Genomic DNA, 72,089 nt, shown 5'->3' with positions numbered 1-72,089 from the left:
TCTTATGCTTTAGAAAAAAAATTATATTGCACTTGATATCTCTCAAGCTTTTGATAGGGTCTGGCACCATGGGCTCCTTTTCAAATTGAAAAAATTTTTACATCCTGTATACTTCCTGATCATTAAATCATATCTTTCTGACAGATATTTCAGTACTCGTTTCGGTGAAACCCTCTCTAGTATAGCCAAAATATCGGCAGGCGTTCCACAAGGTGGAATTCTTTCGCCTGTGCTCTACAACATCTACGCCTCTGATCAACCAACCTCCCCGAATACGCTAGTCGCCGACTATGCTGACGATAAAGCTATAATCTCAATAAATAATGACCCGGTTATTGCCTCCCACCATCTTCAAAATCACCTCTCCCTCATGGAAGAATGGTACACCAATTGGCGGTTGAAAATAAATCAGTCCAAATCCATGCATTGTACTTTTACCCTTAGACCTTCTCCCTGCCCAGCTGTCTCCATTCATGGCATCCCTATTCCAAACTCTCAAACAGTTAAATATCTTGGACTAACTTTAGATCGTAGATTAACCTGGGCCCACCATATTAAGTCTAAACGAACAAACTTAAACTCTCGCTTACGCCTTCTTAAAACATTTATTAACAATAACAAATTCACTAATATCAACTCGAAACTGCTCATATATAAATCTTTAATCAAACCAGTCTGGACTTATGACATACAGTTATGGGGTAATGCAAAAAAATCAAACATAAACAAAATACAAACTTTTCAAAACATAGCACTCAGGAAACTTCTAAACGCTCTTCCTTACGACTCAAACCACACTATTCACACTGATCTAAAAATAAAACTGGTACATGAAGAAGCTATAGATCATTACCAACGCTTCCACAATTGTCTTTCCTCAAATAGCAACCCGCTAATACGTAATCTTGCAGTCCATTCTATTCCTGGAAACCCACCTAGACGTTTAAAACGTAAATGGTGTCGTGACCTACTTGTTCACCCCCCTGCCTTCAACTAATTCAAATACAGAGCTTCAGTTGTTTAACTAATTATTCTAAAAAAAAAAAAATTTAAAAAAAAAAATCAATCAAACAATCAATTTTGAGTGTCATTAGTGGATGACTTCTCACCTCAAGCGCATCATGTTGTAAATTACTCTAACCATATAAACTTATTGTGCCCCTAAGGTATAGATTGTTTATCTCAAATAAAGAAAAAAAAATATTGTTAAATACCTGTTTGTACATTGATAAGATATAAAAAAACACTTATTTTTATTCTAATATATTCTAATTTTTGATATTCATACTTCCGAAATAAAATAATTAAATATTGAAAGTAATGAAAATTACCAAAATTTATCCACTGTGAATTGGAAATTAAGATTTATTTGTTTACAATTAAAGTTTTATTTTATAAATTTTCCAAAGTTTCAACCTTGATGTTCCAAACATCATTCTAAAAACTTTTAAGTTATTTTAATGTGGCAGCTATTGTTTGATTTTCTTTTAAATTATTACATTCCAGTTTTATTTTATTTCTTAAATATTGGACATTAATAGGTAGATCGACAAACACAACAGTTTTTTAATTATCTCCATAAATGGGTTCAATTTTGGAGATATTGTAGACCATGGAAGTATTCCACGGGTACCGACGGTTTGGAAAAATGCCAATTTAATATTGTCAAACAATGATGGATGATGGCGTTGTGTGCTGGTGCATTTTGTTGTAAATATGTAAATATTTTCCCGCGTGACTAATGTAACATTTTTTAACAGTAACTATAATTTATTTACATGAAAATCTGGATATTTTCTTTTTATAATTATACCGCTACAAAAATAAGGACCTAAAATTTTTCCACTGATTAACCTACCTCACACATTTATACCCCAGACTGTTTGATAATTAGTTTCTCGAGACTAGTATGCATTTGTGTTGTCCCAAAATCTATGGTTTTGTTTATTCATTATACCATTATTTGTGAATTTAGACTCAGCAGTAAACAAATGTCGCAGAATTTTCTTTATTTATATATTATCTGTTTACAAACAAGTATTTATTAAAATCAGAGACATTATTTGAATTTTCATGTATTAAATTGAACATAGGTAATTAAAATTTCTTCAGCACCACATTATTTGTGAATTTTAAACTTCAACATACTACAACATTGCTAATTCTGTAATTAGAAAAAATCTTTTTTTACAAAAATTGTTTAAAAAGAAATATTCCTCCCGAATATGTAAAGAAAAAAAGATGTTTCTATTTAAAAAAAATTAAATAGTATTGCATATGAGTGTACCATCCGTGTCAAAAATTTGAAATTAATTTGAGATTGTGTATTTTGGTACTCCCTTTTATTTCCCGATCCGTAAATATATTTATTTTTATCTTTTTTTACGACAAAAAATACCTTATAACAAATCTTATATTTATTTTGAAATTTTTAAAACTGTCGCTATGCAGCTACTACGTAAACAGCGTTTAAATTGTTATATAGAATTGGTAGGTTAATTTTTTTTTTTTATTTTTTTTTTTTTTGTTCAATTTGTTTTTACTTAAATAGGTTTATTTTATTTTTGTTATTTATAAAACTGAAAAAAATATGTAGTATTTTAATATATTGTTAGCAAATACTTGATAATTTAAAATTGAACCGGGACAGGTCTTATAGTATTATTTTTTATTACATTATAATATTCGTATGGTGTAATAATTAATAAATGACTATATTAACTACACGCGCAAACATAATCATACTGATACTAGTATATGTGTGTGTTTGTGTATAATTGATAATAATTTACTATAGTAGTATAGCATGCTATTGAACCTTTGATCTATAAGTACACTGTATATAGTAATATGTATTTCTGTTTCTTGATACACCATCTTTGTGTCTAATGTTATATCTATAGGTATTTTGATTTTGGCTGTCAGTCTTTGTGATTTATGACTGTTATTTCCATATACTACCAAATGACTTCAAAGACCAACTTACGATTTGATAAAACCAAAAAAAATAAATGAATATGTGTTCTCTGCAAAACGAAGATACTATAAAGATGAATATTATAAATTTAATATATTTGTAAAATACACGAGTAGGTACTTGCAAAATTAATTCTTAAAATAATTTGATAAAGCCATTAAATGATTATTTTCAATGAAAATTAAAATTTAACATCATCTATTCGTCATTAACTAATTTTTTTAAATTATATATTTATATATTTACTTATATATTTATTATTTTTATTATATTCTTATATATCGCCTGTAAAACTATATAAATAATGACAAGAAAATTTTTATAATATTGAACTGCCTTTTTTCTTTTTTTTTTTTTTAATTCGTGACAGAAATTGACAAGACTATTTTGCGAGTTGAATGTAAAAAAACTATTATTTTATATATTTCAATAAAACTGAAGAATATATTTCAAAACGAAAAATAAAAATAATTAATAAATGTAAATTAAAATAATAAATGAGGTTCATATGGTGAAACTAAAAATGTAAGGAAAAAATAATTAAATTTTTGGAAGAAGAGATTTCTAGGATTTTAGGCGAATAAAATGAAAAATTTGAGCAAATGTGATTTATGTTTTCAACGCAAAATGTTGACATTCTAAAAAAAAAAGAAATTCAATAATGTAAAATGAATTTAATGAACATTTAAATATTATGTTAGAAACCAAGATGTCATATTGTACTGCCATATCGTTATTAGGATTATGTAATTTTTATGACTAGGGAATCGGGGTTATTGATTAAAAAATAATTGTCAATCCAGAATTCAATGTTTATTAATTTTAAAGAATATAGAAATCGATAATACTTTTTTTATAACTATTATTTATAAAATTCACTATTCAACCACTATTTTAACTTATATTTATAAGGTTTGAAATTATTTTCATTTTTATACTGATTACAAAACATTACTGATCACTAATTCAATATATTAATTATTCAAAATATTAATTTTATTATTTATTACGTATTTAATTATACCTACTTAATTTTGATTTTATTATTAATATTTATAATAGGTGATTAACTTTTATCTATATTTTGCAATTTAATAATAATATTAATATGAAGTCATATAACATATTATAACACACGTTACTATTTATGAAATATATTTTTACTAATTGTGCAAAAAGAATTACATTATTTATTTGATATTGTGTTAAATGATTAATTCAAATATATATTTTTAACTAATTCAGTGCACAATTAGTACAATTCGATAATGTCTTTATATAAAAACTATGTTTTCATTGTATATTGAGAAACTATTATACTTTATTAACTATAGCAAATTGTATTAAATATTCAAAATTGTGTTCTATTTAGTTATAAAAATTCAACTACTCTTATGATCAGTATTTACAGCTAATAAAATAATAATCTAAACATTAATCTAAACTAAACTAAATTGTCCTGAAGCACAGGTTGTACAAACTTGGAACGTTGAGTATATTATTAAATAAAAACTTAAAATTAATACCTATGTATTATAATGAAAATTTGCTTTCGTATATAATATGAAATCTTATTAATAAAAATAATTAACTTTATGCCACAAAATATAATCATTTTACCTTTAGCAATATTTAAAAAACAATTAACTCAATAAATACTTTACTGGTTTGATTTTAAAAAATAAAAATGTATATATAAATAAATATAAATATATTAATAAATATAATAAATATATTTGTTGCATGATGTACTTATATTTAATGTAAATTCTATTTTTATATTATGTTTGTATTTAATTATTGCATGTTATATAAATACGTCAAATGTCAAAAGTATTTAGATTATAATCACAATTTGATCATTTTATTTAATAATTTTTTTTCAAAGCCATAATAATCTTTTTAATAATCCTGACCTGCCATAAATTTCACCAGTGAGATTCAATATTCTTTATGAAATAAAATATAAATAAAATGTGTATTAAATACCTATGCTTATAAATTTTAATTTAATGCTCGGCAATTTATTAGAAATTTTTCAAAAATTTAACTACTTACTTAAATTAAGCTGTATATATATATGTATTATAAATATTATAGTTTTTTTGGATATCGAAATACATGGGAAAAAAAAATTTATAAAAAACGAATTTGAATTGTTGTTATTTCAAAGTACAAGAAATCTTAGACAAATACATGCAATTAATCAAAAAACGTTATTTAAAGCACGTGATTGACTTCCAATACTATTTTGATAAAACCACAGAATGTATATGAAATCATTGAGGTGATGATTATAAATGATTAGTTACTATGTATTGTTTTATTATTAAATTTAATCAAATATCTTAAAGACATCTCTAACAGATATTTTTCTGTCTAAAAGCAAAAAGTGTCAACAATAAAACTTTTTATAAGAACACGATACTAATAAATTTGTTTAGCACAGAATGCACTTAACCGAAATAATCTAAAGTTAAATTGTAACACTTAATTAACTTATTTATAAAAATAAAAATAAATTCTCTCATACTAAAATTAGTAAAATATAATTGGAGTTCTATATTTTAAATTATTTAGAGTCTCCACGGATCAAAGAGACCAAAAGAAAAGTTTAAACGTTAAAGTTTTTAACGATTAAAATTGTCTAATTTAAAAAGTTAAAGTAATGAAAACTTGATTGTGTTTTCTCAAAGAGATATCATTTAGCTTCTGTTTCTAAAGATACTACTTTGTATAGTACAATTTTTACACTATGCCATGATTAATCTTTTTGATATGTAAACTTCTATGGACTCACTCTGAATATTTTTCTTAAAAATTGTTTGTATATAACACTTTAAACATTACTATTCTACTCTGCTCACCGGTTAAATATGATAACTCTCCCTTGAGACTGAATTTCAAAATGTCTTTCTATTTACACGATACTTGCATATCAATATTAAAAATTGGCAACTACGACATCATACTTTTCTAAACAGCAACAAGCATGTAATAATGTTATCTAATTTTATAACATAATATCAAAAATAATAGTTTTCTAAAAAAATTAGTATACATATTCAATGAGAATGTTTAATTAATAACAAATTGTATTATGGTTGATTTTTTTTTTTTAATGCAAGATCAATAAAATTTAATCTACTCTTTTAGCAATTCGATTTTAAACTTAAAACAATTTACTTTTTTGGTTTAAATTTAGACTATGCAAATTATTATTGTTCAAACTTTTAAATGGATATGATACGTAATGTTCTCGATAAAACGAGTTTGTGGTAATTGACAAATTTTTAAGAAACAAACATTGTTATATGCAAATTAGTTATTCAAACGAATGTAGAATAAATTAATTACAAATAAAAATAAACAATTTACGATTGAAATACTCATGATTTTTAAAATGTTTTTACCGTTGCTTTTTTCACATTTCTATATTATCATAAACTGTTGACACCATAAATAATATGTAGCATATACGAAATTATAATCAAACTTAATAACTCCAAATTCCATGTAAACACAAACCACCTCAAAAAATTACTAAGGAGAATCGAAGAAAATGATGTCCTAAAAACTGATTAGAAGTTATCTATCTATAGTAACCAAACTTAATTTATATTATCACTAAATCGAAATGACAGTGAAAGTCTTGGTTACAGATTCGTTTTAGGATTCAAGCCTAAAACCTGTTCCACAATGTTTTTTATAATTTAAAAAATTACATATGACGATTGGATAAGTAGTTCTAGGATAAACCTTAACAAATAATTTTATTCAACATTTATCTATAATATAGATATAAAATATACTTTATCTATGACCATTCACTAACCGTGAATATTTGTTATCCGAAGTTGACTATTATTGATGCTACTGTTAGTTTATATTCATTTTATGGGTTGTCTGTTAAGCAGCGTGTCTCGTACACCTAATGGAAGTTAGTATATTTTATGAAGGAAAAAAAAAAATATATATATATATATATTTTCTTATGCCTAAGAATTTCTATCAGTGACGAATTTAGCATTTTAGCACCCATGGACTTAATCACATTAATGCCCTCCCCTATCTTTTTAAACAACTAAGGAACCAAGAATATTTAATCTGAACCCTTCTCTTCAAATTGTAAACACTTTTTTAAAAAAATTAATAAATAAAATATATGGAACGATACGCTTTGTACTTGGTGATTATCTACAACAATACACTACTAAACTTTAAACTTGTAGAATGTATGTGATTTTTTTTTTTTTTTTTTAGCTTTTAGTATTAACTATTACAGCTCAATAATTATATTATATACAACGTAATTAAATTAAATTAACAATAAGATATTGTATTATAATATTGAGTAGGTATACAGAATAGAAAAAAAAACCAAAAATATAATAATGTTAATAAAGTTAGTATAAAGATAAGTGTATAGATTGCATAAATAGGTTGAATGCAATTGTTGGTAATTGGTTGTGATAACTTATGGGGAATTCGTTGTGAGTTTGTTTATTAGGACGGTGAGAAGGGAAAGTAGAGGGTTTAATAAGATTTTTATTTCAATCAGAAATGTAGATATAGTATCAGAAATAGTGTGTGTTGGTTGCTCTGAAAATATGTTGGCATACGTTGGACCCACTTTGGTGTTGTTGCCATGATGACGAGTACGAGCTTCTTGCCTTTGAGTATCTGGCATTTTTGTTTTTTTTTTTATTTGATAGTACCAATTTCTTGCGAATTGGGCATCCTTTGTATGAGGCTGTGTGATCACTAGAACACAGAGCGCATTTAGCCGAGAATGACCGGTCTTTAATACAGTTCGCTGTGAGATGGTCTTCACCACATTTGACGCATCTAGGGGAGTGAAAACAGTAATTGCGGATATGACCATATGCTTGACATTTAAAACACTGAGGTGAGTCATTAATTTTAGAGTGTTGTTTTTCGATGACTACAATGGAATGGAGCAATGTTGATATGTTGAAGATATTGTAGTTATTATTCTTAAGTGCCAATTCGACGTGGAAAAGAGGTAATGGACGTTGATTCTTTCTTATATTCATCACGCGTACCACAGAGTGTCCATGCTTCGCCAGGGCATCGGAGATATCGGATAGAATAGTGGTATGATGTAAATTACGAATTACAACCTTTAAGTGGTGCATGTAATGGGGACGGAAGGTATGAAATTCCGCGCGAGTGCTTATTAGATACTTCGAAATGGTGGCGAAGGCAGGATGACTGTTGGTCCAAATTATTAAATAAGATGGTGTGGACTTATAAGAAAAATCATTAATACATTAATACCCGTGAGGTGTATTAATTTTTTATGAAACTCAGAAAAGTTTCTGATATGCTTTATGTAAATCGCCGGCATATGAATGGACTTCAGTACGTTTTGACTTGGTAATAGTTGCTCGCGCTCTGTAGCATTGGAGTTAGAAGTAAATACGTCCGATACCAGCTCATCATTGGCCGTTGACAAAACAGCGAATCGATTTGACGAGGTGAAAGATTTGGTTTTTTTCTCATACTTGGGAGAGGTGGAGTGCGAAGACAAGTCTCGTTTAGAATTCGTTACCGGTGATGATTGAAGCAATGCCATACTAATATATGTGAAACGGTTTGCTCCGTTACACACCCATTGAATATGTGATGCGTAATAACGATCGGACTACGATCATTAGACGTTGCCAATACGGACTACGGAGCGCGATAAAGCACGTGCACCCGCGATGATGAACGAAACCGTACCGATGTATGTGATAAAATTAAAATTTCAATAAAATCAGAAAAAAAATCCACAAGTAAAAATTGTAGTACTATTTTCAAGAGCGTACCCGTTGGAAGGTTAAATAAAATAATGAATAAATAGGCAATTAGTTAAAGTACTTTTATACCTTTTAAAATGCTATCCAATTCAGATGAATAAGTTGCAGGCTACTCCCGTCATTACTCATCAAGTGCCAACATTCAAATAAATTTTAGTGTCAGAAATAAAAGGTTTATTTTGTTGCAATTTTTGGACATAATATTATTATTAGTCATTAAAATATGTTTGCAGTAGTAGGTAGTGTTGCTTAAACATGGGCTTGATAAATCAATATTGTTTGAGATTACTCTGATATGTCGATATAATTTGATATTTAAAACATATGATACTATCACTGATATTTTTTCTTTCTGTCCTGGCTAGATTGTCTCAAAATTACTAAGAAAATTAAATTATCAATTTATATTTAAAATAATTGTGGGAAAATATATCTTCTCAGAACCAAACAACGAAAAAAAACCAAATATCCACAATCCACCTTATGACCACTGCTTTCTGACTCGGTTCCATTCTTTATTAGATACTTATACGTTTATAATATACGTCAGTCGCCAACATATACAACCCAATTCTCACATCTGATGGTAAAATATCTGGGACTCAATCTCGAAAAAGGAACAATAAACTAACCCTCAAAGCCCGTATGTACATATTCGGTCCTCTTATATCCAAAAATAATAATATCAATCTAAAAATCAAACTCCTAATTTACAAAACACTCCTAAAATCTATATGGACTTATAATACATAGCTTTGGGGCTCTGAAAAAAAATCAAACACAAACAAAATCCAAGTTTACCAAAACTTAGCTAATCAACAACTATTCAATGCACCATCGTACGTCTCAAACCTAACCTTACATAACGATTTATATATGAAAACTGTAACAAAACATGATTTCGATATACGCATTCTTAATTTTGTTAAATTTATTTGAATAATAAAAACATGTTTACAATTTTAACAATATATAATAATAAATATTCATCTCACAACATAATAAGATATAAGAATCACACAGATATGCATAAGTATACATTTACAATAAACGTTACTGTAGGCGCGGCAAGTGCCCAACAATTTTAAAGGGCTGGCTTGTTCGCCTTAATTATTATACAAGGATTGGTAATAATAAGTGGACTGTATAATAAAAATATAGTATAATAATAATAATAAATGCAAGGTTGGCTCTACAGCGGCACAACCAAAATATAAATTACACAATAAAATAATAATTCAACAATGTGTGGCCCACACGGTGCACACTAATAATAAATAAATAAATAAATCAATAAATCAATAATGTGTAGCCCACACGGCGCACACTAATAATAAATAATAAATAAATAAATAAATCAATGTGTGGCCCACACGGCGCACACTAATAATAAATAATAAATAAATAATAAATAAATAAATACAATGTAATAGACCCGTCGGTCTTCAAATAATATAAAAAATGGTGATGCACCACCTACCTCGTGCAGTTATGATGTGCTGCAATGCCGGAATTCGTAATTAATAATAAAATTAATACAATAAAAAATACAAGTGATTCCGTACACTACAACACAACGCTAACTGCACCACGACGAACAAATAACACACGACTCTGCTGCAACCGGACCATACAATACAATATACCACGTTAAATCACTGAACAATGCAGTCAATGGTAACAAATTGAACACCCTAGAGGGACAAACAAATTAATGATGGGCAAATATTATGCGCGATAGTAACCAATGACTGATTCACAACACAACTGACAAGACAAAAACGTGGTATAACAAAATGGCTGCAAACAGGAACATACGACAAACGGGTATTAACACTACGGCGGACACGAAAAGAGAGAGAGACGGTGCCGGCGACATTTTCCACGAAGGCTAGGGCCGCCGGACACCACAAAATGAAGATAAATGTCTTAGTGCCACCACACTAAACCAAAAAACACGAGAACTTATGAAACTTTGTGGCACTGAGAACATGACTTTTACTTTTACAAAAACATAACCGAAAACCTTTGAAAACGTGGAAATAACGACACTTTCATGCGATGATAACAGCGCGATTGCGTAACCGGCCGGTCACACACGGAGGCTTATCGCCGCCGCCGACGAGGGCCTCGGATACGCAACGCACCGCTACGCATCGCACGAAAATGATAACATAAATGACAAACAATGAATTAATACAACATAAAAATAAAACATAATATAGACAGTACATTCAGACTCAAACAGTTACTCTTTACCGATGCACAACATTCAGATAATATTTTGGGCTACTCGCAATGCTGTTATGTCAATGGACATACTAGGAGAGATTTACATAAATACCAACATGCTACTCACAGTATGCTACACTAAAATATAGCGTGACCTATGGTAGCGTTGAACGACTCTCTAGTACGCACTGACACACTATTAAGGAAATTACAGCACTGCGGACCACGGCAATGCTCCGTTGAATGCCAACAGGGAGATGACGTCAAGAAACTCCGTATATAGATGCCGAGCAGGCACTGCTCCTGGTTATGGCTCGTTCAAACTCGGACAGCGACGGTTCCTTGACTACTCCTGGTGGTTCCTAAAGTGGACGTCGATCTCCGCTGCACTTGATGGTGACAATCCATACAGCAGCTGTTGAGCAGCAGAGGAAAATTGTCTGGTTGTCTGTACACTAGATCATACGTATAATACGGGTTAAGTATAACAACCGCATTCGTATATCCAGTGAACAGTACACACAGATACCGGGGGAAGTTGATTTTCAGTTCATTTCGTTGATCTTATATATCTGAATGTTCCATGTCTAATTATTAGCGTCGTCCGTAAATGCCCTATAGTGTAGTATGAATACCGTGCGGATCGCAAACGATGACGACCGCCATGCTATCTTGATAGTTTTATAAGTATTATCAACAATCCGATCGCACTGATGGATTGTTTACTGTGTGCACGCTCTTTTGATTATTAACAGATTAATTAATAATATCAATTTCGTAACTTGTTAATACTCCGTCAAGGTGAGACGTATTCAGGTGATATAGATGTAGGAGAGTATGCTGTCTCGTTACAAAACTATCAATGAAGAAGCCCAATTATTTTACTCGTGTTTCCACAAGCGACTTCTATCCCATCAGAATATTTTCATTCAATTCCGACCTCTCAACAATCTTAATATAAATATTAAACAATAATTATATATAAACAAGAATAAATTAATAAAATGAAAATTAATATATATATATATATATATATATATATATATATATATATAATTATCAAGCTAAGTTTCGTCAATGGGAATGTCTTCTTACTCAAAATTTTAAATCATTGTTCTAAGCTTATTGTGCATATAAATGTATAGATTGTTTATTTCAAATAAAAATTAAAAATAAAAATGAAACTTATACAACATCTGATATTTTTATCTATACTTTATTTTTACTGAGCATTGAATAATTTTTAACTTTATATGACTAATATATTTATATTCAAAATAAATATTTTACATATTTTCATACTTCTTCGGAGTTTGTAAAAGGGATTACTATTGTTATTATTATTTTTTAGAGTAATTTTCCTAGTATAACCAGAAATAGGAATAGTGTGTTTCGTTTAGTTTTCTCTGTGTGTATCAATTACGAACCTTCGCGCTTGTCTCCATTTCAGTTGTCATTGTTGATTTCGTTCAGCTCATGTGATTTAGATACACGCAATTGCGACATGCTCACACGCACATTTTCATTATCTTGTTGAATTTATTGGTCTGTTCCTTTTGCTCTATTATTTCGAATGTTTGTTGCTTTGTTCATTTGACGGCCAAATGGGCCCCTTACGTTTTGCTGACATTGTTTATTGTAATACACACACAAATAGACGAAATTGTTGTACCTACTGATTAAAAACGGTATTCCGATTACATCTTTATATATTTATAATATTTTAGTATTTTACCGTGAAGACCGATTCTAAAATAATTAAATTGTTTTATGCTAAAATACTAAAATTACAATTAAAAAATGGAGGATGGGGGTAGTAGGGTGAAAAATACTTTACAACCTCATATCATACCAACTAAATATGCAAAAAAAAGTGTTTAAAACCGGTCGAGTCGCTTCGGAAGAGTGCGATGACAAACATCACGACAAGAGAATTTTTTATTTTTAAGAAGATTATCTCGTGCGATGAGCGAGTCCGTTTTCAACCAAAACTGTACCCTTCCCTTTTCGGCCGATTCACTTTTCGACCAAATTTAAAATAGGCAGATTCCCTATTCGACTAAAACAAAAATTTATATAATAAATTTAAAATAATAAAATAATGATATATAATGTTTAATTATGATGGAAATTACTATAATATATTAATGACGATTCAGGGTTTTACTCGCGTAGCGATGTTTTAGATTCACATACAGAGCATAATCTCATTTGCAACAGTATCAAGGTATGTACAAAAAACTAGGTTAGGCTTAGACTATAATCCCCCTTGGGGTGAAGTCCCATCCCCTCAAACAATTTCCACTCAGAGGCACTCGAGTTTGTGAGTGGAGCCGGGAGGCGTAACGAGTGAAGTCCTAACATTTTTAAAATTAAAGTTCCGATTTTTCGAAAAAAAATTCAAACAATTTTCATTACGATAAAAGATCAAAACTAAGTTACAAAATATCGTTCTCTTTTATATTAATATTTTAATAATTATTGACAACAATTTTACATCATTATTTTATTATTTTAAATTTATTATATACATTTTTGTTTTGGTCGAAAAGAGAATCGGCTTATTTTAAATTTGGTCGATAAGTGAATCGGCTGAAAAGGTAAGAATACGTTTTTGGTCGAAAACGGTCATGCCCCGTGCGATACCTCGCTCGCCGTCACCGCCGATTCGTTGCATATTTTTGCAAACAAACCGATTGTCATTGCCCTCGTCGCAAATGCCATCGCCGCCGCCCTCACCACCGCTATTCGTCACCATTGTTGATGTGCCACAGCTGGTATCGACGACGTCGATATTATAATCAGTCCTCGACCCCGTGGCATGTACCGAAACGGTATTTGTTTATTATTATCACCATCTGTTATTATTTTTATTATTATAATTATCCCATAATATTATTAAACCGATCAGTCGAAAAGATCTCTTCGTCGAAGATTACTTTTTGTCATAACAATACGTATCCAATAACTTATATTATACATAGTATCATACACACATCTTCGAGCATACTGTATATCAGTCAGATGTAATTTAAGAGAATTAAATAACTGTTGTTTGAAATATTACTGAAATTCATACGCAGAAAAAATCCATTAGGTCTATCCAATACTGAAACCAGATATTAACAATGCATCAGGTTCTTTGACTTTTTTTTTTAGTCATGATTTAAATTATTGTTTTCGTATAGTTTTTTGGAACTCTCATACTTCCCAAAATGAATTTGTTATGCAAATGTTTTAATAAAAATTGTTTCATATTAATTTAACTCACTTTTTTTATCTTGTTTTTAGATAAAACGTTTGTTAGATGATAGGAGAAATAAATAAAGTTTTTTATAAGTCCTCCTTGGTTTTCAATACAATCAGTTTTTATATTATATGTAGTACGTAAATGTCTGGATATTTTCCATAATTAATACAATGCAATATAACTTGAAGTCTAATAATAATGCAAAGTAAGATTATCATAGGTACTAAAATTCAATTTTTTTCGTGAGCAAGTGTATAAAATAATAAATATCATAAGTAAAAATTAAACATTGTAAGGTTTGGAAATAGTAAGATTTGTTAGTTTTTCTATGTGTTTTCTATGTTTCTATTTATAGCCGACAAACTTAAAAATCTATAAAGTACAATAGCATATTTAAAAATCAATTATGCATACGTTGTCAATTTTAGATGAAAAATTAATATTTTACAAATTTGTTCAAAAGGTATTTATTTGTATGCAGGTTTAACGTTTTTTAGAAAAATATTGGCGTTTTTGACAGTTAATTATATACGAGGTTCTACATTAGACACGTGTGTAGTTATTTAATAAGGTTTATAGAATTATAATATGAATGAAAAATCAAAAATATTTTTGAGAAGTTATTTTAGCTTAAGACCAAATATAATTCAAATATTCAAAATCAAGAACATGACCAAAATATTTCAAATCAAAAAACCTGAAATTACTATTTAGAAGTAGTTATCTACAATTATATTAATTTTTTGTTTTCATTTATTATTTATACGTGGTATGCATGCCTTTTAAAATTCAATTTTTTTGTATATTTTATACTTTTCAGTGCATATTTCAGAATTCGTGTACAATATACGTATGTATTTTCTTTTTTTTTAAGCTCCTATAATGTCCAAGTCCAAGTCCGAATCCAATTATGTAACTATACTCGATATTTATTTGAGGGAAACCTAACCCAGTGGTGTACCTGTGGAGGAGGGAAACAGGGGCATTTGTGCCCCCCGAGAAGTTTTTTGATGCCATAATGCAAATTAATTGTTCAGCTTAAATAATGTAATTTATAAATATTTTTAATTTTCACTAATTATAATCGTGTTTGATATCAAAAGTTTTTGATATCACTTATCAATGTAATATAAAATATCAATATTTGATCGAATTGGGATTAGGAGTGATAGTCACATATAATCACTATTTCATAATGTGATTATCATTGATATCAAGTGATCAACGTGAGTTTTTAGTATTTAGTAATAATTTATGATAAAGTTTCAGATAATATTATAACCATAAAAAATTGTGCAATTAATTTATGTTCCACCCAAAAATGTTTCACAGGTACGTCATTTATCTAACCTAACTTAATTTAAAAAAAAAAATGTCAGTGATAAGCGGGTACTGGGTATCTTTTTTGGACCATAATCTACAAGTACGAAGCTGAAATTTAGTGTAGATTGTAATTACTTCATTATATCTCTATATATTTGTCATACAAACACTCGTATTTTATAAGTGCATTTTATGGCATATAATATTATTTATGTATTAAAAATATGTAAATATTATACTCAGCATAAAATGAAGGTCTTTTAAAATAAAATACATGATAGTCCTATTTAAGCTAGTCTAACACTGCAGTCACTACCATTTTACCAAAATATTGAATAATACATTTCAGCTGTACATATTTATAGTATATACTTATGCATATAATATGTTTATGATAGTATCATATAAGCAAACTATAGAAAAAAATATAGGACAATACAATATGATATAAAAAACCTTAAAATAGAATAAAATATAATAATAAATAATAAAATTCATGACATCGTTGACATCAATTTTACTTCACATTTTTTAATAAAAATTGTTTAAGGCATTAGTTTGTGGTGTCCTCCGTCCCAGCATAAAAATAAAAATAAAAATAAAAATAAATAAAGCTAGGGCACGGAAAAAAAACAAATTGTTGGGTAGTTCCATTCCCTGCGCTAACACCCCAAATGCCCCAATTCGAGTACTAGTGTCAAAAAAGTACGCTTTTCCAGGAATAATCATGAATACAAAAATAATCAAAATACAGTAAAACCTCGATAAAACGGAACTTCGGTAAGACGGAAACCCCGGTATTACGGAACATTTTTTTAGTCCCGTTTCAAATTACATATAACTAACTAACCCCGTCAAGACGGAATCCCCGTTAATACAGAAAAATGTCAGGGTCCCAAGCGATTCCGACTTATCGAGGTTTTACTGTACTAACAAAAATAACATCAGTAGTAACAAGAACAATAATTTAATAATGACAATAATGGTGACAGCATTAATAAAGATAATAACAATAATTCAAACGTATCCAATTTCTAATAAACTTAGATTTTCCATGGCAATCAATTCCACACAGAAACAGAAGATGTAGGTCACAAACGAAATCGAGTAATTCAGTAACTTTAATATAAATATTTGATTTGATAATAATCAGATTTACATTAACAATACAATTTTGATGTGACACGATTAATAATATTCCCATACATATGTGTATTTATAAAAGCATATTACATATGTCATATTTTAGCACTTTTAATCTATTTAAGATTTTGATTAGTCTTTCTTATTATAGACACAGATAATTTAAAAATATTAAAATATTCTCATTTTAAATATCTGTCAGATAGAAGATACTTAATACATAATTTAATGTACAAAATTGACTACCGTCACAACTATTATTATCAAGACTACCGATATCTGTCAATTTTATTCAAATATTAATATCAAGTTATATTTTAGACTATACGCTGATAAATATTGTTAAGATATTATTATTTTTAACATACTGACATTTAATAATAATTAAATCACTTTCTGTCATTTATTGCATCTTTTGTATTTTATTTAAATCGCGTTGTATTCATCTCGTGTAGTATACCTGTAATCACTACTACAATAATATGAGTATCAGTTGAATATAAGACTACTTGTTAAAATAGTTTTATTTTTTGACATCGTGTACAAAAATATAATGAAGTACGTGAATGAGAAGTTTTTCACACTAATAAAGTACGAATTACGAGATACACAATGGTATTTGAATTTTTTTAAAAAATGTATTTCTCTTTTAGTTTTACCAAAATATAAAAGTACAAAATATTATAATGTCAGTTTAGTGACTATATTTAGATATAACTGTATATACTATTATATACTATTATTTAATATCGTGGGTTTCTACGGTCAATGTTTTTCAAACCGTATATCTTACAGAAGACCAAGCATTCAAAAAACACTGCTCAAACAAATTTGAAGCAAATTTAGTATGTATTTTTTAATATTTTATAAAACACTTTTCTACGGCGTGAGTATTATAATATGATATAGGTGAGTGAGAAATTTACTTTGGACAATAGAATTGCGCAGTATAAAAAATTTTTCGTGTACAAAGGTTATCGTTAAAATATCAAAATCATTTTTGATTTCATTAAAATATATAATAAAATCGTAAATATAAAATTATAAAAAAAAAGTTTAAGCAAAAATTTGTGTAATTAAAAACTGAAATAAAAACCCGTTGAAAATTAAAATAAGGGTCAAAGACAAAATGGTGAGAGCGCACGGTTCTCGCTGCTCACATCCATTGGTTGTTTTATTGGCGACTAAGTAAATATATACAATTACCAGAATACGCTATGTTTATCCAGGATTTATTACAATACTATCAAACAGATAAGCTCACGCAAACTTTTACAATCCAAGGCAAATTCAGAGGAACTATAAAAAAAAAGTCGAACTTTTTCAATCCGCAACAGTATAGACGTGAAAGACGAAAAATACAGAGGTTTGTTTGACTAGTGTGTGAAGAGTAGATTGAAAGATATATTACATATATATATATATATATATATATTAATATTCGAATATTGTGGTGGTATTCGTCAAAAGATTTTCTGATAACCGAACTGATGGTAGAAATTGTGCACTGTCGCGTAAATAACGGGTGTAAAACCACTTTGGCAGAATGTTCTCTTCCTTCGACCTAATCTGGAAAAATGAACGGTCTTTATTATTATTTTAAATAACTCGCGACCAGCTTCGTGTTTTAAACAAGAATACTATAACTTTGGTATTTTACACATATGTGTGATAAATAACATTGAACAAAAAATATTTCAGCACAGGTATTTCAAAGTTCAGATTTCTACATGAATTAAAAACAGCCCTATTTTGAGTAGAAATCATAAGAGTTTTTAATTTTGTTACCTAATTTTTACATTTATAACTATGTTATTTAATGTGCTAGAAAAAGTACAGAGAATTTTAAATAATATAATTATTTAATATAACCAATTTTTCATGCACGCATCATTCATTTTTTTTCAATTACCATAATAAGACACGAATATTAAGTACCTATATATCAAAGTTTGTCTTATTGAAGAATGGTACAAAAAAAAAAAATAATAATAAATACTTGTTCATTTCTCGCCAACAGCTTATCAAAAGTAATCATTTCCGCTTTTGTCATGGTCGCGCCGATAAATTATCAAATGTTGAGTTGCTAGTTCGGCTGAACTTATTTGTCAGTAATTTACGAATATTTATCATTATTTTTTTTTTCAATTATTTCTAATTTCATACAAGTAGTCTAAATTAATTATATTTATATATAGGTAACAACTTTTGAATTTTATTGCAACTCATTCAAAATTATTTGAAAACCTATTTTTGGTTGAGATACGCTACAATACGAGTAGACGTTACGAATATGCTATATGACGTATGCATACATATGTGGAACGAGTCGTTTGCGCTGTATATAGAATACAAAGCATGTACACTCCGCTCGGGTTATGTCAGTAATAAGATTATAATAATAATAATAATAATAATAACAATATGTGTGCGAAGCGTATATTATAATTAATTATTGGTGTCACCCTGTTCCATCCAAACGCCCGTTTTGTTTATACATATTAGCGCCAAGAGTGCTACGAAGCGATGATACGTCAAAACACGCATGTATTTTAATGTATAGAAATTCAAACGTTTATTTCTCTCCGCCCTCGAATTTCGGTGGTACGATTAATTTAAAGTTATGATATATGTATTAACAGTATGATGAAAATTGTTATTTCAACATACGGACTAACTCATGCAAGAATAAAATATTACGTCAACTGTTAATGTCCACAGATCTTACAACTGTTATTTAAATCCGAAACGTAATGATAAAAAAAAATTAAGAACACGTTCGAGCTCTTATTTTTCCCCAACGCGGATATGTACTTATTTTGCTTGTAAAAAACGCTGTCCTAACACATTTTTTCCGTTAAAAATCTACAAAAATATTCTTTTAAAAATAAAGAGATATTTTTTGAAAATGTAAATTCACAAATAATCTTAACAAAAAAAAAAATCGAAATAACATTGTACTCAATTCACATGAACAGTTACAGTATACAGCACATTTACAGGAGTGATTAGGGTCGTGAAGTTAGCATTATAATGTTAACAGAAATTTTTAAAAACATCCCGAAAATGTTTAAATAGACTTGTTGGACATTGTTGGATACTTGGAATTTGTAAGACCCCCAATTTTTTATTAATTTTTATTTTTTATTATTTTTTTTTTTTTTTTTTTTTTTTATTAAGACTGGCTAAAAAATGTAAATTTTTATTTTAAATAAAAATAATGTATGGTCCACCAAATTTGAACAAACGTCCAAAAATGTTTAAATAGACTTTTTGGAAATTTTTGGAAGGTTATTGAAGAGTTTAATTAAAATTGTAATGCTAGATGAGAAGTTGGCAGTACAAAATTGTAATTAAAAATTGGGGGTCCAACAAATTCCAAAAAATATCCAACAATGTCCAATAAATCTATTTGAACATTGTTGGGAGATATTTAAAAAGTTCAGTCCTGATTAATTTGTTTAGTAAGCGTATTATAATTATAACTGTAACGTTAAATGTACTTGTTTACTTTATCAATCAGCATTCTCCACTTACGCTATGTTCCGTCAAACTAACCAAATTATAAAAACTATAGGTATGAAAAATTAACCAATGGCTAGCATACACCGATAATGGTCTACCCAATGCCCACAATTTTGCGTTCTTTATTCAATCGCATAAACCGTCGACCCTGCTTAAACGTGCACAAAGCGTACAAATCGCTGTGTACCAGTTATACTAGCATGCAGGCCAAATGCTATATTCCATTAGCCACAGGCGTGTAAACTAGGCCAAATGTGGCGCAAGTGAGTGTATATACGTATTTGCGTGCGTGTGTGTGTTTGTTGTTACATGGTCATACCGTGTTGTGCGGGGTCGAGACTGAAGGACGTTTCACCAGGACCGATCCACCGCCGCAGCTTCCAACCTGCTCACCCGCAAACGATTAATCGTTTTGTGTACAGCCCCCGCGATAGTAGTGGTTGGACCACCGTCGTGTACGGTTTTTAGTTGTTGTCGTGCTGCCGTTATAACTCGTGCGCGTCTTGATACCCCACTGCCGGTCTCAACTCGTGCCACAAGCGTATGTGGTTAGGCTTAGGACAACGTGGTCGGCGGTCGGCCGGCGGCAGGGAAGAGGGTTGCGCGTATAAGTATAGCCTTACTTACGACGGTGGCGATAACATTAACGACGTAATAATGTGATAACGGACACACGGACTGTAAGAAGAGAAAAAAAAAACGGAACTCGAGGGAACGCCATGCGGCGGTGGTAATCCGAGCGTCCGGCTGGAAATTACACCGTAATCGCACACAATATTATATATGTGTGTAATGTGTACACGTGTGGGGTGAATGCGCTGTACGCGTTTCACGTATACGTATTATGCGGGCGGATTTTGCGTACAAAAACGACTGGACCGTCGCCGTTGTGGGCCTCTAAACCTGACCGAGTCGGACCGCAACATACGCGCGTTTTAACGACTCTCTTAAGGAATAAATTGTTTCCAGAACGAGCATTGGAGATGGTAAACATTGCCAATTTACGTTTACGTTTTTCTTTCAAAAATAATTTCTTGGCGCTTATTATATTTAGCGCATAAAATTTTTTGAATACCGAACAAACGATTTCTTTGTTTTGTCCATAGGCGAGGTTTCTTTTTCGATTCGTGCAGAAAACACTTCTCGCAGTTTTAAACGTTAAAAAAAAGGTAATCATTCGTTACAGTACAATAATGTAAGTAGAACATAATATGCAATGTTTAAAATATCACCGAACTAAATATTTAATAAAATAATAAAAAATAAAATAAAAATGATTAAATGGTTAACACTCGTGAACTAATATCAAAATAAATAACCAAATAGTTTATTAATAGAAATTAATTAATTAAATCTTAGCCTGAAGTATCATTATATTTGTAAAGGACAAACGGTTTTAAATTAAAAGTTCATCGTCAGGTATATACAAAGTCAATAAAATCGCTATTTTATTTTTTCATACTCAGTGACGATTTCATTGACTTTTTATACACCTGACGATGAATTTTTAATTCAAACCCGGTTATACTTAATAATTATACTCCAGGCTAAGTTTTATTTATTTATTTCAATATGTAAACTACTTGTTTATTTATGTATATACAAACATTTAATTAATGTAATTTAATCATAACTATAATTCAACAATATAAATAGTATGAAAAAAAATAACATATTTTAGACAAAAAAAGATCAATTTTTATTATAACCAATGGGAACATAAAATTCTATATAACAAGAGTACCAATATCAATTTTAACACTGGTAAACGATGGTATTGAATACATCAAGTAATATTGAAGCTAAATAATTTATCATTAAATTGATAACGAATTAACTATAATACATCGAATTACTTTTTGATGACACCTATATACCAAGTGCAAACTGCCCCATTTAGTTTTGTGAGTGCTGGTTGTACTCGTTAGACAGTATCGTATATACAAATATATTCAGGTATCTTCAAAATATTGGTAATAAAAATTAAATAAAACTTTTGCAAGACAATGTTTTTGACAGAAAGAGTTTTATAAAATCTAACAAAGCATTAATTAAAAAGAATATATATGTTACTTCTACGTTGGTAAAGATAAGAAACATGTAAATATAATATATTTAAAAGTGAAACAAAGTTTAAATTCGAATTAAAGCATAATATAAACGTATTTCCACTTCTATAATTCATGGACTTTGACATAACTTAATCCGACAGGATTTTTCATCATAAGTCAAAAGAAATTCTCAAGAGAGAAAATCAGTGACATTGAGAAAAACCCGAATCGAGAAGTTTTAAATACCTGAATTTTTGACTTGTATTTAACATGAATTAAACAATACACAAATATCCAAAGTGCGTTCATTATATATATTCATATAATTTAATTTTAATACTTGGGTAAAATCTCACTATTATACTCTTGTAAAGATATACATTTCTTTATTATTTAAAAAAATAAATAAATTTTCTCGTTAACATAAAGAGACAGGTTCAGACAACAAATATCTCATAGAAATTATAGATACTCGATAACTTAAAACAAAAATTTTTTGCTTATAATTCATTTATTACGATATTAGATTATTTTATCAAAAATATTGTACAGTAATCCCTCGTTATCCACGGAGGTTAGGTTCCAGCAAAGTTCCGCGGATAACAAGACCATAAAGCTATGTAAAACGGAAAGTTAGGTTTTATTTACATAAAATTTTTAATTTTTATTATTTTGTACATATTTTGTATTTAATTTTAAAAATCACAAAAAGGTTAATATGTTTTACAATTATTTGATTATTTATTGAAAAGCCATTTAAAATGAAGTATGGTACTAAATTAAATAGTAATACAACGGCACACGTGTCACGCACTAATATCAACCAACAACTGAACAATTTTAAGATATAACAAATTAACCGTGCATATTAAGGTATGTATTTTATGTAACTTATCTGTTATAAGTATGGGTATAATAAAGATAAAATTTTATCATGTGTATTAATAAAATGTTATCGCCGACCCAACCGTGGATAATCGAAACCGCGAATTAAAAATCCACGGATAACGAGGGATTACTGTATTAGATACAATTCGTTAAATTTAATTTTTTTTTTTTTTTTTTGACATAATCTCATATGAAATATTAAAGTCCATAATCATTGGTTTATATTCCAAACTGCTTACATCAAAATTTATACAAAATTACTTTTATTTAAATAATAATATCAAATTACTTATTCTTATTTATTAAAAACCGAAGTATATACTTAAACATAGTGCAATATTTAACATATTCTTGGTAATAAAAAACAAATCCTTTTATCATTATAATAATAAAATTAATTAAATTTAGTATAATTTAAATGTTAAAAACATACGATGATTAAAAAATAATATATAATTTATTCATAAATTATTTTTTTAAAAAAGTTATGAGGTGATATTTTAAACTATTTATTGTTACGCTCTGAACTAAGAATAAAAACAAAATTTATGATTGTGTTATCGTTATGTTCACTAAAAAATGCATGTTTGTATGAATATAAATAGATCATTTATTTATACAACTATTTTAGTACAAGCTTTTAAGAAAGATGTATGAAATAATATTTATAACAAATTAATGTTTGGTAGTACGGGTATAACATTATACCTATGATATAACATATTATAATATAATATTACACCTATGTCTTAATATATCTTAAAAAATAAGATGAACCATTGAAGGGGAGGTTATAGCCCGTTAATCCCCCCACGACTACGCCTCTACCTTTAAGCATTTGATTATTGAAAAAATAGGTAGATTTTGAAGTGCATTATTTTTTAAGCCATCCTTCTCATAGCAAATTTGAATGTGCGCCACTGGGTGTATCTAATTTGACTATAAAGGTACCATGGTATTTTTATTTTGAAATATTTTTATTTTAAATTTTAATAATAAATGTGTAGGTGTTTTTCATTTATTGTTTTCCTATTATTTGACGAGGAAACAAAGAAATATCTTATACTGAAATAATTAAATTAGTTCACTATTCATCATAGATATGTGACTGTTGCAACTTATTTATAAATAAAAATTTCCATACAGTAAAAATATTAAAACGTACAAATAAAATATTTATAAAATAATTTTCAGTTTTAGCCATCTTAAAAAAATTGAAGAGTAATCTTATTAATAAATATTTTAATTTCACTATTTACCGAGTACCATGAAACCCACACAATTAAAGACGTTCGAAATAATTTTTTATGACAAAATAGTAGAATTAAATTAAAATTAAAATAGTAGAATTAAAAACCCAAAAACCACTTAAAAGCAATTATTGCTTATTTATATTTACATACTTCTTACTCGTTTGTCTATTTGCATCATATTTTGGAAGGAAACCAAACTACCAAACCTTCTCTATATATTTTTTTAATGTTTACCGCTTATTTATCACATAATTATTGTGTTCATTAACATTATGACTACATGATATAAACTAAAATTTTACGATAAATCTACCACAATTGCTTACGATTTTCTCGAAATATTTTCTTTTCCATTTTCATTTTTACATTATATTTTAAAAAACACTTTTATAAACAAAAGTTCTAAACTCTATTTTCATGACCATTTAATTTATTCTATTTTCAATAGATAACTTAAGTGATATTTATTTTTTTTTTTGTTAACATATTTTATTTGCAGGGAGATATTTTCACTGTTTCTAATTTCTTTTCTTGCAGAAATTATCAAATAAAAATAGATGCACGTAAAAGAAATTAACGATTTGGATTACTATAAATACTGTCTCTACGAATTGAAGTAAAATTTTGGTCATCAAACAATATTTTATGATGAAACTAAAATACGAAAGTTGAATTAATTGTACTAATAAAAGACATAAAATTAATAAACTTCCATTATACCAGTTACTCATAGCTTGTAGTTAATATATAAAAAGGTTGAAAACCATAAATGAACATGGAATATATTAACCTATACTTTTTACAAAATGATTAATTAATACATTTTATGAAAACGAAAATCATTAAGAGACAAATAACCTCTGCATGAAAAATGACGAAAAAATAGATTCGACATGATTTTTTGTATATTCGAAAACTCAATTTGAAAAATTACATGGTTTCATCCACATGGTTAGTAATTTTTATAAAAAAAAACTGCAAAATATATATCCTATATAAATGTGTATTCATTTAAAAAGCTTAAAAAAAAATGTTCGACTCAACGTTAAAAAATCCGATCAAGAAATGTATTATTTCCTAAATTGACGTAAACATACGTATAAATAATTATTTTTAAATTGACACCCATTTAAGGATTCCTCAATATGGTGGTCTCACATAAGTGACTTATCGGCTTATAATTGTATATATATATTATCACGGCGGATATGCTAAGATAATCGACGTAACCACTCCGGATCCAAATTAATTATTAATTACCAGTGAATGCTAACAAATCGACATATGCCTTACGTAATAATAATTTACTAATATGCAATACATATAGACAAATATACCATTCTGTGAATCTTACCAGCCACGTACTGCTTCTTGACAACATGTATATATTTTATTAAAACTCGATGAGCGTTACTGATTTAATATATAATAATATATAATACGAAAAACGATAAACATTTCTTTATGAAAAATATTAAATATATTTATTAAGTTTCTCATTATATAGAAAATATAGAATTTATTTTTGTTTTTAATACATTTTATAAACGAATTTTAGGAAATAAATATAATTTCTAAAACAATAAAAAATGATTATCAACATTTTAAATAATGATTACATAAATTTTTTTATTTTTTATTTTGATAAATTATATCTAGTACGCAAAATTAAAGTTTAAAAACGCTTTAATGAAAACATTCTCTCTTCAACCTTTCTACATACAATTTACTCATCATGACAAGGTACTTCGTATTCGACAAGTTTGATGGATGGATTGTGAGACGTGTTTATTCAACGAAAAATCAAAAAATTACAAACGATTTTCATCAAAATATCAGACGTTTTAATTTTGTACTGATCGTTGAATTATAATATTTGTAACGGTAGATATTTTTGTTTTGAAAACGTTTTCCCCTTCATTACACGTGGGTGACGGTTAGAAATTATTTTTTCGAACTCATTTTAACATGACAAAGCCAACTAATTCAAATTCCGATTAGTGTATATATATATGACAAACCCGTCACTGCTTTTTCGTTAAGAATCAAGTGAAGTTTGGATGCAATAACTATATTGACAGCGGTGAATAAAAGTGTCAGCATAATATGGTTTTTTGGTAGTTTAAAATCTTCTTAATTCTATGTGAGATAAATTCAATTTTTAAATTTTGAACATTTGAATTAGAAAATAAGACTATATCACTTATATTTTTAATAATTTATTAAGTGTTGTACTGATTTTACGTTTTGTGTTTTATTCGTGAACTGTTATGCGTATAAAATATAATAATAACAATTCACTCTCTACCGGAACAGAGCCTTTACATAATTTATTTTAATATAGCTATTATTATAACAATATTTTTAATGGATATGAGAAAACCGATAATGGATAATTCGTGTGAGGATTAAAAATAATTATATGCATGTCGATCAATATCAATAACTAGTTCAAATCTATTGGTTTCATATTATAATAAAAATGTATATCTAATAATTAACACGCCAAAAGTAGATGTTCATATTGGTCCAAAAACTTGTATCAAATATTAAGTGAATACGGCTTTAAATATAAATTTTCATTAAAAATTATTGATTTATTATCCTAATGTATCGAGTTGTAATTTCATTATACCCATAAATAACTCACATGTGCTTAATCGTATTATGGATTTAATATAATAGCTATAAAATTTACCGCTAATGAAATGGTAAATAACTAACGAGCACAAACAATGAAATTAGTGAAGTAATGATTTATAAAATAAAATCTTTTTGTTAAATATATTAATTTTTATTGGATCCAAAAAGCTTCAACAACAATGGTTATTATCTATAATATTATGTAACTACGTTCTACAAAATATTTGTATATTTTTCATGATTATTTCGTTTTATGTAAAATTAAAAACAATGCAAGTAAAAACTTTGTATGATTATCGTTCATAGAAATTTGACAAATCAACTTAACTGCGACAGTTTGATCACTTCAAACACAAATCAGCAAATATATTATTAATTTTAAATACGTATACCTACTAAAAAGTTTCAAAGTAAACAGCTAAAAAAGTAATTAACGAAATATGAATCAAGAATATTTTACTAAACGCTTTAATGTATTCAAACTGTTACCCACTTGGGATATTATCAAGCTAAAACAACTTATGCCAAATATAGTATATGAAAATTATTTATCTTATTATTATTTTATAAGTTGGAAAAATATGTTCGTATAAATCAATTAGTCAGATTCAAACATGCATAGTAAAATAATTAAAATAAAATATGTTTAGAATTTTAAAATACCTTAAAAACTGAAACCTTTAAAAAAAAAAAAAAGTTCTTACTTTACCGTAAAATAAAACAGTTAAATTCAAAAATTATAATAATACATTTTTGATTGTTTTATATAATTGTTTGTGAATTATGATCTAGCAATATGTCACTTTAAAGTTTAAATAAATAATTATACATATAGTATTAATATAATTAAAGTACATTTATGTAATCGGTTTTTACTTCAACCAGTAATTTTATAGTCAAAACAAACCAAGCAAATATAACATACTTCATTTACTAATAATATTTATTTAACCATAATAAATTCAAAATTAACCAAAACCGTTCGCACATATAGATTTAATTTTACAAAATTGGTTTAAAGATTTTTACTAAATAAGAATGTAATACTTCGAACATCCAGTTTATTGAATTTATCTATTTTTTCCTGTACATCTGATTTATAGCTTATCACAGTACCTAGCAATAATTTTGTAATCTCAAGAGTTCAAATATGATTTTCTATTAGAGTTTTCTGCATAATATTTCGATTAATTTGCAGAAAAACAGATGTTACCAACTATTAAAAAAATATATTTTACGTAACAAATATTTATACATTTATATTATCTATTTTTTCTTCTTTACAAATAAAACTAATTTATATAAATCTTCATCAATAGTTTAAAATTGAACTGTTTTATATTTCAATATTGTTGTATTTATAAACTCGATCATATTATCTATGATACTAAAATACTTCATGGAAAAAAATTTAAAAAAAAATATCTGAAAAAATTTCTAAAATGGTGAAAACCACTTTTAGATTTCCGTGTTTTATAAATATTTTATGTAATTATCACGCATATTTTACTATGGAAAATATTTAGGTAATGTAGGTATGCAACGTAATTGTGTATATGAGGCGTGAAAAACAAATTACGTTTGAAACATGATTTTTATTTTAAATAATATGGTTTTTAGTGTATTATCAAGGTATCAAGAATCAAAATAAAGATGTAATTAAATTATTTAAATATTTTTAAGTTTATATAAATTATTTAGCTAATTAACATATTTTTGTACCATAGTTTTACATATTTTTATATCAAAGTTTATATTAACAAATTTGGTTAAAAAATATAAATAATAAATATACTGCAACCTAAATATTTTTTTTGTTTATTTTAAAGATTTATAAACATAATTTCAAATGGTATATTTTCCCTTAGATATATTTAATTTAAGTTATATCTTATATATTTTTAAAATAATAAGATTATTTTGAGATAAATTTTACAAAATATGAAAACATAAAGGTGTTACCTTTTAATTTACACTTTACTTCCACTTCCATAACAAATTATGTCTGAATTATAAAGGTAAATCAGTAGTACAATATGAAGTACTTACTATGGAATAGTTTATGAAATATTTACTTTAATAATTAATGTTAATCTATTTTCATATTTATTATTAAATAAATAATATTATTACCTAACAATATTCAATATTTGTAATAATGAGTGCTCATATATGATATATTTATAACATCTTTTTTTAAATTTGTTATTTTTTCATATATTACCATACATAAGTGTTATCATAGAAGTTTCAAACTACAGAGATGTTTACTTTTTTGTGAACCCTGATGCATAATAAAGTATCAGTTACCTACTCGGTAGCTGTATGTAATATAATATGTTTATTTGAATTCATAAACACAAATTTAATAATTTACACAAAATTAATATATTCTCCAACTACACCTACTTAAAGAAAATCAACAACAAAATAATATCTGAGTATTTTTTATTCATATAATTGTTTTAAGGTCATATGCGATAAAACAACTGCATTTTTAATCAAAAATACCATTTACAAGAAAAATAAATTGTTTAGCACAAAACCATTAATTTTGAATCTACAATTTGTAAATAACTCACAATTAATCGCATTAAATAATAAAATTATCACCATTCTACGTTTATTAATATGAATCTAACAATATTCCTAATGTAATTTATATTTAAATTTACCACGTATACGTATCTAATAAGCCAAAACATTTTTATCAATTACCATCTTTAACGAGATGAAATCCAAAGAAGGATCAAACTAAATTTTATTATACAGGAATAACAGACGAATCTGACAGATTTTATCAATGAATAAAACATAGGATTATACGAATAATCCTGACTTGTTGAGGAGAGTTATAGGTTACTTTTTTTTCCTCCAGTATAATTTCAACAATGGCCTTTCACAACGGTAATTCTGTTTTAGCAAAATGAAAACTAAAATAGTACAGTTTGCTTTTCATTTTGTTTGGTTTTATATTATAGTTTTGGTTATTTGTACTCAAAAAATGGTATAGATTGTTTTCATAAAATAATTACTGTTTGATATAGTGATGGTAAACTGTGATTTTTAATAGAAGCAAAACTAGAAAAAATTATTCTAGGTGAAAATAACTCTAAACAAAAAAAGAAAATATAAAAACATAGACCAACGTCTTAAAAATACAGTAGAAAACTATGAAACTACAAATATCAATACATATTGAAAGGGTATCGCTCATAATTTTTATTTCTAAATATTTGTATTCTATATTATTTTTATAATTTCAATATATTATTTTATATTATTATGCCTTAAAAATAATTCATAATTTATATATTAACTGATTATTATTTTTTTATCTGACGTTTTTATAAATTATGAAAATAAAATAATAATTCTAATTTCTAAATATTTATATTTTATATTTATTTGTGACTAAATGTTTTTAGCAGGATATTTTTGATACAGGTTCTTTTTAAACCGGATGAAATATTGTGGATCAATTGTCGCCGGATATAAATTACCAGACCAAATTACGTGAAACCTGCATTCCAAAACCTGTAAAATAGTGAAGATTAGTAATCTATAAATATCTAAATTTTATGATGTAAAAAAGAGAGATTACTTAAGTACAGATTGTGTAAATCATACAAACAAAAAATTTGAAGTGACTTGAGTGATGAATATCCAATTTTGTAGAGTTCATTAGTACGAATGTAAATATAAAAGAAATGGTTCGTTTAAAAGTTCATAAGTTAGGAGATGGTTTTTTGGTGGAATGACAGCTTTATTGAACATGAAAAATATATATTATGATGATATACATAAAAAATTAAAAACTCTGAAATAACTGTTTAATTAATTAACAAAAAGTAAAAACAGAATAAGCTTGTACATGCATTCATAGTGCAATATATCTAATAAATATTGATTTATAATAAATATTTAACTAATTTTATTTTTCCATTCAATTAATTTAAAAACATTAATTCATAAATAAATACATAATATTGATATTCCTATTACCGTTTTGTTTATGCTTTTAGTTTAAAAGTTTATTTTAAGTATATTATATTTTTAATACATGTTTAACATACCAATTATTTTACTATGAAATATTTACTATCCACTATTAAAAAAATTATACAAACTTTAAAAAAATGTTTGATTGATTAGTTGTTATCATTTTACATAAATATGTTTCATTGATGTTTGAAAATATTTACAATCAAAAGTAAGATGATTACATTAAAAACTTCTCTTATTTCAACAAATTAAAATATACGTAGCTTATTTTCTTTTTAATTAGATAACAATAAAAATATATTATTCTATTTTATACTTCAACCATCCGATATGTGGCCAAGGTATTTTATAAGTAGGGCCAAATTTTCTCTAATTTACCTGAACATTTTAACTTTATTCGGTTATGACAATGGAATATGTTATCACATCATTTCGCATTATATAAATCATTAAAGCCCCCTACGTCAATTAAAAATGTACTGCATGCTAGTGTTAATTTGTAAAATGTTTGTCAAGAATTTTTATTAAAACAATTTTAAACTTGATCATAATTTATTACATTTTGCGGTATATATCATAACAAGTGAATAATTTAACGATAAATGAAGTATGTTTCTTCCTGATTATATAAATATGATGATAATAAGTCTTAGGTAAAGGATTCATATATCTAAATTATGGTGTAATTATATTATCTTCGTTATTCTAGTACTTAATTTTTGATGAATAACTCATGATAATAATATTATACTGTCTCGTCTCTTCTGAAGGTGAAAAAGAAACAATTTTAAGGTTTACTAGATCAGACATATCAAATTTAAAGAAAAAATTTTGAGAATATTACAAAATTGAAATAATTTTAGCACCAAACACTGATAGAAATTTTTTGTTGATATATTTTTTTTTTATTTTAGTTTTATTTTTATATAATGAATATATTACTGTTGGTTATTTAATCATCCGAATGCTGCTTTATCGATAATCATAAAACTTAAGTCCTTGTACTCAATAATGTATTAATTTTTTTTTCTTCTTTTATTTCGTAACTCTCTTGGCCAATATTCCCAACGCCTGACTTTTACATTCACTCAGCTTAAACACCTCAGAATTATAATTTTCATGGATAGATATACTGATATTTCTTTTAAATGATATATACTACTTAAATTTTCATATTGTTTTCAGTTATGCACTAATATTTTGGACCCATGACAGTCTAAATCTGCGGGGTACATGTTTACCGTTTACCTACATTATGAACATGGTAAAGCCGAGTTTACACGGGTCGATCGCAGTCGAACGACTGTCGCCGTGCGGTAAAATCGAAAGCAAACTGAACGTGTAAACTCATTTTCGACTTAATCGCACGGCTAAATGATTCGATTCGATCAAAGTCGAAAAGAAGTCTACTTTTTTGGTCGATTTCAACAATTTAATCATCGTTGCATGATTAAATACTCACAGTAATAATAATATATTATAATATATTCTTATATAATAAGTTCAAAATAGGTAGATATATTGAGTAAAATATTTATAAAACTAGAAATGCTTCTCGCATATTGGTATTTTCCTTTTGAATATGAGATACTTTTTCTAAAAGATATAAAAACATATCTTCGTTCATTCTTAAATGATTATAGAATGATTTTGGATCTTCTACAGAAAGCTCTTTTAAAAGATTTGTTGATGCACCTAAAGTGTTCCTTCTTAAAATCCATTTCCGAGTCCACAAACGACGCTTTTTGGTTTTTTTACTTTTAAATTTTAACAACTCTTCACGTAATATATCACAAATTAATAAAACACCAACACGTACCGTAGAAGACATTTTGTGTACACTTCCGACTAAAATGTAGCCAAGAAACAGTTGAACGTGTAAACAATTAATCGTTTCGATTGGGATCGATGCGTTATCATGCGGCGAAAGTCGTTCGACTGCGATCGACCCGTGTAAACTCGGCTTAAATATATAGTATTATACATAAATTATTTTAAAATCTGTATTTGAAAAATGATTTGTAAATTTTATTTTTCAACAGTTATTTAAAGGTGCGTTCATAAATATAATAAAAAATTATTATTCAATTAAATTTCGATAAATTAAATAACTTTAAAATCAAAAATTAAATTATAAATGATTTTAGATCCTGAATAAAAACCAATGATAAGAAAATTTCATTCTTGTATTAGTATATATTCACTATAAAAAATTTGCCATATTAGTATTGTCAATCAAGCATAAATAATATAATATTAATAACTGTTATAATTTTATTTTTTTTTTTTTATTACCTATTATGTATTGATAATATTTTGTAAATATATTTTATTTATACATGTGGGATAAAATAAATCATCAGTGTATTTCATAAACACCAAAAAAATATACTGATAAAATAAAATAAATCATGCATATTTTTCATAACCAGAACATCAAGATTTTAAATAGTTATTTTCGGGCATATATCAGTTAAAAGTTCTTTAAACGATACTCGTTCAATGTCTTAACAAAATACAAATTCACGTAATAGTACAAAATACAAAATAACAAAATAATTTTCTATTGCATTTTCAAATTAATTGCATTTTATCTAATTAAACCGTAATATTATTTTATGAAAATTAATTTGAGTTATATTAATATCTCTTAAGTTTTGATTAGTCACTATTAAGCAAAACAATTTATTTTACATACTATAATTGTTATATTTCAACTAAGACTAACTTAGTCCATAGACTATTGCACCAAATTAGAATATTCAAGATAAATACACTGTTTTAACTTCTGATTTTACCATTTTTTCTTCTTTTTTATTAATTAAACACATTGAGTATAATTAAATTAAGAACATTTAACTACACTCATTGCACTAAACTGGATTCGGAATAGTTTTAAAATTTTTATGATTCTTCGTTGCTTTCAAAACTAATTAAGCCCATTCACACTTATAGTGTCTTAACCCTCCATTATTTATCTTTCAACCCGTCTTCTATATCATGTATCAGCACTTTTTCATTATTTTATTTATTTTACAACTTGGATTACGTTTTATTTTTTATTTGTTTGCCCATACATATAAAGACTAAATGGAATTGTCGTATATAAGCGTTAAAAGCAAATATTGTTAAACTCAAAAACTATATCTTTTCGTCAAGAATGTAAACTACAAGAAAAGTGCTTTAAAAAAAATATATGAGACAAATCTTGAAAAAAATTCAATTTTAAAACAACAGTGAAATTAAAATGTGTTTTAAAAAAAAAGAGATTTAAAAAATAATATAAATTATTTATTATTACGATGGGGGATTTAAATAAAATAAATAAAATTATTCTTTGAAATAAATACAATAACAAAAATTACGTTATAGCTCAATAAAATAGTGATATATAATTATTATTAATAGTTTAACCATATTAACATACCCAATATAGTGTTCTGCTTTTACTTTGAAATTTCAAAGGTAAGGACAACAATTATATAAATAGTTGAATTAACTTATATTTATTCTGATGAACTTTTCGATAAAGCAAGATTAAAAAAAAAAATCCTAACTTCATTCAGAATCTAAAATATAATAGTATATAAAACTGATTGTATTAATAATAGTTATGATTAAAGTAAGTACGCAATATTTCAATATATACTGCGTTTGCCCTAAAGAAACAAAACTATTTCCTTCGCACTATGCATTAATATATTTACTATATTTTCCATGATAAAAATGATTATTGTTAATATTATTATAAATATAAAATTACCATAGTTTATAATTTATAAAAATACACAAATGCATACAATAGATTGTTTAATAGTATGCAATTATAACATAAAATATAAAAAACGCATTTTATTTAAAAATATAGGTATTGTGTATTAATAAAAAACAAAAATAAAAGGTTAACAAACTTGCAAAATATGCAAAATAATAAGGTTGAATAATATATTTATAATTATAAGAAAATAATGATTTATTCATAAGTTATAACAAATCACGACATTGGGTCGACAAACATTGAGCAAACAATCCACAGGACCGATAAAATATAATATAATGTTATGTTATTCATTGTTTTAATACCTGTGCTCATAGAATTCGCTGTATATGAAGTATACTGTGTAATTTCAATCATTAAAAAAGTTATTTTATAATTTATTAATTAAAAATGTTGAATAAAATGTTTATTAAAAAAATGAAGAAAATAATTTTAAATTTGTTGTAGAAAATAATAATTATAATAATTGTTATTTTAGATAGTAATCTGGTAACATTGAGTACTTAGATGTTGCGACTTTACGAGTGTACATGAGATACAAAAGATAATAGTTAACGAAGTTAATAAATATTAACGGGTGTTTGTAGTATTTTACTATAATCGGTCTATTAGCTTATACAGTAAATTCGATAAACAAAGATATGAGAATATAATGAATAATTTAAAATTTTAAAAAGATTTAAAAACTGTATATTATTATATTTTATCGGTCCATTGTTTGTTGGTCCCATGTACTCTTTGCCCGTTGGTTGTTGGATCATCGACCCATTCCCAGTTATGACACATAACGTTATAACTTTTTAGAACGTATTTTATATAAATTATGATACTATATACACCATACCATATATATAAAAAATAACAAGAAAAAGTAAAACTTAATCATCTAATGATCATTTTAACTATCGATAATATTTACAGTATTACTACTTATTTGTATTACGTCCATTAATTATCAAACTACTTGTGGTTATTAAATTTGCTTTGCACAATTAAAAAGTATATAAATAAAGGACAGAAGGTTTCCTAAGTTTCTACAAACTTCATATAAATATTTGTCGACGAAAATCGCATATGAACCAAGTCATAATATAATACATCAAATAATAGACAAAATATTTTATATATAGACAAGATCATTTTTGAGTAACCTCGTGTATTTTTTCATTGAAAAAAAAAAAATAAATATATATTCCAAAGTTTTAAAAAAGTTTTACAATAGACAAATGATTTTCTTCTGAGAGATTGAACAAAAGACGTAACGACAAATAGTGATTTCTTCTTCGAGTTCAAATATACTCACCATTTGTTTAAAATAAATTATCTTGTTGAAAACCGAAAAAAAAATCCTAACCATTGTAAGTGATTGACGAAGATGACTAAAGCAAATCACAATGTATCCATATATTAACCATATTTAATTGTCACATCGCTTGTAGATATATCAGGTGAATATTATGTGAATGGTTCTACATATGTATGATAACGATGAAACAGTGTTAGTTAAATTCATATCATGCTGTAAAATAATTACTATAAGAACTTGTGACGAAAAAATCATAAGATAATCCAAAAAATATGAGCACATACATCACTGGATGCTTATATTATAATAAATCCATATATATTTACGCAACAGTACCTTTAAGACAGCTTCGTGTGGCGACGGGCACTTTAATCTAAGCGTAGAATGTATGAAATTGAGATGCATTTGATCACGAACAAGATTGCTTATTTGAATAAAGATGACGGTTGTCGCATGCGTGTGAATTCTCACGATAATATGATAGTAATTTATTACCTCAATCATGTAATCCGGACCAAGCGAGACTTGTGTACCTAAATAAACGTGAAATACGTATACGTTGCGTAATTGATAATCGTCGATACGCACAGCACATCAATCCTAAGGGTCAACCACTACCATAATTTCACATAATCATTTTTTGATGGTGGTGCCTAATGGAATTGTCCATTGAGGATAATCAATAACTTGTATGACACATTTCTACTTCGAGGGTAATGAAAGCCCTCATCGGATTTTCAGTAAATTCGATTTATTAAATCCATATATGTATTGTCCAAATAATAAATAATAAAAAAAATATAAAGATATCTATAAGGTGGCTACAATATGCTTTCTAATAATAATCGTGTTACAGTAGGTGATTTTTTTTTCGTCCAGTATAATTCTATACTTTTATACAGGTACAACGTCATACTATTATATTTTTTCTATGAGGATTTACTTATTTAGATTGTTGAAGCAATATTATAAGCCTTATAACCCCCATAACTGTAAAGTAAATTCACACGGAATATTATATTATGTTCTTGCAAATCGATTGGCTACTGTTCCGTAATCGTTTCAACGATGACGGTAGTGTTTGTATTATAAATTTGAGTAGAAGCTTCAATACTTAATGTGATTTTTAATATAAATTTTAAAAATCATAGCACTGCAATCATAAAATATAGTTCAACTACAGAAGTTCCTACATAATATTTTTTTGAAGTAGTATCAGTGCGTAAATAATTTTTATAAATAACATTTCAATAAACGGTATCTGGAAATATTTTGACGAATGTACGATATTCCACTATCCAAACCTATGTTATTCGAGCTTATGCATTGTCACTTTTAGTTTTAAAGCGATAAATCATTACGTTATAAAAACGATTAAAAACAAATCTTATCTATCAAAAAAAAAAAAAAATTGTATTAAAAAAATTTTTTAAAAAATAAAGTTGAACTATTGCAAAATATTTCTGTATTTTCACTAAAGAAATACCTCGGAATAATAATTATTCATACAATTATTGTATTCATTTCGTTTTAACTTGTCAATCGATACAAACAATGTAATACTTACAATGCTATAAAATATATAAGAATAAACGTAAAATTATTATGACTAATGTATAGGTGGTTGAGTCGAAATTTGAATATAATATTTTAATTATTAACTAGGTATCTACTTCAAAAGTGGTATCTTTTACATATTATCGTAAAATCATTCTTATGTTTTTCTTGGGATGCAAAATTTAAGACACTCCAGAAGATCAAAGTTACTAACCAATAATTATAATAGTGCATCGTTTGTGTAATAAACTATGTACCTATTAATTTATAGTTAAACGTTTATTTGTATTTAATCTCGTGTTTAACGGCTATTACGTTTAATTTTCCCATATAACCCTTAACAACTATAACAATATTCAATTAAATTCATCTTAATGTATATTTAGGTAGTAATTAATTACCAATAGAAACATTTAAAATTAAGTAAGCTAAGCAAGAAAATTCAGTACGCATAATAATGTGTTTCATCATTCATTGAACATGATTAATCTTCTCTAATTTCTTAAACAATTGTATTGACTTTCTAGATCATAAACCGTTCGTTTGGTTCAAACGTACCGAATGAACAATATCAAAGGTATAAATAAAAACAGTAAAAGCAATACTTATCTATAATTGCTGAAACCAACCAGTCATGTACATGTTTCCATTTATAAAAGGTAAAAAACCATCAGTAACAATAAAAATATTTATTTTATGTTATAATTAATTTGTATATATTTATGAAAATGAAATCCTAATGAAACTATAAATTAAATTTCATTATACATGACATTTACCTCTCGCAGTTTATGATTATTATATATATTTTAATTTTTTTATAAACACATTGTTATTAACACTCGAGTTAACATGGAATAAGATGACTATAATTATTATTTTTTTTAAATGTCAGTTCCAATTTATTATACATATTAATGTGCCAGCCAAAACTTTTGTTTGACTAACAATAAAGATATTTCCATACTACGAAATTACCATAATGATATTTGTAAACAAAAATACATTAAGATTATCAAATATAATCGTTATTATTTATTAGTACAAGTTCAATAAAAAGATAAGTATTTATCTCGTATACATTTTTCGAAATACAAATGTTACATTCGGTTAATTATAAATGCTAATCAGCTAAGTTTATACTAAACATAATTTCAAATTTAATTCTCTAGTAATCGTTTTTATAATAAACAAAAAGGGATGTGGTGTTATTTTTACAGTCAACCCAAAATTTCTAATTACAACATTTGATCTACCTATTTGTATATCATAACAGTATTAATTCATAACCATTATGAAAAAAATAAGCAAATTATAACAGACCTAGTTTAATACTTTTAGAAAAATGTATGAATCATAATTAGTATATTGAAGTTGAAAGTAGTAAAAAACAATTAAAATCAAATAAAATTTATTGTTCCGTTTATCCCAAATAAATTTTATCCTAGTACCACTTCAGATCTTACATAAATATATGTTCAATCAATTATTGTTATAAGTACAATAAAACCTCCCTTAACAGTCACCTTTGAATAGCGGACACCTCCAAATAACTGACGTTTTTTCCGAAACTGCGACATTTTCACCACTTTTCTGTATAATAACCTTTAAATAACTAACATTTTTATGACATTTTAATTTTTTAAATTAATAACTTTTATGGTAAATTAAGAATGATTGAAGCATGCAAAAATAAAAGTCTATACTATTAAATAATATTTTATTACATATATTAATATATAGTATAAAGTATATTATCTTATTCGTCCAATCGTTGAAATTTTTCACATCAAAGAATTGTTATAACTACTGCGTTGTTGTATTAAGGTACGGTTTTCCTGCAGCATCGAGATGTAGCGTTTACCCTATATTCCCTGTGGCATCAGACGCAGTGGATTTTATTATTTTATCCGACTCTTCTAGTTTGATTTTACAAAATTAAATTATAGCCACTGCGATCGTTGTCTCTTTCACGCGTAGATTATACATGCAAGTCCTAATTTTTAATTTTGAACAATATTATTAATAATAATAATAATATTATTTATGAATTGTTCGTTAAAATGTTAAAATGATTACATTGCACCGATAATCTTTTTCAAAATTTTGATAATAAGAATAAAATTATGGAACGAATAAAAAGTTTATCAATCAGTAGAAATACCATTAGAGAGAGAATCTAAGTATGAATTATAATATTAAAGATCAATTAATACATGATCTAAATAAATACTCATTTTTTTAAATTGGCATCGATGAGAGTACAAATATAACATCATCTGCACGTATTTATATAACTTTTCAATTCTGAATTAATGATGAAGTTCATAAAGAACTTATAAAATTAGCAACCATACCAGCTAAAACTAAGAGGGAAAATATATGTGAAGTTGTTATAAATGTCCTTAAAGATAATGGATTAGATTTATCTAAAATTGTGGTGTCCCATGTATGATTGGAAAATATCGTGTTTTTTTTATAAAAAAATTGGACATCATTTAATTGGTTTTCATTATACTATTCATCAGAAAGCATTATGTGCTAAGAACAGATTAATGCAATATGAAAATATTGTAAAGCATGTAAAAAAAATAGTAAACTTTATAAATACCCAAGCATTAAATAAAAGGAAATTTAAATTATTATTAGAAGAAGTCAATCCTATTCGTAACGGACTCGTGATGTACTATAATATTCGTTGGTTTAGTAGAAGCCGCCTTTTAGTAGAATGTTTATATAAAATTCGATTATTTTTGAGTGACAATTAAAAAATTTACACTGAATTAACAGACTTAAATATTTTGTGCAATTTAATGTTTTTGTACTGAATTTTTTTTGCAACATGAACTCAACTTAAAATTACAAGGTACTAAAAAAAGTTTAGATTTTATGTTTGGTTTAGTAAAAAGCTTTGAAATAAAATTAAATATATTTATATGAAATAGGGAAAACCACAAATTTAATTATTTTCAATATTTAAACAATTTCTTGAGTGAAGTTCAAATCCATGAGACTCCTAAATTATATGAAAATATAAATGCTTTTTTTTTAGTATTAAAAAGGAAACAATTATTCAGTACAACAATGGGTTTATACATTTTAAAAAGATTAAATGTAACATTAAGTTTCTCAAATCCACTGATACCTGCAATTTCGATGAATAAGATATAGATACATTTGAATTCGAGTTAATTAATTTTTAGTCTTGTCATACAAAGAAACAAAAATGCATTGATTTAAGATAACTAATTGAAAAATATAAATCCATCATCTTCAAGAAAAAGAGGTAAAAAATTCTGATACTAAAATTATTTAAGTCTGTAACTCTCTTCCAAACACATATAACACATTAAAAAAAGTCTATCCCATCAACTTTTTTGTTAACATACACTTATAATAGTTTATTTTCCACAGTAAATTTAATAAAAACAAAGCAAAGAATTGCATTAATAAATGAAACCAATACTGCTTATGTTTCACCAAAAATTACTAGCTATACACCAGATATTAAAACTTTATTTACACAAAAACAACAACAGAAATCACATTAAAATAAAATATTGTATATTGTTGTATTGATCCTAAATAATGATTAATAGTAAAATAACATTTAATCATTTAATTTATAATAAATTAAAAATCTATTTTTTAAAATAAAATTTAACAAATAAATGTGTAATAAAATGAGTATTAGTACATCCTTTTGTTTTTATCTAGTAAAACCTATTTTATATTTTTTTTTTTTTTTGTAAACCTTTGGCACGCGAGTATATTTTAAAAAAATGTATACCAAATATTGGCAACTAACCCGAAAAAGTTTCACCACCCCTAAACTAGGGTCTCGGCGTCTCGACATATGGACGCTGCAGGAAAACCGTACATTTAGGATTTAGTTGTTTTTGATTTCAATACAAACGTATAGTGACTATTTTTTTCCATAAATTTTATTTTTTAAGAGGTATTAATGTAATTGATGTAAAAATGTAATTTATAAACCTAATAAAAACCTAAAAATAAAATGTCTCCCTTTAAATAGCGGTCATCTCTGAAAAACACATGAAATTGCAGCGACCAACGGTGTTCGATATTTAGAGGTTTTACTGTACAATAGTGATTAACTTATTTATATGTATATATAAATATATATATTACAGTAAAAATCCAAAATTCATCAAAACTGTTTCAACGAACTTCGGGTCTTAACTGTAACATATGTGACAAAATAAATAGTCATCAAGTATTTGACAGTGATGTGACAGAACAGACAAAAAGATAATAGATATAAAACTAATGATAAAATGGAGAAGTTTAGGGAAATAGTAAAAGAAGAACCTCGTGAATTAAAATATTGGATAATTTTGATATTGATGCATTTTTTGGACAGGTTTTTTTATTTGTTGGTATCATCAGCTATTATTCAAGTGTTATTATATTCTATGCGCATTACGTAATATCTATTTCACATTGATTAAAATCGTTACTAGAACTTAAGCCTAAAATATTTTTAATACTAGCATTCCTATCTGCACTCACTATAATCATGCTAACTTATTATTTATAATTATAGCGCGGATTTATATGCATTGAAAATCAACCAAATATGTTCTAAAAATTTTTAACATGCACAAATATATGCACTAATTTATTAAAATATGCGCTTAAAATTTAGCAAAAAAAAAAAATTATTTTTTGAAAATTTAATGAAATACATAAAAAAAATTACGTTTAAAATTATCCAACCCTACTGTAAATCCTTTTTTTTTTCTTCATTTTAAAGGAATTTACTAACCAAAATCATAATAATTTCGCAGGTTGTCTTTTAAAATAAAAAAAAATAAATCAATTAATATCATAAATAAATCCTAAATTAATTTTTTTTTTCTAAATTTATATTATGTTTGTCATTTGATTGAGGTTTGTCAGTCAACAAATTTTTATATCTTGAAAATCATTTCAAATTTAAAAAAGTATTAAGTGTCTATTTAAAAAATATATCATTTAATTTGGATCTTCGCCGGTTTGAATTAATTCACTTTCACCATTTAAAAATTTTAATATTTTAGTATGTCGTAGTATTCATTTTTTAATAATACTTTTCTACATTTTTCATAAACAAATTTAATCCTTATATTACAATACCTAGTAAATATCTTAAAAATAAAACAAAAAAAATTATCGAAATATGTACTAAAAGATAAAATATGCAGTTAAAACCGTAAAATAATCACTTAAAATAAAAATAAATGGTTAAATATCGAAAAATGCAAAACTATACTCTGAAAAAATGTAATTGTTTAAATCGTCAAGTTATAAAATACATTTTGTGCTAACTTAGCATATCATATGACCAACCAGAATAAATATACAAATGCATATAAATCCACGCACTTCTTATGGCTAATCGATGGCATATATTTTGATGGATACACTATGATTGATTATACGTAGAATCGCATAAAAATTAGTCATAAAAATATTACAATAAAAATATAAATGTAATATTACATTTTTATTTTAAGATTTCTTATGATCAATAAAAAAAATACTGTACACAAAAGTCATTAAATTTGATCAAGTAATTTTTTCTTTATCTTGTTTGAATGTTTTGTTAATTTTTCTCAAATCCACTATTTTTGTACCCTTTAAACTAAGGTTAAAATGAACGCAAAATGTTTGTTCTTATCTTATTTTGCGATTGTAGATATAGGTATTAAGAACCCATAAAAATATCTTCATTGATATTGTCCCTTCAGCCATTATGAGTGCTGTTTAAACCCATTTCATGTTGCAGAATTTAATAAGAATAATTAAGTCTTCTATTGTTATTTTATTACAAGTGAAGTGCAATCATTCGGTTTTAAGCTTGGCTTGCAAATCAACCGACCGGCTTGTTAATGTTGAGTAAATTATTTCTGATTTACTGAAATTCTAAAGATTTATCGATATTCATTAAGTACAGAAAAACTATTCATACAATTTTGATATATCAATATCAAAGACTACATACAATAATAATGTATGGTATAACAACAATAGCACAATAAATAAAAACGTTCAAAAGAATATCTTTAAACAGAAATAAAAATAAAGGAAAAAAGTTTTTATAATATTTCTTAATATTATATATTTATATTTATATTTTATTATAATATTTCTTTGTACTAATATATTAAGAACAACAAACTTTGTACAACACGCATAAACGGAAATTTGATAAAATAAATGGGGGGGGGGCTGAGCATTATTTGCTTATTACACCTATAGGTGCCCTTGTACACAATTATTTATTTCAACAAGGCAATTTACAAAGTTTGACAATTGGATATACTCAACAATTTAATCAAAAAAACAATTAGATGCCTTATCTTAAACATTTTTGGAGTAGGTATTTTAAACATAAATTATTAATTAATTAAATTAAACAAACAATACGGGTATTATTACATATTATTAATATTATATTAATTACGATCGTTCCAAGTCATGACAAAAAGTTAGTAAAATCTTATGAATTTGATTTAATTTTTATCACAGAAAATTTTATTTTAATTCAGTTATTAAAAATACATTTTACAATTATAATAATTATTGTATTTTTAAACACTTAACAATTTTAGGGCTAGAAGGGCTAAGACCTGTACTTTACATTTCTGGAGGGCTTAGTCTCCTCAAGCCCTTCCCCCCGATTTCCGCCCATGATAACACGACTTGATTTACATTTATAACCTAATTACTTTTTTAAATACTAATAATGAAATAATAAATTCATTAAAATTGAATAGGTAAGAGCATATTTTCATAACAAACGTGTTGCGTCTGTTTCGCTTTAGGTCACCTATTTGTACAATAATTTTTTATTCTTATATGAATTAGACATTTGTAATAATTGTAAAACCTTATAAGTTATCAATAATTACACAAATTTATGTAATTTATATAATTTTTTTATTTTATAATTTTTAATAATAATAATTAGACATTACGTTAAGCTTATCTAACCTTAGTATCTAGGTACTTATATAATGTTACAACTTAAATTTTTCAAAGTTATTATGTGTAGTAAATCTTTAATATCCAATAGAAAAATTTGTCTACTATACTGCGGATTATTTATTAATTATCTATAGCAATAAACATTCTTGATAAAAACTAAAATACATTAAAAGTAGGTATATGTTGATTATCCTATTGATTGTATATTATTTTCATTATGCAATCTTCTATTTACATTAAGGACTAATATAACATTTCTATAGTATGGATTATAATAGAATTTACAGATAAATACCTATTTACAGATCTAATTTTTTTTTCCATTCGTATCCAAAAATCATAATCATACATTATGATTTCGTTAAAGTCTATTTGTCTGAAAATAACGAAAAAATTACATGACATTACATTTTTTACCAATATTATTTTTACCTTATTTTACCACATTTTAGTTTTGTTTTCTTTATTTTTGTCATATTTTAAAACCATCAACTATAATTTAAAATTAAATTAACTAAAAAATTAAGTGTAATAAAAATAATTATAAAAATATATGTTTTTTTATATCTATTATTATAATTTATTATATAAAATCATTATTATAATTTTGGTATTAACAATATGAAATATTTTGTAAAAAAAAAAATGCTTTTGAAAAAAAAATTGGTAAGGAGGTCCGCAATATCTAAAAATCTTTCATCAGGAGTCCGTGATCAACAAAAGGTTAAGAACCGCTCATTTATAATATCAATACAATAACAATAGTCTTTTGCTGTATAAGGAAATTTGACCTCAATTATTGAATCATCTTCAATTACTAATCTATTTTAAAATAAAAAAAAATATTAAAATGTACTAAATAAATATACAGGATTTAAATAAAATAAAATGTATTTATTATAAATTATATTACCAGGCGTGGCAGCAAAATAAGTATTTTAATCAATAAAAAAAACAATTAAAAAAACAAAGACATTAATTTTTTGCCACTGATTTCTTCAAATTTTTTAATCACTTGAGATTTCATATGTTTAACATACTCTGTAGCTTTAGTAGGAAATTAGTGATACAGTAAACTGTAAACAAGTTTTTACATGATGTCTAAGGTCTTTGTTTAAATATGTTACCAACATTTGAAGCCGTAAGACGGTTTCTTCTCTCGACGTGCTACCTAGGAGAACTATGTTGTTCTTTTGTTTCTTTTTCTAATATTATATTTTAATTTTCATGAAAAACAAGGGAACTTAAAAATGTCAGTTTTTTTATTACAAATTTAATTACTTAATTTATGAAGTATATAACAAATGTATTATAACACTCATAAACTACTCGTTTGAAATTTTTATGTAAAAAAACTCCATAAATAATAATTTTTTTTATATATAATTATGTATACTCATATTTACAATTGTACTACATTTCAATTTATTAAAAAAAGTTATTACATATATATATATTAATATTAATATATTCAAATACATGTTTACGTTTGCAAAATTATTTAAAACAGGTTAAAAACAATTCACAAATTATTATCAATTTCCGTTCATAATTTATGTATTACTGTCATTAATGATAGAATATTTTTCAAAATTAGTTAACTAAAGGAATTTGTGGAAACTAGTTTGGACTATTTAAAAATAGTTTTGATGGATTTCGGGTTTAAACTATAACATAACCATTAAAATTATACATATTATAATATAAAATAATCTTTAAATCAACCGTACTGGACAATTATTTTGTAGAAAAAAAAAGGTATTAAGTTAATAAGCATAACTAAAAAGAAAATAATGATATTCAGGGAAATAATTGAATAATTTTAATATCATTTTTTGAGCAGGTTTTTCTAGTAGCAAGAATATAATGGTTTTAATTTAAAACTTAGTATTATTTTTTTTACTTTTTTTTTGTGGTTTAATAATATACGAATAACAAGAATTAACTTTCAACTATTTCATTATAAATAAGAAGATAAAGACACGTATAAACACACGCACACACACATAAACAGATTACATACAATTACAGTTTTAATGAGTACGAATATGAAAGAGTTAATATTCACAAAAACATTCCATATGACAATATTATATTAATCATTACAAAACATATTAAAACGATTAAAAAACAGTATATATAGTATTTTCCTGAAATATGTTATTATTACCAGTCATATCGTCATAGAATTTTTAAAATCTAACAAAAAAAAAATTAATTTAAATCTAAACAAAATTATACTATTATTTTAATTTTATCGTTCACTGACGCCAAAAAATAATAAATCATTGACTAGATTTAGTAGCGAGTGCAATATGTTTACGAAGAAAAAATTAAGTCAGAAAGGTACCAAAACGTGTACAAAAGAAGTAATAAATTCAAAATTAAAAAAAGATCAAAATATCTTTGTGCTTGAACCCTGCCTGCAAGCTATTTGAACAATCGTTGTTTTATATTTTAATGTGTCTAATATAAATTATAATAAACCGTTATTCAATTTAAATTTTAAATCGTTTAGAAATTGTCATACCATATTTGCATTAACATAATATTTATATATTGCATATTATAATAAGTGTAGCGTAACTACGATTTGAGAACAGCGTGTTCCCAATAACAAACATTTTGACTCCGGTTAATATAATTTTAAGTATGTCATTGTATATTGCTCTGAATTTAAGTAATAATGAATAGTTTTCTATTCGTCTCAGCGTTAAATTGATATTCATCTATAATAATACATATATTAAATATTATTGTTTTATCCACGAATAATAAAAATAATCTATATCAAAAATTAAAATTGTAAAAGTTTTTTTATTGATTTATCTGTAAGAAAATATAGGTTTTCAGTTTTAATTAATAATTAAATATAATTATTATAATTTTAATTATTTATTTCGTGTTTTAATTTGACAGTCCAATGAATTTTATTATTAATCATAATAAAATGAATACATCAACATTTGACTTAATATGTTTTACGTTTAAATTTTCAAATATGTAAACTAGGTAACATTTTTTTTAAGAATAGTGAAAGTTAATGTATTTTTAATCTTTAAAAGGTATTTGTTTTATAAAATACAAGTGCTCTCTTAATCTTTTTAATCTAAACTTTTAATGTTGTACATAATAATAATAAATAATATTGTAATGCGGTTTAAATGTTACGCATACATAAAAAAACATAAATTAAAGCGAATCGTATAGGATTTTAAAATTACTACATTAATACAGAAAAATTAACATTATTATATAATAACATATATAAATGTATAATAATATACATAATATATCATTTATATTATAAATATATTTTAATCTTAACTAAATGTTTAACTACTTTATTTGGTGTTTATTTGCTAAAGAAATTTAATTACTGTAATTTCACGATGTAACTTGTTATTAACAATGTGCTAAATATAATTAGGTACTAAATTTCATTTACTAATCAAACCTGATTAATAATACTAATAATAGTCATAATAACAATAAAGCAATTCTTTAGAGAATAAACTTATAATCTAAGCTAAAGTAAACATTATACAGTTATAAATTATTAAAATTATTTTATTAAGCATTAAATACATTTACTTTTACATACTAGAATTAAAACATATATTTTTTAGCAAAAAAAAAGTTTTTAGAATTATGTATGCACTCGTATTCGTTAAGATGTATACCATAAATTACAACTTATACTCAATACTATAACATAATTCGATAAAATTACTGTCCATTTATTGTTCAACAACCGTAATAATCATCAAGCTAAATTGATTTTAAATTCTATTAATATTTGCTCACTAGCCATTCATTTTCATTACATTTATATTTATATAATTATATAATTATATATAATATTATATTTCCCGTTAAGATTTAATAATTTTATTTGATTATGATACAGACAAAAATACCAACAGAGTTAAATATATAATTTCCCTTTTTTTTATAAAACATTAAAACATTTACATTTTTTATCCATGGCAACTTTGGTGGTCATTGGTATATTAGGATATAGAGAAACTATAAGTTTTTTCAACTAGTTGGAAGGTTAGAATAAGTATTGTATGAATGTGAACTAGCTTCATTATTTGGTTACTCATCCGGAATCAATCAACGCTGAACACTAATCAGTGACAGTGGTTAACCAAATCGTCTCACCATAACCCCTAAAGTTAGAATGTTTATCGAAATGGATACAATATATTCCACCCAAATCTAAAAAATAAAAATATACTCTTTATTATCTTTATCTAAACATTAAAAACGAATAGATAATGACAAAAAAATACACCTATTGTTTTTTGCATATCAAGTTTTGTTAAAATTATTTTTGAGACACTTCTTTTTTTAATTAGCCACCAGATTAACTATTTAGCTCAACAATTACAAACTAGTACACTTTAATAAATATATATCACTGCAATCGATGAAACTCAGGCTAGACCCGGCATCCGCTAACTGCGGTCAAAAAAAATAAAAGTATGACATTAAATTTTACCGGTCACATTACGTCCAATAAATTCGGTTGTTCACGACCGTACATGGCCAAATCTGGATGAAAACAAAATATTTTCTTTTTTCGGCCGAATAAATTTAATGCATATAAATCCTACTGGCAGCTATTAGCAGTTGCCATCGAATCCCACCGATACACTCCACAGAATGCCTAATAATAAATAGACGTCTTTATCGCTCTCATTTTGTTGAACATTTTTGTGGACTACTATCGTTCGTTGCATACCATATAATTGTAGCTAATACATGCGCATATTAAAATTGCCTATACAAGACGCCAGTATACAAAATATTTTTGATAAATTCATTGAACCACCACAACCATTCGTGGTATACCATGTAACTCTGCAAAATACTTAAACGTATTAAAATCACCTATACAGGACGCCGTCGTACGTTACCTACGCCAGTGAGCTATTGTGCTACGAGGTAAGCATTAGACGCTAACACCAATTTAGTGATGTTAACGTGTCATTACAGAAACGTGACAATATAAAATGTATAGTAAGATTAAAATATCTGTATATTGGGTTGTTGAATTCGTTTTAGTAGGTATAAATACAATACGAAACATGTAGGTAATGTTTCATATACATTTCATACTATCAATGATTTTAGAATATGATTGAACCAACATAAAAAATCAGTTGAAAATTATTAATTCTAAAAAAATATTTATGAAAATGGTTACTTAAGAATGTAAAACGGTTTTTTCAAACCGAAATGAAATTCGGTTCCTAGAAGCTACGTGGTCTACAAACAAACGAAGATAGTTTGCATTCTATTTATGAAATATATTTGGTAAAATTAAAATACACATCATGATTCCGTATTTTATACTACATCAACTAATATTTTATTGTTTAAAAAAGGAATAAATGTTTGGGGAACAATGATAACATTTGAAAAATATATTACTTGTTAATTAGAAAGTTACTGTTATAATTATCGGTAATTTTAAAGTTTAATACCCTAATGCCACAATTATTAAAAAATAAATGTTTAATAATTTATATTGAATGGACTGATAAATACTGAAGAAGTTATATTATGTCTCACAAAATCAATTACTTTTTCTTATACATACAGTTACAACTGCCTACGACAGAATCCCATAGAACTCATTAAATATTCCATTTTTTTTCCAGCTTATCCAGTACAATATTTATGATGAAATTTATGGCTAAACTTGAAACTTATTCAATAATAACAAATTTTCAGCTTATTCAGCATATTCATAAACCATTTTAGACAAATTTAATTGTATATGTATGTATACCAGCAGAGGTCATACAACTATGAATTTAATAATTTCCAGATTTAATTAGTTATATCACATAATATTTTTAATCAGTAATCAAGTGCAACACAATTCTAACCATCAAAAATAAATTCAAAAATGTTAAAATTAATCATTAATATTCATTAATATATATTTTCAAATGCACAAAATTAATTTATAGGTTTCATACAAAATTATGTATCTATTCAATCCATAAATTAACATTTGCATATTAACATATACGTTAAACATCTGTATACCTACAAAATAACCTATAGTTTTAAAGTAAATAAAAATAATATATATTTATATATATATATATATTTAGTTCACAAGATGTATTAATACATGGATAATTATTGGTATGATTGTGATAATAAATCAAATTCAGCTTCTTTTTTATTATAAGTTTTAATAAAATCAGAATTGGGGTAAGCATCTCGTAACATATTTAACTGCCTTTTAGTTACCTGTAATGAAAATAAACAATAAAATTGTCAATCAAAATTGAAGAGTAATAATTTTGAATATTAACTTACATCAACTGGTACTTTCACATGACCAGAAATATACAATGAATTTACTAGGGAATCAATGTCATTGCTATCTTTTTCTAAAGCATCACGTAAAGAAATCTCTGCTTTTTTATATTCACCTTGTCCAATATAACATACTGATTGACTATTTAATAGTAAAGCTGTGACTCCATACTTATCAGTTAGTTCTTGAAATATGTAGTATGCTTCTTGTAATTTTTCTCCGCCCTATTCAATAATATATTAGTATTGAAATTATTATTTTTAAAACTCTACTAATTATAATGATGTGAATTATAATCATTAACTGTAGATTTAATTATATATTCAACAATAATTTAATTTATATATAATTTTTTTTTTTTTTTTTTTTTTTTATTACAAAAAATGGTTATAATTCAACAGCTATTAATTAAACATAATGATTAATATAATTTTTTAAAACACTGATATTCCTTTACCATTGCCAAGTTTAACCAAGCTTGTGCCATTTGTGTTAATGTTGCATCTTCATCCTTCTCTCTTAGCTTTCGAAATTCTTTAATAGCTAAATCTACTCGATTCATTCTTAAATATATTATCAGAGACAATGCAACACTAAAAAATGTAATAAATTAACATGAATCAACAGAAACTTTATTGTATTTTGGTTTAAGTAAAAAAAAAAGTACAAACCCTTCTAGAGTATCATCATTATTAAGAACTCGAAGAGCAGATTCATAATTGTGTTCATGATTGTAAATTGTTGCCGCAACAATAACAAGTGAATGATTTATTTCATACATACTTTCCAATTCTTGTTCTAATGATTTTAATATTAAACTCCTTAAAATAATTGAAATTAAACATATTATTATTAGTATACTTCATATTTTTAAAAATAATTTTTGAGATTAAATATTTATCAACATTTTCATGTAACTATGTAGTCGAGAAGTTTAAATTTTCATTTGTAATTTTTAACATTATAAATATCATACTTCAAATTGTTATACTTTAATTTTATTAATCTTTTTTTAATAACAATTTCCAATTAATCTCTTAAATCAAATTTTCCAAAAATGAAAATCATTTTCTCTGACCATCGCATATGTAATTCTGTACATATTTTATACTAAACTACAGTACATAATATTATATATTGACGATAAACAGGCATAAATATTTACGATTTATAAATTAAATAACTTTGTACAAGAACTATGAAAAAACTTTCAACACAGAAAATAATAATGAAAATTATAACTAGAATTAAGATGTTGATGACTTTTGCATTTTTTTTCATTTTCCTTTGATTCTATACAATATTATCTTAGCTAAAAATTTGTTTTATGCTCCTTTGTTGCAAAATATTCTAATTATATTTTACATTATTAGGTATAAATTCATATTTTATGACAACATTTTTCAACATTTTTAAGTAATTTATTCATATTTTAGGTAATTTTTTTATAGTTTTTATACTATGTGAGGGCAGTATTTTTCTTAAATTTTAGATTTTAAAGAAAATTTATATAACATTCATATAAAATCATTTTAATATTATTATTGTGGGATTTTTGTTGTGATTAAATTTATTACGTACTGATAAGATTTACTGTTTAAGTGTTATACATTATAAAACAAATGCTCTTTCAGACATATACCGATCATACACGGTTACACATTTTTTTCACTTATTTAATTAGATTTATTCATTTTTTGAAGTTTTTAGGGATTTCAACATTTTTTTTATGGTATTTTTGTGTGTTTTTTAAGTCATCAACATCCTAACTCTAATTATAACCAATTCACAACTGACTTTTTAAAAAAGTTAATTTTTTTTCTAAAATTATCTTACCTATCACCTGAATTTTGTAAATATTCAGCTAATAATTTAAATGGTTTCAATTCTGCTGCTGAATTGCTTTTTATTTCTGCTAGAACAATGCCAAATTTTTTTTGTGCTAAATAAGCACGATACATAAATATGTCACGTTGTAAACGTAAATTTCCATAATTTGGCTGAATAAATAAAAAAATAATTTAAATATTTAAAATTGAATAACAATGAACTATAATATTAAACAAATATATATTGTTAACACATTATTACAACTTAAAAATAATTAAAACAACAATTACCGGTTCTTTCTGAGCATCGTTTATACATTGTTGGTAGTTTCCAATATAGTATGAGTTTTTAATATCAAACAGTTCATTTGCTTCATAGGACTCTGCTTGTTTTACAATATCTGCACATAAAATTAATAAATTATTGGCAGAGTACTAAATCGTTTATAAATAATTCTATAAAACAGATACCTACCCGTCATTTTTCATGAAAATTAAAAAACTTATTATTAAAAAATAAATTTTTATGTAATGCTGCTCACGAATAAACGCAACTCGAACCTAGAAGTGACATAAATTGAAACGTCAAAACGATATGATATTATTTATTATTTTTCAACTTTTTAGTCTTATCAATTATTATTATATGTTATCACTACACAATCACCACGTCGTCAATGTCGACTCCGTGTTACCACCATAGAATCTATGGTATATATATATCTGATATAGGTTACATTGTTTGTCTACCACATAGAGTAATAATACTATTATGTCTACCACCATCACCATAGCGTAATAACTCTAATGACCACCACCGTCTACATAACGATAACGTTATATGATTACAATAGTAACATGCACACATGCGTTAGTCCACAATACACGTCTTGTTCCAATGTATATTTGTTACAAAAAACCAGTATATTATTATTATTATTTTTAAGGAACCAAATTTCGTTTTGGTTTGAAAAAACTGTTTTTCATTCGTAAATAACCATTTTCATGAATATATTTTTAGAATTTATAATTTTTCGACTGATTTTTTATGTTAGTTCAATCATATTCCAAAATCATCGATCATATGAAATATATATGAAACATTACATACATGTTCCGTATTGTATTTATACCTACTAAAACGAATTTAACAACCCAATATACAGATATTTTAATCTTACTATACATTTTATATTGTCACGTTTCTGTAATGACACGTTAACATCACTAAATTGGTGTTAGCGTCTAATGCTTAAGACTTAAAAATACTTCACATCAGTCTGGAAAAGAAGAAAAGCTGAATAAATTAAATAGATTTCATCTATTTTATGTAATACCTACCTTGAGGAACTGTCTGGAAATGATTGCTGTTTAAGCAAGAACTATATCGATTTTTCAAATTACAGAACATTTAAAAGATTGTTACCATTATCTAACATGCGTATTTACATACTCGTATATTCATATATTTATATATACGTTATATATATATTTATATTTTTATATTCGTATATTTTTACATACCTAGGAATCATTATAACGGAGGATAGCCGCAGCAAAACTAATATAATCTGCAGGATAGCACAAGCGAAAAGGGCCTTTCAAGACAAAAACCACATACTAACAACCAATAGCGTCAGCGTGGAAATAAGGAAGAAATTCCTAAAAAGTTATATATGGAGTGTAGCGCTGTTTGGATCCAAAACTTGGACAATAAACTCAAAAGAAAAAAAAAACTAGAAACCTTTGAGATGTGATGCTTTAGGAAAATGCTTAAAATACCATGGACCGAGAGAGTTACGAACAATGAGGTACTAGATAAAATAAAGGAACAACGACAAATATGGAAAAGTATTCAATCCAGAAGAGGTAAGATGATAGGACACATACTAAGGCATGAAGGTTTACTAAAGAAAATAATCGAAGGAGATGTTGAAGGACACATTGCAAGAGGAAGACCAAGGGCAGAATACATGACACAGATAATGCAGGATATGAATAAAGGAAATTACAAAGACCTGAAGGAATTGTCTTACGATAGAGAAGCATGGAGAGCTGCAACAAATAAATCCACGGATTTATAACTAAAAAAAAAATAATAATAAAATAAATATTCAAGTGCAATCGTATGTACCTAAGATCATTAATTAAATACATTATTTAATTTTAAAACTCATATACTAATATTTATACAGTTTATTTATAGTAAATGTATTTTAAAAATGTATGTATATTCCCTATACATAACCAGAGTTTTGAAAGAACGACGTTCATAAACGCACGTTCACACATTCACGTTCATATTTTGTGAACGACATATGAATATTACTCGCTTTTTTCAAATAAAACATGAACATAAGCAACGTTTATATTTTTTATGAATTTGAACGACTTTTGGAGCTCTAAATTTATTTGGTATTTTAAAAATGTATGTATAAATAATAAATTGATCATAATATGATTAATTATATTTTTTAAACATAAAGTAAAATATATTTAATACATTTTGTAAAGGTTCCATTTATACAGAATGCAGGTGATTCATAAATATAAAATAAGAACATTTAAATGAACTGCCAAATGAACGTGTTCCTTTTTTATGCTCTGAATTTGAACGTAAACGAGTTATATTTTTTAGTGGACGTTCCGAACACTGTATTAACATTAGATGTTATTTATATATTATAATCATAAACTAGAATATACATTATTTTAAAAAAAAACAAAATCATTGTTTATGTATCTTATCGACCCTATCCTCAGGTCGATAAATTTTCTACGTTTTCAACACTTCTATTTTTATAAATAAAAATAAATTGATGCACTTGCCGTTGGTGATCTACTTGCGTGACGATTTAGTTAACCAACCCCGACCGATATCTGATTTTTCGATCCATTGTTTGTTACCGCCACCGCCTGCCGGGTATCGTGAAAATTTTAACGGCTTGAAATCTCAACAACTATATTAAATTATTATACGTTTTCCAAATTCAACTGCAGTTCTGCGTTAAACATCTATATAGTGTTTCTTATTCATTTTTTCATCTCCATACGATTGTTATACTTTATGTTATCGTATATTCAAAGTTTCGCATAGGTGAGTTATTTAATTGAAATTGTATTAACATTTTAGTAAACAAAAATCTAAACTAAATTTTGTAAACACAAATATCTAAAAAAATAATTCAATAGACCTATTAGACCTATGTTCTATTAAATTATGTGTGTGATGATTTGTATTTTTATAGTTTTAACTATAAAAATAATTTCATTACCTTTCATATTGATTAGTTAATATTTTCCAATAGTTTAATTCACTTTAATATTCAAGTGCAGTTGATTTTACAATATAAATAATTGTACAAGTACCTAGACTTTTCAAAATATCTCATAGATTAGAAACTAACCAGTAAAGTGACAGTTTAAATTGTGTTAAAATTATTTTGAAGTCTGTAGAACGTAAAAGCTAAATTGTGTAACAAAATAATCAAAACATCCGCCAATTATAAAATAATTATTGATTAAGTTTCAACTATAAACTTACTTAAAATCTATTATACATCTATAGTTTTAAATTGAAATGAATACAATGCTAAGAATAAAATATGCAATTAAAACAATAACCTAACCTTGAATTTTTTTTTACATTTTATTATTTAAAATGCTTATAGTGCTCTAAGTGCTAACTTTACAAAATTAAATGTATTCAAATTACAGTCGTTAGTTGTTAAGTTATCTAGAAGATCTAAAACTATCAGGTAACAATTCCAACCTTAATTACAATTTATTATTGTGTAATAGGTATCTAACCTGTACTATATTAAGTAATTCATATATAAAATACTCATTGTAAATGTATAGATTTTGATTAAAGATGGATGAGAGTAGTAATTTAAAAACTACTGAACTCATTCAAACTAAAACAACCTCAACAAATGTTAATGATTTGCCTAAAGAAAATCCCACTAAAACTACACCAAGTACAGATAAAGCTGAAAATAATAATCCAAAAATCAACTGTTATTGGTAAAATTTTTTTATTTAAGCATTTGTAGTTTTAAATATAATTTTCAATTGACTTATTATTAATATAACATTATTTTAGCAATAAAGAAAGAAATTATAATATTATTGAGCTATTATGTGCAAATTGTAACCGATGGTATCATGAATCTTGCATTAGTTATCAGCTCGGAAAATTGGTCCCTTTTATGGTAAATTATATATTTGTTTGTAAAAATTGTTCGCCCACTGGTCTTGAAAGTTTCAAAAAAAATCCAGCAAGTAAGTATTGATCTTAATTTTAAATGTTGCCATTATAATAATTTAACCTTATATTTTAGTGTTTCCGCAAATGTGTGTGACAGCAATTGGAAACCTTATGCAAGAAAGTATTAAAAGTGGAAATCCACAAGATTATTTTTCTAAGGATGGAGAAATAATTCCATTTATAGAATCACATTGGGAAAGTATGACTACAACTGCAAGAAGAGTTACTCAATCATGGCATTCAACTGTATGTTAATCAATTAGTAAATTAAATTTATCAATAGTCTTATTTGGTCTTCCCACAACTAACATTATTTTAATTTTTAATTTCTTTCGTTTTTAAAAACATAATTTATATAAATATTTAATTTTTATTTATATTAATTAATATTATATTATAAAACACAACATATTTTTATTGCATTTTAAAGAAAAATAATTTTTTTTTAGATTACCAGATCATTAGTCAAGGAAACAGATATTTTATTCAGTGTCAAAAATGAGGATAATGGTTCTCAATCATATAAACTTTTATTTAATATTTCTCAAATTAAACCTAACTATGAAGCTATGATCAAAGGTGGTCATCTTAAAGTTACAGAAACTGGAATTCAACCTAGTATGTTATACAGTTTCAAAATAAAATATACAAATTATTTATTATAGATATATGTAGTTAAAAATATGCTTCAATAATTAATCTTAAAATTTACAAGTCCACAAATACAAATTATAAATTCCTGGATTAATTCTATATAATTTAAAATAAGCTACTAAATATTTATTAATAATATTATTTTAAGATGATGAATTTGACTAAATTTATCAATGCAATCATAAATTGATAAATTGTAATACATTTTTAATAAACAACATTTTTGCTATCATAATTCGACAGCTATTCTATTCAATATACAGAAAAAATATTATATTAAATCACATATTACAGATCAAAAATAATTAAACATTTAAATAAGTTAAAATATAAACAATTCCATCAATTTACTAAATCAAATTTATGTCTAATTTGGAGCAAGATTATTATTTTAGTTATATTATTGATTATGAAAAAATATAATAAATATCTTATGAATAATAAGAGAAAAAAATGTTATTCATTACATCGAACACATTATGCTATAGACACTATTTGTATGGTTTCAAAATATAAAGCACCGAATAGTAACCAGTTTTTGTCTAACAGTGCGCATCTTCCACCAAACAATCATTTGATAGTGTACAACTTTTTTAAGTTGAAGTTCATAAAAGAACTACTAATGTTATCATATATGCTGGTGGTGGTAAAAGAGGCTCCTAAAATTTACCACACACTGAATCAGAATGGAATCAAATTTCTATCGGAATGCATCAGAACTCCCCACAGACATATAATCTTTAGACACTTGTAAAATACCTATTTAATAATAATTAATTGCCTAGTTCTTTAAAGCTGTCTGCTATTTCTTCCTGAAGATTATCTTTTATTATACAGCCTGTCATAGATATTAAACTTCATTTATAATTTTTTCATCAATAATTTTATAAATTTAATTGCCAAAAAAAAAACCAACTTGAGAAATTAATTTAGAGTAGTCTAGTGCCTAGTATGTGTATTTTATGAGCTAATTATATTTTAAACGTTTCAGAATCTATATAAATTTTGTTGACTACCAATTTGGTTCCATCCCTATCCAATCCGATTCAGTGTGCAGAATCTGATTAAAAATTATGTTTATTAATCTTTTCCAATCAAACAGTTCTGTTCCACACTAATTCAGTGTGTGGCACTTTTAAAGCGCTTATCAAATGTCCTGAATAAAACTGGTGTCTTCTTTTTTTTAAATAAATATATTTACTCATAAGTATACTTAGATTAATGATAATTATTTTGAATGAATATTAATCATTCTTTTTAGAAAATCAAAATATTATTAAATAATTAATGCAATTGTAATAACATTTTCTAGCTATCACAACTGGTCTTAAGGGACGTGGTGCTAAAAGAAAAACACTTGGTGATGGAGCTGGTGGAATTGGTAGTGGTAAAAAGGGTAGAAATGCTGGTGATCAATCAAATGTTAAGCTACCTGCTCATGGATATCCACTTGAACATCCTTTCAATAAAGATGGTTACAAATATATATTAGCAGAACCTGATCCTCATGCTCCATTCAGACAGGAATTTGATGAGTCCAATGAGTCTGCTGGTAAATTGATTCCAGGATGGTTATACAGACCTCTATGTCCAAATCAAGTATTATTAGCATTGCACGATCGTGCACCACAGTTACATATTTCTGAAGATAGATTATCAGTTACCGGAGAAAAAGGGTATTGTATGGCTCGAGCAACGCATAGTGAGTTGTATATAAAAATAATAAATAAATTAGCAGATGTCATAATATTCTTGAAAAATTATTTTATTGATAATAATTATTGATAATTAAATGAATTATTATATTAAATTAATTATTGATAATTAATATTTTTTTTTTTTTTTTTTTTTTTAACTAAATTGGTTTCTTAATTTTTTTCTTATTTCTAAATATAATAAAACCAATATACTTCTAAATGTTTTTATAAAAATTTAAATCTTTTTATTTATTTATTTATTTTTTTTTTTTTTTTGTACATATAAAATCAATAAATGCAATTCAATGTTTATAAATAATATTCATTTTAAATTAATTGTAAGGTGTTACAAATGGAAATTGGTATTGGGAGACAACAATTGAAGAAATGCCAGATAATTCAGCCTGTCGTATTGGGTGGAGTCAAGAATTTGCAAATTTACAAGCACCATTAGGCTATGATAAATTTGGTTATTCATGGAGATCTAGGTAAGTATAATTGATGTCAAAATTAATAAAGTACATTTTTCATCAAATGTAGCTTATATTTTTTTAAAGAAAAGGTACAGTGTTCCATGAAAGTCGAGGGAAACATTATAGTAATGGCTTTGGTGAAGGTGATACATTAGGGTTGATGATATGTCTTCCTAATGAAATAATATCTTTACCACCCACTCATAAGAATTTGGTATATAACTTTTTTCTAAAAATCTATTTTAATTGTACTGTTAATATTATATTATATGTATTTGGTAATTTAGATATTAATCAAATTCAAAAGTCATTTGTACTACGAAGAACAGTCACACGATAGTACTCGTGATGCGTTAAAAAGTTTAAAACCATTAATTGGAAGTAAAATAATTTATTATAAAAATGGAGAATGTTTAAATGAAAGTGCAGTAGATTTGTATGATGGAAAATACTTTCCTACAGTATCATTATACAAAAATTGTACATTGTCTGTAAACTTTGGACCAAATTTTAAGTATCCACCACCTCAAACTAATGATTTAAAATATAAAGGAGTATGTATTCAATTGTTAATTAGACTTTCCTATTCAAATCCATACAAAAATAATAAAACTTTTATTTAGGTATGGGAGAGAGCTGGTGAAGCTATATGTGAACAAACTCTAGCAGATTTATCATTTTTAACTATAAATGAAGGTAAATTAAAATTAAGTGACTTATAATGATTTCAGTGTGTACTTTTCAAGATATAATTGTTTGAACTGTTTTAGTCTTGTAATTTTCTATGATTAAAGTAAAAAAAAAAAAAAACCTATAAATAATTATTTATTTCTTGATTATGTATTATTTTGGAGAAAAACTGTAGTACTAGAATTTAAAAATGTTTGTGATTTCAATTAAATAAATTCACAAATAATCCATTAGTTATAAATAATATCTGATCTCATCTTCAAATAAATAACAAAAAAAATCATATTATAAATGTTTTACTTTTTTTTTTTTTTTACAATGAAACATTCATATTTAAAATGAAATGGATAGTTGGACGTTTTATAAGAAAATTCTAATGAGGCAAAAAAGTAAATTTTTCAGGAATGTAATGAGATCAATTATTCCAATTTGGTGCGGAATATTGGGTGGTTGATAGAATAGAACATAAATGTGTATAAATGTTGCGAAAATGAGAATGACAAGAGAAGATAAGGTATGAATATGTGAGAGGTAGTATTGGATGTAGCATCGATAGTGGACAAGATTAGAGAAAATTAATAGGGAAGATTTAGGCATGTGAAAAGACAAGAAACAAAAGCAGTAAGAGTAATGAAAATAAACGTTAAAGGGAAAAGAAGAAGAAGAAGACTAAAAAACAGATGGTTGAATAAGAATAAGAATGATATGAGGGCTGTTGGTGTGTGAGTAGATGTAGAAAATTGAAACAAGTGGAGGTTTAGGACAAAGGAAGCCGACCCCAAACAATTGGGAGAAAGACAAGGGTGAAGAAAAAGTCATTCATATTTAAGATTTTTGAAATTATTTAGTAGATAAATAAAAAAAAAATTGACCATTTAATGCATACTTCATTTTGTAATTTATCAGAATTTATAATTTATAATAATAGTTGTATATTTAAATAGAATTAATAATCAAGTTTTAATTTTTGACATCTTTTTTATATTTTATGCAGTAAACAATGTATCTATTTTCATACAACAAAAAGAAAAAAACAGAAAAAGTTATAATTTTATTAAATACAATATTTACATTTTTTACTACAAAAAATACAATTAAAATAATACTAAAAATATTATAATTTCCAAAGCGAAATAAGGGCATTTCCAAGTCCATTACCTAAATAAGTAACTTGCAAAAATCCAGCTAAAGTGATGAGTGCAAGAAGAGCAACAGCAACATGTCCAGCCTTGTTTGCCAGATTTCCAACAACTGGTACACGTAAATAGTCAACTACTAATGCTTCCATACCCCTTTAAGAAAAAAATGCATAATAAATTAATAACTATTTTTTTTAAATATTCAATAAAATTCTTTATAAATTTGACTTTAAATGATACACAACTCTGCATTTTTTTAGCTCATATGTCTAATACTAAATAATAAGTTTTATTACAACTAAAAATTAAGCCTTTACAAATTTCTGATAAAGCCAAAACATATAATATTAAACCAATGACACTGATAATTCTATAGGTGAGAATATATTTTACACACATATACTGCTCATTTCAGATGCCCTAAAATCTAAAAAAAACTTAAAAGAAAAAAAAACTATGCTACAAAATCATTTTAACTATGACGTTACCAATAAACATGGAGAGTAGTACTTATAGCTAGTAAAGTATCTACGTATGGTGATGGATAAATAACTGCAGCAGGAAACAATCCCATAAGTGTTATTGAAACGATACGTTCAGTTTTCCAAGTACTAGCATAATTTGTTTTGTCCTTAACTACTGCAGCACTACCAGTGAAACGGGCAATTATTGGAGCACTTACCAACGGCTTCTAAAATAAAATAAAATGGATTATTGTATTTAATCCAATTCAATTATCTCATAAAGATTAAACACTCAAAATTATGTCTAATAGGAACTTTTTTCTATAAATAGTTTTACCATCATCAAGATTTTTAACTTCCAAATTAAGGTTCCCCTATCAAAAAAGAATAGCTAATATAATTTTTTTTTTTTTTTTTATTCAACACTAGTAATAATTATACAAAAAGTAATTAAAACTTCAAACTAAACATATAGATAGTCAGGATAAATTACCTCAAATTTGATTACATTAATTGTTGTAAAAGACATCTATATAATTAGAAATTCCAAATAGCAATCATTATTTGGTAGTCTAATAAGGTATCACAACATGGGGCCGACAAATATAAAATACAATTTTTAATATTTTTAGAATTTTACGTTTTAATATGTGTGCTTATTGAATTCACTATTTATGAAGTATACTATATAAACTCAATAGTTTTAAATCTTTTGTAGAAAATAATAATTGTAATAATTGTTATTGTAGGTAATAATCAGATAACCTTGAGTACTTAGCTGATGCAACTTTGCAAGTATGCATAAGATACAAAAGATAACAGATATCAAAGTTAATAAATATTAACAGGATTTTATAATATTTTGCTATAGTCTATTAGCTTATACAGTGAATTTGATAAATCATAATAGAAATGTAAAATTGTAGATTATTATATTTTGTCAGCCCCTGTATTTTCTACCCAATGGTTGTTGGCCTATCAACCCACTCCCATCAAATTATTATAGACCAGTGTTTCCCAACTAGTATTCTGTAGAACTCAAAGGTTCCATGAAGAATTTGGAAAAAAAAATAAAATTTTCAATTTGAACAAGGATTTTAATTAAAACAACAGCTAATCCTATTATTTTTGGTATGTTACTTTATCTTATCATAAAATAATGTTATAATAATTGTTTTTCCTATCACCCAAGATATTGTCTGGTATTCAATAATTTTATTTAAAAACAAAATAGGGTTTCGCAAAAATGTTCAAGTTCTGTAGGTAAAAGAAATTGGGAAACATTAGTGTAAACCACAGCTCAAAAATATTTAAAATATAAAATATCGCAGTTATTGTTCTTTGGCACATCTTTAATTTGCTTAAAAATTCTAACCTACCTAGTATTTCTATCCAGAATAAACTTTCTTGTATATCTAATAAAAATCTAACATGTAGCATACAACCTAACCATGTATAATAAATCTTAATTTATGATAAAATTCAGTAGTTTTTTCAAGGGTAACAAAAACTAGATTACAATAATAATTTCACCAAAATTTGTTATAGAAACTTACCGTCATTGTTTTATTGCTCAAATTACTGGCGACATTAAATTGGTTAATACACTTAGGCAATGCGCGGAAAGACATTTGCCTTTGAGCAGTAAACATCAAACCTAATGATAAAAACACCATTAGAACGGTACAAATTATTACACCAAATGACGAAGAAACAAATAAAGATATGAATACTTACAGTGCTTGACTAGGCAAAAATAAAGAAGGGGGACTCTGTTTAGTTTAAAGAAAATAGTGTCCCCAAGACTAGTTAAGCGTTATATTTCTAACGTAATAATAGTAGGGAGATACTAAAATTTCTGAAAATTAGTTGGGATACTTCATCCCCTGAAGTCAAGCAAGTGAATTTTATAAGGAATTTTCATTGGGCGACAAAAAATGTTTTTCTCAAAATAGTCAATGTAATGCCATAGTACGATTATGTATTACACGTTTGTTTCACATTATTTCGCCCAATCTTTCAAAATATTGTCGACAAAGTATAATCACTGGGCGACATTTGTGTCGCCTAGTTAACTCGTTAAAAATGCACTGAGTCAAGCACTGAATACTTACATTTGGTATGACGAAAAAGTTTCAAGCTCAACATCTTGCTTTTGAAATCAGAAATTCTTAGAACCTATTAAGTAACTTGGAAAATTAATAATTATTGATAATTATATTTTTTACTATAATCTGTGCTATAATATTGTGAATTGCACCAGTGCACTACAGAACTGATAACATTTGTCTTAAACATATGACTGATAGTGACAAATATTAAAACTACGACCCCTCTCTGACATATTGTGTATTAACACGGGCACGGTCGTATAATAATAATAATAAAAATAGCACGGATCGGATAGGGTCAATGATTATAATGTAAATTTTATAAATATTTAATTTCACCTTTTAAATATTTTTTTCATTTCTTACTGTAAAATATTTCATTATTTATGTTTCATGATTACGTTAATTTATTATTATCATAAAATATTCTTATGTACCGTAGACAGTGTCGAACTTAAGGGCTATAAGTATATTTATTTCAAACCTTCTATCCTGGGGTCATCGAAAATTTTCTGAGAAGTACCTACGTGGTATGTAGTATGTGATAAGAGTAAATTATTAATAAATAAATAAATTTCCTCCGAAGTGAGGGTATTACCCCCCTGTTACTAGGGCCTGATTTAATAAAATTAGGGCCAAGTGCATAATTTTTTTTGGGTCCCCTAAGTCAAAAAAATCTACATAGAGAGGGGAGACATGTTGATGATAAAAAATAATATTTATATGTTTAAAAGTATCAAATACCTATCTCAAAACTTATAAAATTTCAAAATCGAATGAAATATAAATCAGTGGTTCTAAAAATGGTGATTGCGTGAACGAAATCCTCATAGCGTCACCAGCAACAGGTAAATCTGTAAATACTGGGCTCGAATAATTCTATAAATAGTTATTAAGTATCAAGTATTTCAGATGTTCAAATAATTTTCTATTGTTATTATTTAATATTTTGTGATGATAACTGATTAGAACTAGGATGTGGAATGACAAAAATAATCAAAATTCAACTGATAATTTAATGATAAAAATATACTAAACTCTAAACATTGACAGTTGATATTAGGTACATTTTATAGAATAAATGTTTTTGGAATTAATTTAAAAATACGTAGTAGAATCAAAAAGTTCCCGAAATTTCATTTTATTTTTATTATATATACAATTTAAATATAAATCTACTTAATCTCCTTCAAAATATCGTCCTTTAGTATAAACACACCTACTCCAACGACTTTTTAACTGATGGAAAATCTTTGATATCCCTCTATTGGAATGGCCCTGAGATTCGCTATCGTGTTAAGTTTAAAGTCTTCAATCGTCGCAAAACGTTTACCTTTGAGTCCAAGTCTTAGGTATGGAAACAGCCAGAAGTCACATGGAGCAATATCTGATGTATTCATCAGATAGGAGTCATCAGGGGTTATGGATCTCTAGAAATTTTTTATTCGTTAAAAATTGCTGAACTACAAAAGACGAGTGCAAGTACTCCATCTGCACTTGCGTAAATCAGGGCCTGCCTGTTAACCTCCTGAAATAAACAATGCTTAAGGGTTTTATAGTTCCAAGGGAATTATTAAAAAAAAGGCTTTTTAAAAATGTATTAATAAAAACTGCTTTAAGTTTTTATATATTCAACGTACTTAAATAACAAATGATTATACATTTAGAAATTATGTATGAAAAATGTTTCGAATAGATATATTATTTTTAGATGTACCTACTTATATTAGAAATTGTAAGATTAGGTGCAGGACTTAAAGTGAGGGGGACGCAAAGGGACTCAGTCCTCCTACCTATCACGGCACTTATAAAGCGTCCCTTTAAATATTTCTCTGAAAAGTTAACTGAAACGCTCAACTGTTTCATGAAAATAATTATACACAATAAAACAGCTGAAAAATTGGCTTTTCGATTTAATTGATGTCACTAGATGTTAAACAGTGCTCTACAAATAAAACAAATATCAAATATAAATTATAAATTATACAGCAATATATAATTATAAATACGGTTTTTAATTTATTTTATTTTATTAAAATATATTTACAGTCAATTATTTAAAACAATAAGTACCTACCTAAGTAATTTACAAATTTATATATTTTTACAGCATATGAATAGTTTGTGAAGAAAATTGTTCACTAACAGCATCTCATACCATATATATATTCGTATACATATTTATAATTAATAACCTAGTAATTATTTAGGAATATATGAAACGCTGAAAATGATATGGATTGGAGTCCCTCCTGTCCTTTATTGCGACCTTAAACTCTAATTAGGTAAGCATAAAATATACATTTATACTTATTTTTTATTAACTATATCCAGTGGCGTAGCCAGGATTTTTAAATGGGGGGGGGCTAACTACTTTTTTGGATAAGTAAGGTAAGAGAGGATATGAGAATTCAGCCTTAATCCCCCCTCACCATCTACCACCAAGTTTCTAAACATAATTCAAGCATTTTAGTATAGTTTTAAAAATATTTATTAATATATAATTTATAATAATAATTTTGGTTTCAGTGTTCAGTCACTTGCTCCACTCTGACAGCTGCATTCTCTTAGGCGAATTTCTGGCAAATTCAGTTATTATTTCACTTTCATGGAATTGCTCTTTTTTATTTATATTAGCCATAACTAACCCATTCAGTCTGTTTTCCGACATGGTGCTTCTTAAAAAAAATTTTAAGCGATTAAGTGCTGAAAACGTTCTTTCCGGAGTGAAAGATGTAACTGGTAACATGGCGAATAATTGTAAAAGTATTTTAATGTTAGGTCGAAGATTGGTGCGATGAGACAGTGAATCAAGAGCAGAATTCGGTTATGGAACAGTATTTTGACTCCATTGTTGCCTCCATATGAACAGGTCAGCTCTGATTGTAGATGAGGTACCATCATGGAGATCTTGGACATATATTTTAGCAGCTTTTATAATATTTTTATCGTCATACATATTTAAATTGGCCGGAATAAGTCCTTCAAGTGGCATAACATCAATAAGCCTTTGATTAAAACGAGCATCCATTGATTCTATTGAATAGTCAAGATACATTATACATATAAACACGGCCCATAGGGGGGGGCTATAGCCCCCTTAGGCCCCCCCCCTTGGCTACGTCACTGACTATATCATATCTTAATGTTTTAGCATAAAGGCTTAGAGTTTCAAAAAGCTCGATAAATATTAAATTCAATGTTTTTTTAACAAAATAATTATGCGATTAGCATAGGCGCAATTAGGAGAGGTTTTTAGCACCCCTGAGTTAAATTGTAGCACTACTTTTTTTCAAATCTTTATAATCTATATTAATTACAGTGAAATATCATTCAATTTTATTTTCAGCAATTTCACCACCCCCCATATTTGGGCTCTAGTTGCCTTCATAGCGATTAAGTCCAAGAATTTGTGGTCTGTGATAAAGCCTTGATCTCATTATTGTTTTTCGTTCTGATCTTAAATTATCATCAACTATTATTGTTATTCGTTCTACATTATCACTATGTCATACTTGTTATCAAAGAACAAAATGCAATCTAATAGTACTGTCAAAATGTAATCGTCTCAATTGTTTCAGTTATTTAAATGCGTTTTAGTTAGTTATTCTTTTTATTACTATTAATTTATCAATTTAAGAATGTAACATTTTCCAAATGTCTGTTCATTCACCAGATTCGATCGTCTACCGACGATCTAATAACAAAAAGATCCACCCAGTGCTACCTGTGAAACGAGTGTCATTTCACGAAGATGTTATTGAACCAAACAATGGAAATCTCATTCAAATACGAATTGGAGACTATGGTGAAAGAGAAGCTCCTGAAGGTCAAGAAGATCCAGTACCAAGGGAGACGTTTAAACGTTCTATTTTTAAACAGAAAAAACCAAATTTTCCTTCTCTTTATATGAATAATTTAAATGTAGATCTAAAATCTCAACAAGACATATTAAATAAAATACAGTTAGAAGTAAGGAAAAAAGAATGGAACAACGTTTGGAATAAACACTTGGACTTGGGATCTAACCAGCTTATTAATGTCATTAAACGTGATTTGTCATTAAAAACCAAAGAATCTATTTATAAGGTTAGTAAGAATTATTTTTCTCTTATTTTTATTAAATATTTATTATATTATTTAATTAATTTAATTTCAGATTTATAGAATGTTAAGTACTGGTGGAACACCTTTATTCATAGTTATTACAAATTTTCAGTTTTGCATTTTAACTAAAAATATATACACTAAACGGTTAGAAGTTTACTACAGTTCAAATTTAACTAATTTAGATCTAATAGCATTAGGCCCATATGAACAAACTGCAGTATTTGTCAGTGAAAAATCAAAAAAATGTACTTTAATAACAGCAATAGATGTGCAATCAGCCCTTGAAATGATTGGAAGTCTGGAATATTCATATAGGCGAAGTGGATTATATGATCCAAACAATGCTTTTGTTGTCATTAATATCAACCATCATGATAAATTATATGAAGCTGTAAAATCTCAAATTTCAATACCAAAAGTAAATATTTGTTCCTTAAACATTTTTAAATATTAATTTAATATTTTTTATTAATTTAGAATGATAAAATAAAGTATTATACGTGGTTGTGGTTTTATAAAGAAAATGAATCTTCAAATACTTCGAAATCTCATTTAGAAGAATTTTTAATGGTCAAAAAAGGAACTACATGGAAACCAAAATTTGTGCGTTTAAGGTTATTAATATCGATTGTTAAATTATATAAAAATATAATCATTATATTTGATTATAGGCAAGCGCAGATATAAAGGGGGACCAAGGGAGTAATGGCCCTCCCCAAATGTCACGAAACAAAACGAAAAAATTATTATAATATTATATGTCAAGCAAAGATAAAAATTATATTTTTTCTCTAGCCATTATGTATTGACATGTTTTCAAAAACTAAAAAAAAATTAGATTTCACTCTATGATTTTTAATTTAGTTTCATATTTTTTTTTATTGTTCTTAAATTAAAAATTTCTTTTTTCAATGTATCTACATTTTTTTTTTTTTAATTTTTAGTTGAAAGTTTATTCCTTTACAGTTTTAAGAAATATTTATGGTAAACAATAATACTTATAATATTATGGAAGTATTGAATTTTATATATTATATTATCTCCAAAATATGAAATATCCCCCTTCTAATAATTACTTTGGATTCGCGCCTGCTTATAAAATGTAAATATACTATAAAATACTACAAAACATTAATTTTTTATGTTTCAGTAAGGATATTTTGTACATATCTGATGATCCTGATCGAAATTCACTATGTGAATCAGTACCATTAAGATTTGGTCGTTGTAAAAAAGTGAGAAAAATTTGTTGTGATCGACCACATTCCATAGAAATTTTGTTGATTAATTATTCAATAATTTTGGCACCTGCCGATTGTAGTCGAGAAGAAAAATGGTTTAACGCCCTCAGTTACTCTTTAGTAGGTGTAAGTCAATTTTTTTTATATCCTGTAGCGCATTTTTATTAGAGCATTTTTCGCTATTTTTCAAAGCATTAAAATCCCAACCCTAATTGTTTTATTGAAAGCATTTAACATGAATATCAGATACTAAACAAATTTTTTCTAGTAATCTATAGCTTTAACAAATAAAATATAATTTAAATATTCTAAAATCCTAGTTAAAATCCTGCTGTATATTCCATTTATAATGTTTCTTATTTGAACTATGATTTAGTTTTTAAACCACTTCCTAACACATTTATTATTTATCTTATTTTTAAAATTTATGATATTATATTACATTATTTATATTATATTATATATATTATATTATTATTATTATATTATCATTCACATATTATTTAGTATATTATAAATTATTATCATTTGAAATGATTATTAAGAAAATATTTTTAAATTTTCAGCACAAAGACATCAATCTTGAAGTTAAAATACCTGATGGTTACTGCTGTTTGTTAACCAATAGTCATATTGTTCTGTATAATTTTCCTTATACAATCACTAACAGCATGCTGTTAGTCAATGTGGATTCATTAAAGTGTTCACCTTCACCATCACATTATTATGTTGTAATTGTAAGTAAAAATAAATATTCTTTGATATAAATAAGTAGTTATTATATTTTATATAATTACATTCTATTGCCTAGGAATGGTCCTGTTATGATGCTACATTAGAGGATAGCTGCAATGATTGGGTTGTACATTTTTTTTGTAAATCAAGTTGTGATGAATTCATATCTTGGTTGTGTACATTAAGACCAGATTTAAATGCTACAGAGTTAAAAGAACCACAATCTATACAACGGCATTCAAAGAGTAATATTGCCTTGCGTAGATCACTTTTTTAATATATATTCCACTAATTTGCACTATGTGATTATTATTCTCAGTTAAGTGTTTTTATTTTAAACAATCACAAAATAAATCAAACAATTGTGCTTTTTTGATTAGGATGATCTACTTTTAATCCTAATTTTTATTTTAATATTAACAGAGTAAACAAAAATGGTGCTTATTTAAAATTAAGTTATTCTTAATTTATGTTATTTATTATTTATATAACCACATTTTGTTAATATATTTTCATTATTATGAATACATTAGTTTAATGAATAATATTAGTTTATGCGATACAAATTGTCATTTATTTTTCATCAATATTTATATAATATTTTTATTTATTTTTTTTTTTTTTTTTTTAAGTGAGACTGTTAAAAATATAAGGAAAGATCTGTTTAAGAACATATTAACAATGTATCTCAAAATTGTATGCTGCATGTAAGTGCTTTTTATAGATACTTTATTATAATGATATAATGAATTTTTAATTTAAATATATTTAAAAAAAAAATTTTATATAAAAAAAGGGATGTTTTTTAAAAATTTATTTTCGAATATTAATAATACTTAACAATAATTAATAATAAAATAGTAAAATAGCTACTGCTCAAGATACTCATAATGGTTCATGTAAGGTAACATAAAATTTAAATATTAAATTTAAAAACAAAATATCTAAGGATAATTTATGGTATATTCTGATTTTCTCATAGAATTAAGAATCCAAAATAAAAATAGAGGGAAAATCAATTTAATTTGAATTTATTTTAAAGAAAAGAAATATATTGAGCTGGATGATTTTCAGTCAAAGGATACATATTAAAAATATCTGTAAAGAAAATATTATAATAATAGTACAATAACATTAATAGCCATAATGTTGCTAAAATATCAAATGGTTACTTAACTTAAGAGCGCTGGCAAAGATTAGAAAGTAAGAAAATATTAAGTCGCTTTGTCGAATTGCAAAGTTAATTATTAGATAGTTAGGTGCTGGAAGGAATATTAACTGTATAGTATAGTATAGTATTTTATCCAATGAAACACATAATTAAAAATTAAATCATTGGCATCATAATACACATTTGGAAAGAATATATTGTTTTTTTTTAAATTTTTTGTAGCTGATAAAGTAACATCTTAAAATTTTCTAGTTTTATTAAATCTCAAAAAGATGAAAATAAAAAGAAACTATTTGTAAATAAGAAACACCCATCTCTCATAAAATACAAAAAACATTAATTATAATGATGATATATAATTCATGCATAAAACTACTTTCACCGGTTAATGATATCATTTACTAAGACTT

General features: G+C 26.0%; 5 protein-coding genes and 1 long non-coding RNA gene across 9 annotated transcripts; 4 read left to right on the top strand and 2 right to left on the bottom strand.

Moving 5' to 3' along the window:
* Positions 1-20,726: 20,726 nt before the first annotated feature.
* Positions 20,727-55,037, top strand: LOC112686427. Its single transcript, XM_025558687.1, has 3 exons — positions 20,727-21,261; positions 21,382-21,444; positions 54,453-55,037. Exon 3 carries the CDS (start codon positions 54,694-54,696, stop codon positions 55,006-55,008), a length of 315 nt encoding a protein of 104 aa, XP_025414472.1. The 5' UTR covers positions 20,727-21,261; positions 21,382-21,444; positions 54,453-54,693; the 3' UTR covers positions 55,009-55,037.
* LOC112686426 (coatomer subunit epsilon) lies at positions 50,857-53,557 on the bottom strand. The gene is made up of 7 exons (XM_025558685.1): positions 53,400-53,557; positions 53,216-53,325; positions 52,932-53,095; positions 51,767-51,916; positions 51,553-51,688; positions 51,095-51,319; positions 50,857-51,025 (listed from the first exon to the last, which is right to left on the bottom strand). The coding sequence occupies exons 1-7, from the start codon at positions 53,404-53,406 to the stop codon at positions 50,912-50,914; spliced, it is 906 nt and encodes a 301-aa protein (XP_025414470.1). The 5' UTR covers positions 53,407-53,557; the 3' UTR covers positions 50,857-50,911.
* Positions 55,038-55,832: 795 nt separating the features above from the next.
* On the top strand, positions 55,833-60,864 carry LOC112686356 (set1/Ash2 histone methyltransferase complex subunit ASH2). 2 transcript variants are annotated; one of them, XM_025558587.1, is made up of 10 exons: positions 55,833-56,021; positions 56,786-56,950; positions 57,030-57,208; positions 57,268-57,440; positions 57,644-57,812; positions 59,161-59,550; positions 59,889-60,033; positions 60,103-60,232; positions 60,306-60,572; positions 60,642-60,863. In XM_025558587.1, the coding sequence occupies exons 2-10, from the start codon at positions 56,799-56,801 to the stop codon at positions 60,738-60,740; spliced, it is 1,704 nt and encodes a 567-aa protein (XP_025414372.1). In that variant the 5' UTR covers positions 55,833-56,021; positions 56,786-56,798; the 3' UTR covers positions 60,741-60,863. The 2 variants fall into 2 exon arrangements, with proteins under 2 accessions (XP_025414372.1, XP_025414373.1); XM_025558588.1 differs by lacking the exon at positions 55,833-56,021 and adding an exon at positions 56,579-56,682 and having other exon boundaries at positions 60,642-60,864.
* Positions 60,865-61,666: 802 nt separating this feature from the next.
* On the bottom strand, positions 61,667-64,459 carry LOC112686354 (succinate dehydrogenase [ubiquinone] cytochrome b small subunit, mitochondrial). The gene is made up of 4 exons (XM_025558586.1): positions 64,426-64,459; positions 63,868-63,968; positions 62,336-62,538; positions 61,667-62,000 (listed from the first exon to the last, which is right to left on the bottom strand). The coding sequence occupies exons 1-4, from the start codon at positions 64,457-64,459 to the stop codon at positions 61,823-61,825; spliced, it is 516 nt and encodes a 171-aa protein (XP_025414371.1). The 3' UTR covers positions 61,667-61,822.
* A 1-nt stretch (position 64,460) lies between these two features.
* LOC112686355 lies at positions 64,461-66,989 on the top strand. Its single transcript, XR_003148885.1, has 3 exons — positions 64,461-64,952; positions 66,533-66,707; positions 66,952-66,989. It is a non-coding gene; the product is annotated as an uncharacterized LOC112686355 (long non-coding RNA).
* An 893-nt stretch (positions 66,990-67,882) lies between these two features.
* On the top strand, positions 67,883-70,803 carry LOC112686353. Of its 3 annotated transcripts, XM_025558585.1 has the most exons (7): positions 67,883-68,021; positions 68,099-68,511; positions 68,582-68,950; positions 69,010-69,146; positions 69,683-69,899; positions 70,340-70,510; positions 70,585-70,803. In XM_025558585.1, the coding sequence occupies exons 1-7, from the start codon at positions 68,012-68,014 to the stop codon at positions 70,783-70,785; spliced, it is 1,518 nt and encodes a 505-aa protein (XP_025414370.1). In that variant the 5' UTR covers positions 67,883-68,011; the 3' UTR covers positions 70,786-70,803. The 3 variants fall into 3 exon arrangements, with proteins under 3 accessions (XP_025414370.1, XP_025414368.1, XP_025414367.1); XM_025558583.1 differs by having other exon boundaries at positions 67,883-68,511; positions 69,683-69,893; XM_025558582.1 differs by having other exon boundaries at positions 67,886-68,511.
* The last annotated feature ends 1,286 nt before the right edge of the window (positions 70,804-72,089 follow it).

The sequence above is a fragment of the Sipha flava genome, unplaced genomic scaffold, assembly GCF_003268045.1.
Source record: "Sipha flava isolate LNK unplaced genomic scaffold, YSA_version1 307_pilon_pilon, whole genome shotgun sequence".
In the NCBI taxonomy this organism is placed as follows: Eukaryota; Metazoa; Arthropoda; class Insecta; order Hemiptera; family Aphididae; genus Sipha; species Sipha flava.
The sequence above is the reverse complement of the archived record's forward strand: the minus strand, read 5'-3'. Positions and strand labels throughout refer to the sequence as shown.

Bases quoted from the DNA above. Each gene is read 5' to 3' on its own strand.
- LOC112686426 (XM_025558685.1), bottom strand. The intron at 53,096-53,215 runs GTAATTGTTGTT...TTATTTATTCAG, and splicing joins ACGATGCTCAGAAAGAACCG to CCAAATTATGGAAATTTACG. The intron at 51,026-51,094 runs GTAAGTTAATAT...TTTTCATTACAG, and splicing joins ATGTGAAAGTACCAGTTGAT to GTAACTAAAAGGCAGTTAAA.
- LOC112686427 (XM_025558687.1), top strand. From the start codon at position 54,694: ATGCTTAAAATACCATGGACCGAGAGAGTTACGAACAATGAGGTACTA.
- LOC112686356 (XM_025558588.1), top strand. From the start codon at position 56,799: ATGGATGAGAGTAGTAATTTAAAAACTACTGAACTCATTCAAACTAAA. The intron at 57,813-59,160 runs GTATGTTATACA...AACATTTTCTAG, and splicing joins AGAAACTGGAATTCAACCTA to CTATCACAACTGGTCTTAAG. The intron at 60,233-60,305 runs GTATATAACTTT...TTGGTAATTTAG, and splicing joins CACCCACTCATAAGAATTTG to ATATTAATCAAATTCAAAAG.
- LOC112686354 (XM_025558586.1), bottom strand. From the start codon at position 64,459: ATGTTGAGCTTGAAACTTTTTCGTCATACCAAAT. The intron at 63,969-64,425 runs GTAAGTATTCAG...TTTTATCATTAG, and splicing joins ACTTTTTCGTCATACCAAAT to GTTTGATGTTTACTGCTCAA. The intron at 62,539-63,867 runs GTAAGTTTCTAT...ATTTTATTTTAG, and splicing joins TGAGCAATAAAACAATGACG to AAGCCGTTGGTAAGTGCTCC.
- LOC112686353 (XM_025558582.1), top strand. From the start codon at position 68,080: ATGTCTGTTCATTCACCAGATTCGATCGTCTACCGACGATCTAATAAC. The intron at 68,951-69,009 runs GTAAATATTTGT...TTATTAATTTAG, and splicing joins CTCAAATTTCAATACCAAAA to AATGATAAAATAAAGTATTA. The intron at 69,147-69,682 runs GTTATTAATATC...TTTATGTTTCAG, and splicing joins CCAAAATTTGTGCGTTTAAG to TAAGGATATTTTGTACATAT.